We start from the raw sequence: 72,089 nt of genomic DNA on the forward strand, positions 1-72,089 counted from the left end.
TTCTTATATTTCTGGTGTTCTTCAATATAACTATGAAATTAAACTAAAACTAAATGCATTACAGGAACGTCCTGGCTGCAAAGGTCATCATTCAAAAACAATCAACAAAATTAGAGATAGGTAGTACACTGCAAACTGGAGAAAAGAATAATATTTATTTTCATTCTCACTGCTCAATAAAGTAAACTCCTTTCTCATTAATTCTACAGTTACCATTTTGCATGCTGAAGGCCTAATGGCTCAAAATTGCATGTTTTAATTTAGCAAGATCTATACATTTCAGATAGCTTAACCAATGTTTTCAGTTTTGTGGACAACTGTTAACTCGGAATAAAGCACAAATCTCTATGCTTGAAGGAACTTTGAAAGGCAGAAAATATTTATACTTGATGAAGTCTAAGTCTTATAAATGATAGATTAGTTTGTTCTGAAAAGTACCTAATGCATAAATGGCAAATGAGAACACACTTAGAAAGATGAAGAAAATTAGAGTCAGGCAAATGGAGCTGTAGCAGGAAAAGAGGCTCAGTGAATGGCTTAGCAACATTAGAAATTATGTTCAATACCACAGCTTTGTTGTCACATGCTTCTTCCACTGTCCCACACATTGCCAGCCATTTCTGGTGATTCCTTCAGAAATCTCTTTCAACTGCAGTATAGATTACATTAAAATAAAAAGTTTTTATCCAAAGGAAGTTCCCAAATACTTCAAATATGTACTCTCATTGCACAGGGAAGCAGATTTAAAAAGAAAATTATTAGGTCTGGATCTCAACATCAGAGGTAACATCATTTGTACAGCAATTTACAGATGCTAGCTTTCCTCCCTCTATTTAAAAATTCTGTAATATTGTCCCAAGTCTTAGTTTACAGTCCTAAGTGCTTAGAATCCTTTGTCCTTGGTACTTTTCCAGTGAGGCTCTGCTGCTTACACATGATGGCATTTTAGGCAACATGCATGCCTCAGTGTGAGTGCCCAAAACTTCCTGGTAAGCAGCTCCAAAAGAGTGGCATTAACCCTCTCTAATCTCAGTCCTGAGCTGAGGTCAGCTGCAGGACCAAGGCTGGCTTTCAGATATGTGAAAAGTGCTAAGGAGAAAGACTCCTAGCAGAGTTACCCTGTGGGACATGACAGAATAGTGACATCCTCCATCAAAACCAAATATTGCAGTAAGTGATCTTCTAGCTCTCGTAGTGGTTAACAATAATCCTGCCAGGGTTTTATTGTCCAGGTGAATGACACACACAGTTTTGCTGGTACTTCTGAAACAAGTCAGGATTATAGAGCATGGGGCAAGGTCCAGCAGTGAGCAGGAGAATTGCTGATTCCTGGCCTCTATGAAGACACAGAAAAACACACACACTGCTTCACCCTAACAGTGAACTGAAGCAGTAACATCTCTTAATAGTTTCTCTGCAATCAGAATCTCACCCTGAAATGACTTGCAGAGAAAACTGCAATCTCACAGCAAAGCTATGCTGCAAATGATGCAGCAGCAGAAGTGCAAAGATGTGCAGAGCTTAAAGAGGGCACCTGTGTCTGAAATAGTTCTTGTTAAAAAGGAGAACTGGGGGATTAATTTGCTATGATATTTGCTACAAAAAAAGTTCCAGGTTATAACAGAATGTCTTCACTGCTATCTAATAGAGGGCTATTAGATAAATCAGAGGAGATAATATAGTAGTGTTAGGAAATTAAACATTATTCCCCTTGTAACAGTATTCTGTCACTTGGCACAATGCTAGCTTTTCTGATATTGCCCACTATGATAAAGTAGCCACACAACCAATGTTTCATCTTAGGAAAAAAGTAATCCATCTCCACAACTTTTTAAGAGAGCATATCTTTCCAACTGTAAAAATAATTAGCCTAGCTAAAGTATCAAAGGAAGGCTGCCTCATTTAGGGCCCCATGTGGTTTCTTTGGTTAGCAGTGTGTTTCATTTGAGGGTTTCTTAGACAGGTCTGTTTGCTTTCTGTTTACATTTGTTGCCACTGGGAACTATGTACCTCTCATATCTCAACTGCTACTAGTAATAAAACAACATAGCTGGGGGCAGGCTGCCAACTAAATAAAGCAGTAACAGGCTGTGTTAGAAAACATTAGCGCTGTTGTGGTGATGAACAAGAAGAAATGTTAAGATAAAAAGTAGTAAAAAGACCGCCTGACTTTATAATTGGTGACAATAATATTACACAAAGACAGGTAATAAGCAGACAGTAAAGGGATGAACTGAAATTATGGGTAGTGCAGATTTCTTCAAAAGGAAGTATTTTGGATATTTTTTACCACCTGCAGACTAGTTACTCTGAGAAAACTCCTGGCACTGAAAGGGAGAACCTTGTCTTAAGACATACCAAATCTTGACCATATAGCCCTCCCTTTCTAGATCTCAGAGTCAAGACAGAGATCTCTAATGAAAAAATATGACTGCATAGCTAACAATATTTTAGAAATTTATTAACACTTTTCCAACTTCATCACAGCAGAGAAAGAGGGAGAATGTAAAAAGACACTTTAAACCATTAAGCTTCCCCTTAATACACTGCACAGACATATCAAACTGAACTTGCTACTTCCTTCTTCAGCGGTGTATCCGGGTAATTTCAAAATGTCCTGTCAGTCATCCACCATGTGTACCAAACTTTACACTCCCCTCATCTAAATTAAATTCTCCTTCTCTTCCTCCTTCCCCTTCTCCTCCTTATCCTTTCCTAACTTTTTTTCTTCCCCTTCACTCTTCCTGTCTGCATCTGTCTCTTCTACTTCCATTTTTTCTTCTACCTCTCCTCCCTTTCCCTTTCCCTTTATTTCCAAAGATGAACAGTCTTTGGATAAGCAAGATCACACAAAAGAAACAGAGTAGGAATTTATCATATAGAAATAATTTTTCACACTTTAAGCTTCCACTTTTTCAGTGTACATACCTCAGCAATGAGCTCTAAAATTAAAGAATCACAGGCAACAAACCCCTTTTACCATTAAGTGACAAACACAACCATGTAGCAGAAACTGCGTTCAAGAGTCATATTTGACATACAGAAGTCATTAAACCCATCTCCATTTGCTATACCTCTGAACTAATTTTTTTGTATCAAAATCACACTGCCCCAGTGACACTTCAACATACGTCACATCAAATAATGGGGTTTATACTATTTGACTAGACACCTCTAGTCTCATCTTAAGACCACCTGGCACTTTATCCATCTGCTGATGAAGACTTTCGGGCATACAATTATGAACAGCAATTCAAACGAACAAAGCAAACATTATGAACACTATATAGAACTTGACTTTAAAATGGATAAACCACACAGGAAGATAGTTGGGCAACTTACTTGCAATTTATCACCTTATACTTTCATTAAAAGACCCTTGCATACTGAATTAACAACAATACTTATATAAGCTTTGTTTCATGTCAGCAAGTGAGCACTAATGGAGACAGACTTCTACTAATTAGGATCTGGCAGCTGGTTTAGAGACCATCTGCACCCTTTATGGATATCACCTGAGAGCAATGGTACTAAAGCATCATGATGGTGAATTGCTGTCATTTATATAATACTTATGATTTAACAAATAGAGACAGAACTTGAATGAAAAAATTCTGCTGCTACACCTGCTGCAGTAAACAATGCTAAAACATTTCTCACATGAGAAAAATATTTAATTCAAGTTTCAAAGACAAAAATGAAAAATCTTTATTGCCACAGTGATAAATCAAGGTACTATGGACTTGTGACTATCAACTGAAAACTTTGAAGAGTTTCCTGTCATTCCTGATATAAAAGTACTTACTTTTCCCCTTAGCTTCAATGCTATGTCTTGCAGCATGGGTATGTATTTTTTCCTCTTTCCTATTCTAAGTAAATGGATATTTCTTAAATATAGTCCCTGCAGCTTTCAGGAATGTTCTTTTGGGAGCTTAAACATTACAATTTAACCGTAATGTTAAAGTTACAGTTTTAGTCTAAGTCTTATACCTGCTAACTTAAAAGTCTCTTCTCATCCTACAGAGAAGAAATTGAGAAACTGACAGTTTTAAATTGATAATAAATACAGTGTCAGGTTTGTTAGCGCTCAGCCTTCTGAGGAAAGTCACTCTTAGCCTGTTTTCCCCCAAGCACCTGTACAGCTTTGTTCCAGTAGAAGCTACCCATTTTCAGATGTTGCTATTAACAAAAAGACAACACATCAAGAAAGATAGAAATTTTCTCTCTCTTACATTGTATAAGTAAAAGGATGCAGTTTCTCATATGAAAGCCCTAGAAACCAACGGGATGAAAATATAAAAAAAAAAAATATTCTTCCTCCAAATTTACAAAAGGTAAGTTGAGACTCAAAATTTTAAATGGTTTAGTACCAATTTATTCCATACTTACCTGCTTATGATGAAATGTCTCTCTATATCTTCCATACATAATTATCCACATTTCTACAATATAAATCTGATTAAAGCAACAAGAATAAAACTGGATTTTCATTAAGTATATGCCTCTAGATCTAGTTCAATATATATGGTAAAAGCAAATTAATCAATGCAGAGTGCTTATAGTAATCTAAATATGTTATAGGTGATAGAACTAGATACCTTTTAATAACAACATTTATGTTATGCCTAAAAATGTAAATTGAAAATACATTTTATTTAATACTAGTTTTGTTTATATTTTCAAAATCAGTATAATTAAAATTTAATGGTGTAAGAGAACACAGTAAAAAAACTATGTGCTATTCCATTATTATCCCTACATCCAACTGCTCAAACAGGACATATTTATTCTATAGAAAGTATGAAATGGAATAAAAAAGGGAAAAAAGAAGAGGGAGACAGAAGTTAAAGATTGACTGCATTTATCTTTCCCAACCTTCTTGATCATCCCTCACATGATTACCTTTCTTACCATTGAATCAGTCAGCTGCCTTCCACTATTAAATGTTACTGAAGAGAATTTCAATAATGCCCAAACTTCTTTTCCAGAAGTAGGATTTGCAAACATCAGAAGAATATGTGCCTTATCCTTCAAAGCAAATAGAAAGGCTGATGCTCTCAGTGATTTTCTACTAGTGGAAAATGTATGTGTGTTCATCACAGATGGAAGAGAAAGATCCCACAGCAGACATAAAAAAATAAAGCATTACTTCATCCTTTCAGGCTCACTTCTCCAGGACTATAGTGTGGCTGCCCTCAAAGGCTCAAACGCTCAATCAAATCTGACTCTGAAACTCTGCCTCCACTAAAACAAAACAGTATCATATCATAATAGATAAATGGACCTTCACATTTCTGGTGGATGTTAACATTAGAGAATGGAAAGAAATTGGATAGTTTCCTTTTTTGTTTAGTTTCACTGCCAGAAGCACACAATACAACCTACTGAGTAGACACCTGCAGGCATTCTGAAGATGGCCTTACTTCAAACGGCAAATACAGTTCAGAAAGGTCAATAACATTGTGAGTTTTATGGAGATAGAAAATGACTTTGTTTTGCCTTGCTTCAAGTGTTGTTTTGTTTTGTTTCTTAAGTGAAAACTGTTTCTTGGTTCATGTGGCTCCAAATTTAGCTTCAGCTGGCCAGAACTTGGGGTTATGTATAGCCAGACCTTCATTTACAGCAAAGCATTTTCAGACTGAAACCTGCTCCCTGCTCCCTCAGTTCCACTGCACACTTTCCAGCATCTGCCTGGCAAAACACATGGCTTGCAACACCTTCCCTTTCACTGACTGTCACTGAATGAAAGTTGTTGTGGGTGCTTCTGCTGAGCATAGTCACATTGGTCTAACCTGTTCACAGGTTGCACAAAGCCATCCAGGGGAATCACTTACATAGAAAGAGAGTTAGTTTGGAAAGACCATGTAGCATCAGAAATTGAACAGTCAGGCCAAGACTCTTCATTTTCAACAGTCATTCAGCAGCTAAGTAAGCTTGGTAAGATTTTTATAAGCTCTCCCTTTGACTCATATTCTTAAACTTGAACTTTATTACACTTTAAGTAGCTAGATGCTATTTTGGGATACTGAGCCTGATTGCATATTAAACATTTACTCAGAGTGAAAACTGTTTACATAGGAAATTCCCAGATATTGAAAAGAAAATTGGAGAAAGAAGGGAAAACTGTTATCACAACCAAAACAGATAACACTATTTTTAAAAAGGCAACACTTAACAGCTCCCTGGATATTTTCTTTGCAAAAGGAGTAGATTAAATGTGATATTAAAAAGAAAAGATCACATGGCCCAATAAAAATGTTTCCTTATAAATCTCATGGTAACACTTCTAAAGATATTGCTCTTTGGAGTTTTTTTAAATTAAATTTGGAGTTTTTTAAAATTAAAGGGAGGGGACGACCCTACTAGACTAGCAATAGAATGCATTAATTTTTCTGCATTTTTTCCTAGCCTTAAAAAAAATCAACAAAAAACCCAACCAAACAAACAAACAAAAAAAAACACAACACCAAAAATTAACAAGAAAACAAATTAACAAGAGGAAGTTTTATCTCTCCGGTCACTATTGGTGGTTTAACAAACACAACATTTTTACGGTTTCAGTTTGACAGTGTAGCATATAAAACATTCACTGATTAACATAAGAACCAACTATTTTGCTCTTTGATCTCATATGTGTGTGTAAGAATCTGAATTACCACTGTTGCTGGTCCATCTGTTTCCCTGACTGCTGCTGGCTTCTCCACAGGCATAGAAAATAGTAATTTAGTTGCTTCATTATTAACACCTGTGATTTTCACTGTCCGAGAACAAATACGCTGGATTTCTGGAAAAGCCACACTAGCTTTCAGGTCCTTACTCTTAGAAGGTCATTTAATGCTGCACAAAGGTGGAAGGCTGCCAACAGTGGAAACTTATTAAAGTAAAAGACAAAGGCTGGCTGTGAAAATATAAGCTACCATGTGTCACTCTACCAAGATAATCCAATTCTGGACTAAGCTTTTCTCCATCATTCAAGGTGGGGGGTTTTGGTGGGGATTTTTGCTTGTTTATTTTTTAATTTATGGATCAGTCTCAAGGGAATTAGCAAAACGTTACTGTTATGAGCTCCACATTCTAGATATTTGGACAGCATCTGAAGTTTTACTTTCACTGAAATACAGTGCCCTGAGGGAACTCATTACTTTTTTTAAACCTCATTTCCCATGTTCTAAAAGTAGAATCTGGAGCTCAAAATTCTCAAAAGCCAGCCATTTTTCTTCCTTATTTCCTTATAATAAACAAAGCATATTTACTTCATGAGATCGACAGCCCTCTTAGGAGAAAAAACCTTGATGAATTTACAAGGAACCTCAGGCAAAAAAAGAAATGTGGGTATTTATTCAAATGTTAGAATTACATTTTGGGATCTCCATCAAACAGAAGATAATTTCTTACAGTATAGATTGCTGGTTTACAGATAAATCATAATACAGGATCAAAATAATATTAGCTTCACAATTCATTTTTCATTATTGAGAACAGAATTATTGTTAGGCATTGGCACCTTCAATGTCATACGGTAAACCAGCCCTCATCACATAATTTCATTTTTGTAGCTATGAAAAACATCAAAGAATCTTAAGAAGAAATACTCTTGTCTGGGAGCTGTAGGTTAGGCACCACTGATCTAAAGATATGTAAATAAGTTGATGTTTTTACATTTATCTTTAGGATGCTCTCTTCCTCTTTTTCATACTCCCTTTAATGTTTCTTTCCTCTACCTCCCCTCTTTGAGTTTCTATTTCTATGCACAAAAGAGAGTTTCTTCAGAGACAGAAGTCCACAGCTTTGACATGTAAGTGGTAGAATGTCTAAATATTGTGATAATGTGAGTGGGATTTGAAGGACATTAACACAGAGTTTTTTAATTTGGAGAGACTGTCTGGTTCTTTATAGTCTGACAGTGTTGACATAAATACTAGAGAAATAATCTGTACTTTAAGGAACATACTCTTTCTGCCAGCAGATGAAAAATACATTAGCTTGATAAGTGTGTTGCTTACTTTTGGTATGAGAAAGCACAAAGACCCATTGACTCCACAGCGAACAGTGAAACAAGGGGAACACAAAATCACAAAATGGAATTTATAAACCTTTAGAATTAGTTTTAAGCAATGTTAAGTTCAATGGCTTTGTAACAGTAGCAGTGGAAAATGACTGAGGTGCATAATACATAGAAAAAATAGAGTACAGATAGAGAACATACTGGCACAAGATAAATCGTTATAGTTGATGTGGTCTTAAGAAAAACAGTCTAGAAAAACAGGACACAGGGATAAGGAGTATCTGGGAATAGCAGGTGTCTGGGATAGGCTGCGGGTAAACTAACTGATAAGTAGGAGGATAGGGGGATTATTATGTCTCTGGTGCTAGCGAACCAATTAAACTGGTATAAGCATCTACTGCGCATGCTTCAAAGGCTGCCAGAGTGATGAAGATTGTTGGAAGAAGTAAACGACCCTCAGAGACCACCACCACAATTCTGTACTCATGCGGGGAGCTTTCTGGAAAGTGATGTAATCCATACGTAGCCTCATGAATATGTATGTATGCCCAGGGACTATATAAGGATGGCTTGTGTAGCAATAGAGAGACACACGTTAGGAGGAGTTATCCCCCGTGTCTCCCGGCGCCGCAATAAAGAATACGTGCTTGTCAGCTTGAAAACTTTGTTGGCAAGTTTGTTCCTGGAGTTTTCTCCAAATCAACAGTTACTCTTGAGAAGGCTTAATCTTTTCTGTTGGGGGTTTCAAAGGATAGTTCTGATAAAAATTCTTTTGTATCTTATGTGAGGATTTTCTTATACCTTGTTTAGTCTTTTCTCTGGCCAGCAGGACTGTGAAGTGTAGGAACAAAACTGTTTTCACTGTGGTAGTAGCATTCAGGTGACTGAGAGACTCTTCGAACAGCTATCACACTCTTAACCAGAGAAAAGGTAACAGCTAGAGAGCTTTAGCTCAGTCTAGATACATTTGTAGTATAACTGTTAGGGAAGATGGCTTAAGGCATAACGCAAGGGGAAAATTTCTCTGGGAGTGCATGATTGCCAGTTTTTTTTTACAGTCAAGCAGTGAGATTTCTAGCCCGCTACAACATCAGTTTACATCACAGCTGCATCATCACTGTGCAAACAAGATGTGCATGAGTTTTTTTTCCTTTCTCTTATTTCTGTTTTGCTTTTTGTGTGATACTGTCCTAAGACCTGAGTGTGATAAATCCTGTCTAAAGAGATATTCTCATTGGTTTATGGGGTCTCTTGATTTTACAGTTTTGAGACTATCTTATCACAGAGCACCTGGAATGTTGTTAAACCTTAAACCAGCTTAAAAACCAAAGCCAATATAAAAATCTGTCGCTTCTTTACTGAACTGATTTCCAAGTGAGAATATATCACATGACAATTATGTACTGTGCACTAGCTGCCTTCAGATCTCTGTGTGGATTTTAAAGGTTTCATATTGATCTACTGTGGGGGTTGGAATGCATCAAAACTGACATCAAAGACCATGGGAAGGAGGAACTACAGCAGGCAATTAAGAGTGACCCATCCCCTGATTGGTACTTGGAAGATGTTGGAACTGGCAAGGAATAAGAATATTGGAACTGGATAGAGGATGCTGATAAGAAAAATCAGATAGACCTTTTGCCCGAAGTCATAAATGTAACCAAAAGGCAGACACAGATGTGCTTGGCTAATTGCTTGGAAGCATATAAGTAATCCTTGTAATAAACGATCCAGCTTGTACTCTACCTCTGGGTCCGTGTCTTCCATCCTCACAATCTATAAAGATCAAAATAATTTGGTTTCTGCCTATTTGATAAACTGCTTCTATTCTATAGTACAGCAACCAACAGTGAAAATCACTGCAGTAAAATTTCCTCAATTTAACAGGTTAAACAATACCTAGAGGATCACTTTCAATGCTGTTTCCATCTTTACTGCAGAAGAGAGTGAAGGGAATGAAGGTGGAGAAACAAAGGAAGGGTGTTTTGACTCCATAATAGCTTGATTTGCACTGTACTCTGGTGCTCTGTGAAACTCAAGATGTCATCTTAAACTGGAGGACTGCAACTTTCATTTCTTATACTAGTGCTTCACAACATGAGATAAAAATGTGTTAATTACAGCATTTCTGAGACAGTTCAGAGCTAACTGTATACATTAAGAATTCCCTGAGCAAGGAGGGTTTGAGGTGGGTCTATATACATATAGGATTTCAGAGGATCATATATGGTTAGTGAAATGATAGAATTATCACTTCTGGGTATTTCCCGGATCAGCATGGTGAACCACTATGTTAGTTTTGTCAGAAATATATTGATTCATGCAGCTTGCTAGAATGTAGTGTCACTAGCCTGCTTGGGTTGTTTGTTAAGGATTTAACTACTATTTTGTATTTCTCTGCACTAGATTCAAGAAAAGAACCCCCAGGAAGAATAAGTAATCTCAATATACTTTAGACTTCTATCAGCTGGTCAACTAAAAAGTCTCATAGTTTCCACTGCATAATCTGACTGCATCTCTACCAACTGATGGCAGCTCTTACACTCCTTACACATGCAGATAGCTAAATGTAGGTGTTTTAGTCTCAAGCTTACTCCACACCTACCCAGAGAATATGAACGAAGCCTCCAGAATGTGGAAGTATGTTTCATCACAGAGGAAATACAAGCTCTGCATGTAGATGTGTCCACAGAGAACAATGAACTGTTAGCAGGTTCCAGATTCTCTGTGTGGAAATTCTCATATTCCTGATTTCTAGCTATTCTGATTAAACCAGATGCTACCCAGTAATGTTTATTAACAGATAGTTTTCTTAATTGCTTTTTCTTTTTTTTTTTAATCAAATCAAGCTATTCTCCTTCAATGATCTTTGTTTAAACAGTAATTAGTTTTTTATTTATTAGTAACACACAGCAATCCCGAAATTAGCTGACTCATAAACAATTTGCTCTAACTCCAGTTTGCAAGCTGCAGATCCACTGCAGGCACACTGTTGGCATCCCTGTCCACACCTGCTTATTAAAAGAAACACTGCATAAATTTGGTCTCCAGATTTTAAATGATTAATGGCATTTTTAATTCACAGCAGTTAGTAAAGAGATGTAGACACATGGCAAATGTTCTGGTATTGATGCAATTTCCTTTCTTGGCTATAAGAATCAGGAGTATCTAAATAATTAAGCTAAGCTTGTGAATTTGGTCAGACAAGACTACGTACTTTAAAAATTTTTCATCTATGATTTCACCCAGTTTCTCTCATAACTGTGAAAGTAGGGTACAGTTAAAGTATTTGCGTTTCCCTTTTGTGATTTTATGTTCCCCTTGTTTCACTCCGGAATTTCATTTTTACTCCTATGCTGTTCTGGTTATCATTAGAATGGATCCTGCAGCTCCTTTAACCTTCTACTAGGCTAGGCAATAGATTCTTACAAAGCCACCCAGCAGTTTACTGCATTAACTGGGGAATCTGAAGATTTTCACTGGAATTTTCAGGAACAGTCACTGGTCATACAACATCTTTGGAGGTCAGGTAGGTTCTCTCAGTCTGTGCTGTCTTCTCACACCTTGTACAGCTGATTAGAAACCACAGAGAACTTATGAGGTCATACACTCTGAATTTATGATGAATAAACCTAAACAATAAACTGAATACAAGTTATGCTACTTGTTTAAGGAGCTGCTGAGGAGATGGCTACTTTAAGATGTTCTATACTGTAAAGTAGCTCTTCTGAGGTAGTTGTCAAACCGTAATGCACTGTTTAATTTCACACAGAGATATTCACCTTCAGTTTTACAGATCTAAAAATGCTTGACTGCTTCTCACAGAAAAATACCCCTAGATAAGGACTGGTGAAGGGATATTACTGTCTTAGATTGAGTCTTCCCTTATGTCTTGTTATCCTTTCTCATGGCTTCTGCTGGAGACTGGCACAATATTTATTTTCTCATCTCTTGGTTATACCCTTATGCCTCTTCGGAAAAAAGGTATGCATTTGTTTTTCATTTAGAAATTACATACTTATGCCACTTCTCCAGGGATCAGTCACAGAGCAGGGAGGCAACTCTCACCACTCATGTAAGTCTCAGCATAGTGAAAAATAATGCTGCTAAGAGAGGAGCTACACCCTCTCTTAAATTCATTCATTAAATCCACCTTTTTTTTCACCAGTCCATTGAAAGGACAGTAATGATCTCGAAACAAGGCCTTTTTAGTATGTATTTTCATTGTTATAGCCTTATACCTAATCCTTATTTTAGCATAAAATTAAAAGATACTTTTCAGGTAATAGCACTCAATATCTTAAATTACTTGAAATTATAATTGAAGTTGGTAATGAGAAACCACACATGAACTGACAGAAAATCTGAATGTGATTTTACTTATATATTGGTATCTCTCTAATATTTTCACAAAACTGATTCTTATTTTCAGCACCATGAGATGATCCTGAAATAGATCTACACATTGATCCCCTAGTCCTTAGATACGTCACAGATGTGCATTTCTTTTGAAGATTTAGAAGGTCATTGTTCATGTCTTAACTTGTCTTATGTTTGAAACGGTGAAATTCTTCTCTATCAGCCATTTCAAGCACAGGGAGAATATAAAATATTTAAATATTAGTATCTCTCCAGTGCTAGAGAGTAAAAGCCCTTTTTATGCAATGGCATTTTAATGGTTCCTATTCTATGTCATAAAAGAGCATTTTTGGATTCCATCTCATTTAAACTTTTCATTAGTTCACATCTTTTGTCATGTTTTCTTGGTCACAACTTTCACTTGCATAGCTAAGTACAAATGTCTTCCGATTTCTCTTCATGAAAGTGCTTATTAGGCCACATTCACATCACTCCTATGGGATATAGTTTCTTCTCAAACATCATTAATGAATAGCAAAAAAGACTTGAGCACGTACTTATCTTTAAGCATGTACATAAATCTTTTCATTAGCTGAAACTCAAGACTCTGGCAGGATTTCAGTTCATTAGCAATTTTCTCTAGTATTTTAGAAAAATAATATATATTTTTGTCTTGTGTAACAGTAACACATAACCTTTAAGGCAAATAAAATACCGATTTTTATTGGCTTTGTTAGTCACAATTCTAGGTAAGCCTTTCTGTTTGCTGAGCACTCCACCAGTAAACCAATGCTCATTTACAGCCTGAAATACTACTTAGTATAGTTCAGCACTATTGTGATTATACAGTATTAAAATTGGGTTAAATTTTGACTGGCCCAAATTCATTTGATCAAAATACTGGGATAAACAAAGAGTACAGAATAACTCTATTGCTATCTACTTAAACTAATTTTCAGGTGAAAAAAATTAAACACCTTTTTTTTCTGGTACTGAACAGTTCCTTAAATAGACATGTGAATCCCAGATTAGCTGCATTAAAATTACTTAATGCTTGTCTTTGATCAGTTTTCTCTGAATCAGTTATATCGTATTCAAGTCAATATCTTAAAGTATCATTTATCACTGTTGTTCAAAATGTTATACATAAAACTAAAGTGTTACCTGAGGAGTTAACATGTAGAAATGGGAAAATTTGAAGAGCTTTCCACTTCTTTTGATTTTCTCTTCAACCTGATTAGTATCTGATATGATCATGAAGAATCATAACCAATTAGATATTCTTATATTCAGATGTTAGTAAAAGTAATGAAATCTATCTGTTTATTTGCTGATAACAAAATGAGGTAACAAATGTTTGGGCTTTTTCTGTGATGTACCTTTGAATTAATGTGGATTAAAAGAACGGAATTCTTTAAATCATAAGTGCAAACAACTAGAATTATTACAGTATACATCAGTGATTTAAGATCAGCTTAACAAACACCTCTAAAAGTTATCACTGAGGAGACATCATTTAATAGCGTGTACTGGAAAGTTGGAGGGTTTGGCCGTAGTCTTAATGCTGAAGCCTCTGAAAAGATACCGTCGTGGTTTAAGTCCAGTTGGTAACTCAGAAAAAACAAGCAGCTGTTCGCTCAATCCCCCCACTTCCTCCCCCCACTCCCAGAGGGATGGGGAGGAGAATCCAAAGAATGCAACTCCCATGGATTGAGATAAGAACAGTCCAGTAACTAAGGTATAACACAAACCACTACTGCTGCCACCACTAATAATAATGATAAGGGCAATAACAAGGGAAGAGAATACAACCACCTACCAACCAATACCCAGCCTGACCCAGCAGTGATCTAGCCCTTCTGAGTAACTGCCCCCAGTTTATATACTGGGCATGATGTGCTATGGTATGGAATACCTCTTTGGCTAATTTGGGTCAGGTGTCCTGTCTCTGCTTCCTCCCAGCTTCCCCTCCTCCATGACAGAGTACAAGTCCTTGGTCAGAGTAAACATTACTGAGCAGCAACTAAAAACATTGGTGTTATCAGTACTGTTTCCAGGCCGAAAGTCAAAACCACAGCCCTGCACCAGCTACTAAGAAGGAGAAAAATGACTGCTACTCCTGGACCTAGGACAGTTACATAAAATTTTAAGTAGAGGATCAGTTGACAGTGACCGCCAGGTAGGACTCTGCAAACATGACTGAAGAGTCAGAATTTGACTTTAACCCTGAATAAAGGGGTTTTAAGGTGTCCACCTTTAAAGCATATCAGTCACAAGAAACAGAATCAGATAGGTTATTCCAAAATGGAGATGTCTTACAGCATCTTACATTCTTACAGCAGGAGAATTGCATGCATTTTGTTAATTTTTGTTTTGTCTAAAAAGACTTGACTATATCAGAACAGGAATAACTGGTTCTTTTAAAACATTTCATTGATTTGCTCTTCTATTTTTAAAAGCATGTTTTGTCTGCTCTTTGTAATGACTTTTCTAGTGATTGCCTCTGGAAGAGGGAATGTCTAAATGCACTATCAGTTTAGGCTTCTGGATCCTTTGCAATTAACATAAATTTATTTTTGAGGTGTATTATATTTTTCATGGTGGGGTTTTTTCCTGTTTTTTACTTCTAGCTGTACAAAGCACAGTCATGGATCTACTACCACATATTCCCAGTCATTTTGCTCACTGTTGTCTGTGTATGTGCAAGAATTCTCTCTCAAAATATTCATCATCTACGGATTCATTCTCCTTCTGCACTAACTGTATACAGATAGTTTATGTGCACATAATATCCATACAAGGCTTTAATTGAAAAATCAAAAAAATACCCAAAGACTCGGCACTGACGTCAGGAGCAACCAAAGCTAAAAAATTATGGAAATTGAAGACTGTTTTGAGACTGCATAGAAAATATTCCAAGCAGTGAGTCTGAGTAAACTTAAATAATCCTTATATATAATTGAATATAAACAGACATTGTGGGTTGTTTTTTTTTTTTTTTTTACAAAGTATCCATTACTGTTGTGTTTGTTTCATTTTTAATTTTTACTCTGTTTAGCTGCCATTGTGTTTCCTTGTTTTCCAGTATTTCTGCCCATAACAAAGGACATGCAAATATTTAAATAATCATATATTGAAATAATATGATAAAATTAACAGAGCATTAACATTACTTTTAATGAAGGTAACAATGATATTTAGTTTCCCTTGGTCTAATCCCATTTTAATATAATCCTGTCTTTTTTTTTTTGTGATGTCTATCTCCAGAACAATTGTAACTGACATTTTCCCCAGATCTTCAAATTCACAGCATGCAAATAAATTTTCACATCTTTTCATTAGTTTTCATTAGTTTTCATTAGCCTGTGCTCAGCGGGTCCGAGAGGGAGCTGATCTTTTACCGCTCCCTGCACGGTTCACAGGAGGAACCACAGGCCCTCCAGAGGTTGGAAATTTAAACAACAACTAATTTCATCGCAAACTTCCCTAAACTGCGTCAGGAGGAACAAAAGCGCTGGCGGGTTCTTACTCTTAAAGAAAGATATGAAGTAGAGAGAGAAAAAAAGGAATGAAAGAACAGAAAACAAAGGAACAGGCTCACCACCCCATGGATCCACCATCTTGTCGGTCAGTGAGCGGAAATTCTTTTAGTTGTGGTCCTTCTGGTCATTGTCCCCACCGTTGTAGAGGGTGGAGGGATGCGCGCACACGGATGCAGGTTGTCGGTTTTGCCTATTTATAGATCCAGGCTCCCTTGGAGCCCTCCCCCAGGTGAGGCTCATCAGCAAGGATCTGGTGAGCCCCAGGCCCTGTTCACGCTGTGCCCTGGCAGGCAGGGCAGGTTCTGTCGCTGTCTCCGGTCAGTTTGTTGCCAGGCAGTTGATCTTCAGGGCCTCAGGGCAGACAGCACAAGGGAGCATCCCCACCTTCTGGAGCAGGATCCCTGCTCTGCCCCTGGCCGTCTGCCCAAGCGGCAGGGAGATGTCAGATCCTTCTGTCTTGTGAATTGAGACAAACACAACAAGGGGCTCTTGACCATCACGAGAGGGACAGACAGGCTGTGCTTGAGTGTTTGGAGGGAAGGAAAATCATGACAATTCCCTCCCTCCCACCCCCTTTTTTTTGTTTTGTTTTGTTATGTTTTATTTGGGCAGTGGGAATTAAGCAGTAGTCTTCCTCCTCTACCTAACTGGGAACTAACTGCATATGCAGTCAAACATAGTTAGGCTTCCAGAGTTACTAAATCAAAATATTGACTGTGGATGAAAATAGGTAATTAATTTCTTTTCCAGCTAAACTGTCTCTTCAGAAGCACTTCAAATTTACTATTTTAAGAATCTCTTAAAAATAAAACCCTCATTGCATATACATCTAACTTAAAGTTAAAACTATAAATTGGGTTAAATATTAAGGGTAATTAAATAGACAGGGAATGTTTACACATTTAACACGGAGCTTTAGAGAAGTGAGAAATGGCCACTCCACCCTTTAAAGTAGGAGGTATGATGTCCATCTGAGCCAAAGATGCAGTTCTGTGAAGAACTGAAGGCAGCAGTCACTGTCTCAAAGTCACCTTAAAGTATAAGAGGCACACAAAGGTCAATGCATGAAGTAAAACCTTCCAGCTCTGGCATTTTGGCAAAAATCGCAAGAATTCATACTTAATGTAGCAGACGAAACTAGAAGGGCATTTAAGAAGCATCTCATTCAGATAACTCAAACAAGGCTGTTTTCTTACCACTTTCTAACACTGCCTCCACTTCAGATCAATGGACTTTCAAATGAAGGTCAACATGTTTTCCGCACTTTTTCATGTTTCTCAGAAACAGTTGAGCTATTTTCAATATAGTGTTTGCAAAGAAGCTGGAAGAAGTTCCATTCTGAAAGGTTAAATATTCAGAAAGTTCTGGGGACTGAATACAAGTAATAGGTAGTGTGTTCCACTGTCTAACACCAACAGCACAAGGATAATAAAAAGACATTATTTGTTATGTTACAGTCAGCAGGGTCATGGGTTTTTATGGCAGCTTAGCACAGAATAAAACATCAGGGCTGAATTCAGCATGAGTTCAGAACAGAAGCAATTCTTAATATGAGATGTGAAATACTGATTTTTTCAATTTATACCTTTTTTTTTAAGTGCACATTGTAGTGTTAAGAACATTAATATTTACATGAAGTGTTGCTCCTACAGTAGGTCAAAGAATTACAGAAACATTGGTTAGATGGGACCTCTGCAGATCATATATTCTATAGCCCCTACTCAGTCAGGGTAAGGTAAAGCCAGTTGGCTAGGACCATGTCCAGACAGCTTTTAAACATCTCCATGTCAGGAGACTCCATAACCTCTTTAGACAACCTGTCCCAGTGCTTGGCTGCTCTCACAGTAAAGGGTTTCCTGATGTTCAGATGGACCCTCCACCTGAACACCCTCATGTGTTTCATGTGAAGCCCATTGCCTCTTGTCCCATCCCTGGGCGCACTGAAAGGAACCTCGCTCCATCTTCTTCATTCCTTTCTAGGCATTTATACAATTTCATAAGATCCCTCTAAGCCTTCTCTTGGCTGTGCAGTCCCAGCTCTCTCAGCCTCTCATACATCAGATGCTCCAGTCATTAATCATCTTTGTGGGCCTGCACTGGACTCACTCCAGTGAGTAACTTTCTTCATCCTGGGGAACCCAGAACTGGACCTCACACCACAGATGTAGTCTAGCCTCTGCTGAACAGAGAGGAAGGTTTGCCACCTTTGAACTGCTGGCAATACTCTGCCTAAGGCAGGGCAGGATGCTGTTGGAAACCTCTGTCATGAAGGCATATGGCTGGCTCATGGTCTGTTTGCTCTACCTCAGTTACCACCTAGGTCCTTCTGTGGAAAGCAGATGCAGGAGCTTACATATCCCTTTGTTGGCTTTGATGACATTCTTTTCAACCTGATTATCCACTTTCTCCAAGCCCCTCTGGATTGTCTTCAATTCCAAATTACTTGAAACCAGAACCAGCATGAGCATGCACTAACAGCCCAGGAAACCAACTGTGTCCTGGAATGCATCAGAAGAATTGTGACCAGCAGGTTGAAGGAGGTGATCATGCCCCTCTACTCTGCTCTTGTGAGACCTCACTTGGAGTATTGTGTGCAGTTCTGGTATCCTCAACATAAGAAGGACATGGACCTGTTCGAGGAAGTCCAGAGGAGGGCCATAAGGACAGTAAGTGGACTGGAGCACATAGAATCATCTGAGGATTTATAGATCTTGTCTGCTTAAATATAATTCTGTATGGAATATTTAAATGAAAAAAAAAAACCCTAGCATATCCTTAACAATCTTCAGTAGTATTATCAGAACAGATATATTAACATTGTGCTTTATCTTAAAAATTATGTTCACCCTCAGGATAAAATAATATCCTATCTCATCTTCTTGTGCCTGTACTAATGATTTTCAAAAGAATTTGTGAAATCTGAGTTAAAGGAAAAAAAAACAACAAACCCAGTGGTCTCCCAGGCAAAACAGCCAGCAGAGCTAGTAGTGTTTCAGCAGAAAAGGCAATTCTTAAAAATAAGTATTTTTTGCAATTATCTTCATTGCAATTGCTTATTAACAGCAGAATGGTACAAAGCAGGTATGAGCTTTAGCAAGTTTAATTTCCTTCAGTCTTTTAAGATTATTAATAAAGTATTTTTTAAAAAAAGTTATGCAGCCTATTTGTATGGCAAATCCATGAGAAGATGATACTTGGACAAAGTGCAGGTTCTGTTTCTATCCACAGGGTTACATCTAACACACCTCTAAGGGAAAAGAAACAACAGAATCTATTAGAGAAGTATTCTTAAAATTATATGCTCATATTTCATTTTGTTTTGACAAAAGAGATCATTAACTAATTTTCAACTCCATGTATTAAGACTTTTTTAAAGAGGACTATCTTAGGTTTTTGTGAGAAACTTAAGCAAGCTGGCTAGGATCTTTTCAGCAGAACTGATTTATGGTGTTCTAACAGAAAATTCCAGCTATTAGTCTGCATAATTAGCCAGGAAAGATCTAGATCAAAGTGCTAAAACCCCTGGAACGTTCTCTGTTCAGAAAGGTTAATATTAACTTCTTGAAGAATATGACTACATTTAATAGAAAACAAATTCTAAGAGGCTCTGATCTTGTTAGATTCATGTTTCTCTTTTAAGTAGAAAAATATTTGACCAATCAAAATGCACAATTGCCCAGTAAGACTATGCAGAGCAAAGATTTTAAACAGGTCTGTTTTGGGTTTTTTTTTTTTGTTAGGAACAAGTACAGCCATCTGTATTCCAATTAGGAAAGCTGGGATGGGGTATGGATAGCATTAAGACTAATATAGATGAAAATACTTAGGAGACTATCTAAAAAGGATCAGATCTTTTCCCATTAAACAGACTAACATAAATAAAGGTACTTGTTGGCCTTCCTCACCTAGAAGCCGCCTTTGCAAACATTCCTTGGTTACTCATTTGTACTGTAAAAGTGAGTGGTACATGCTGTAGAACTGGAAACAACATTCCCCACATCCAGAGGTCTCTACTCTTAGACCGCTTTTGGCAGAAAAACATCAACATCCCAACATTGCCAACATTCAAATATGGGAAATGCACTTGGAAGTTAAGAGATTTTTAAAAAGAAAGTTCTGGCCAAGTTCAAACATTGCAAAAGTGAATCAGTAAATACAGACCTAAACACAAAACTGAATTAGGAGGCTTTGAAATTCACAAAGATGAATAGGAAGAAATCATGATTAATCCAGACAATTAGCAAGACTAAACTAGGAAGTAGAATTACCTTTAATAAGGTTATATCTCTATTGTAAAAATACTAATTTTATTAGAAAAAAAGTGTTTTCTTTAAACTTCACACCAGATATTTTCAAGGTGATATAGTGGAAGGATTGGAGGAAAGAGACAATAAAATGGTTGCTGTTCCCAAAACCTCAATGTTTAGTAGCAGCCTCGGCTTTTTACATGAAACAAAAGAGACTGTGACTATCATCCTGAATTACCTTTGGCTGATATTTTCCAAATATGTTAACTGATCATGAAAAACCCCCCTTTTCAAACAAGCTAATTTTTTTTTTTTTTTTCACAAAAGCAACATGGGTTTAAACATAGTTGGCTGAAAATAATGCATTTCTGAATGTGCTTTCCTATGTTTCATTAGGATCAACTTAGAGAAAACAGCCTTTGGGTAGGTCATACACAATCAAAATGCATTTATAAACTAGTGGTAACTGCAAAATCTCATGCATGCAGCAGTACCCAGTCTGTACACCAGTGTGGTGACTGAATAGATTTTTGTTCTCATTGAACTTTTATGCTCCAACATTAAAAAACCCCTCTTTACCACAATGAACATTTCCACTGTCTTTGTTAATATGATTTTACTCCTGAAACATATCATCTACCATTTACCTGCAAAGATCAGTTTCTGAAGCACATGTTACCTGTGGCTCTTACAGCTCACTAAACATGATAAAGCTTACATTCTTGTGAATTATATTAATATATGCTGAAAAAAAAGTCAAATTTTTATGGGTTAAAGAACATAGCAAACTATGACACTGGCGATGCTCAAAAGCTATATCCATCAACAACAAATGGACTTTGCATTTAGTAACTTTCTCCTTTAAAAGCATTTTAAAAACCCAAATCTAGAAAAACAAGCTTTGTACAGGCTCACTAAATATATATTTGGTGACACTATTGCTCAGAGAGGTACCTGACCAGAAGATACACACTGTTTCTGAAAGCCAGTCAGTAGCTCCAAGCCTCCAGAACACTAAGTAAAAAAAGAGCAGTTTCAAGTCTCCACCAGAACGCCAAAACAGGTATTACCATTGAATCAGAGGCTCAGACTGTAACAGATCAGCGTGAAAGAAGAGAATTTCTTAACAGTATTATTTTGTATTTCTATTCATGCTGTATAAATGAGTATGCAAGTGAGTCAGGCACAGGTACCTTGGTAGCACAAAGGTAACTTATTTCAGTTTTACATGAAAAATGCTGTCCCACGAATCTCAAAATTGTGCAGGGTACAGTGTTTTTGCTATATAAAGAACCTCATGTTGTGTGAAAGATTTGCTGCTCTAAAGCAAAAGGGTCTTTACATCAGTGTTGGGTTGGTTTTCTTTTGTTTGGGTTTTTTTCATTATCTAATACAGTATCAAAAGGATTTGGTACCTGCCACATGAATCCTAATCTGATGCAATCTATATATAAATACAGTGGTTATGTGCTGAAGAGGCTTTCAAACATAGCAGAATTTTTATAATCTTATTTTTCAACTGCATATTTTCTTCTGGAGGAATTCTCTAATTTCATACATGTTTAAATCAATCTCTTTAAGAAATAAACTTCAAAAGCCCACTTTAAAAGGCAACAGTTTGTTTTTAAATAAACTGTTGTGGATTTTAGCATTAAGGCATTAAGACTGAAAATCTTGAACATGCAAGGTGAATGGTAAGCAAGATATATGAGCCTGAGTTCATTACCTGCTGACTTGCTTCTCTCCAGTAGACTGGTTTGGTTGGGAGGGTTTTTTTTTTCCAGATACTCAGATTGTTACAACATGCCAAGAAATTTATAAATGAACTCTTGACAAAAATTCCAAGAAAATATACTTATTTAATTTTAGCAAAGAAAACATAATAAATAACAATCTCATATACCCTTTTTTACAAGATTTTTTTATGTTCAAACATCACAATTCTGTTACAAAATTTAACTAGTATTTAAAATTTTAGAGGACCATATTCACTGAAAAAGTCAATAACTTTTAATGTTAAAAAATATACAGAGTTAAAGTGCAAACATTTTATTTCTTCTGGCTAGTGCTAAGCATTCAAGTCCTTTACAACACTGTAAAATATATACTGGATCAGCAATATCACAAGCATGCAATTAGCACGCACAACTATTAAAAAGTGAACGATACAGATCGTAATTTTTCATGGTTCCCAAACTTGAGTCTTCAGCTGAAGCAAAACAGGTCTAAGGTTGAATCTTCTCAAAACAAAGCAATTACCAGGCAAGTACCATTCCACATTTTGACATGTTTACACAGGTCTTTGGAACGCAACTGATACTTTCTCAGCAGAATCAGACGTAATGCCATTGTGATTTTTTATTTTCTCAAACAGGAACTGGGACAGCAATCTCTGAGATTCTGTAGGAATTGTTTTGACAGCCATCAGGTTTTGTTAATTTTCTGTGTTCAGTCTACTCAAACCAGTTTTCTTTCAGTAAAAAATGAACAGCATCATCAAATCCATTTTGGTACAATGATTCCATTTTCTCCTGGTTTGGTGGGAAAAAAGCTTGATTAAGTCTTACTAGGTTGGCCAGAGACAGCTGCAAAAGAGCAAGAAGCTATAAATTAGCAAGAAGCTATAAATAATAATATAAATTATTAAAGCAACTTATCTAGACTTGACTGTGTTGCTACCTGTTCTGTCATGTTTCATGCAGCATATGTAAAAACAGAAGTCCAGCATGGCTATGTCTACACTAGTGAATTAGCCATGTCCAGGTACACTGCTGAGAGCCAAGACAAACTGGCACTTAGGGTCTGAAATATGCACTAGTAAACTCACAGCATCCAAGACAGACTGCATGCCTGTAAAACTGCCCAAAGTTTCTGAAACATTTTGACTTTGGAATCATTCCCAGAAGTGCCTGGCAGAGTGGTCCTGGCACATGCTAAACTTGTGCAAGGAAATATTTTGACAGTTTACTAGTGCAAACAACCACAATCTTGGGAACATTCCCAAGCAGTGTTTAACATACGAGTATAAATGTAGCTTGTATCAGCAACAAATTAAGAACTACTCAGCATGCCAAGTGGTCATTTTGATGGTGTAAAAAGATTTCAGAACTTTGTTCTTAAGTACAGGCATTATTAAATTGTTTATGACAAAATTAAAACTAATGTTCTTAATTTATTAATACTTTAGCTAAAGCCTTTATTATACACAATTTTGCAAAACAGTATCAAAATAATCTTCACTATTTGAAGTAAGCAATTATTCGAATTCTGGCTCTAATAGATGGAGGAGTTTTGAGGAAACACAAAACTATTCACATTCCAGTACTGATAAATTAAAATATACAACTCTTCATTTTATGCAAATTACATTGCTAAAAAAAAAAAAATACTCCTAGTGCACATTTTTACAGCTCTAAAAGCTAAAGGTGCTTCAAATGGAATAGTTTAAAATGTTCCCCAAGTTTCTGCACAAGTCTGCACCTGCACGACCTTAGAACCACTGTAAATCTGCAATTAACTTTGTCTCTAAAATAACCTAATCTCCAGCTCAATTTTCCTCCTCTAGATGCACTAGAGTTTAGATACGAATCATGACTAAGAAATATGCAGTAATCGAGTGCGTATTATTTCAATATATATGAAATCAATAATCCTACTGCAGTGTTCAAGGCCAGGTTGGATGAAGCCTTGAGTGATATGGTTTAGTGTGAGGTGTCCCTGCCTATGGCAGGGGGGTTGGAACTATATCATCTTAAGGTCCTTTCCAACCCTAACTATTCTATGATTCTATGATTGTACTTTGTGATCTTTTACCAAGTATTGTTATGCTTAAAATCTGTGAAACATTATAAAGATTCAGAAATTGGTCCATTTTAGTATTGCATTACCTAACACTAATTTTACTCAAATTAAGAAAACATAGTAAGAACTGTCTAAAAAAAATAAACAAAAAAGTACCAGTTTTTGTTAATCTTTATTTTTCTTTAAATGGGATTTTTTTTGACAGCTAGGTCTACTGCTATTCAATATTTTCTTTTATCATGTCAAAGGAAGCAAGACTGAGGTTAAAGTTTATGAGAAGAAGCCTGCAAAGACACAAATGTCAATGATGAAAACGAGGGCATAAAAATCAGTCTTAGCTTACATTCCAGTATGCAGAAATGTTTCTGTAACATCTAACAAAATGACTTCTGAAAAAGCACTGTGGTCACAAATGTTCACAAGCTTTCTTGAGCAGTGAAGTGACAAGTCATTGCATACCATTTCAAATATACAACTTAAGAACTTGTATTTTAAATTCAGTTAGAGGAGCTGATTTCAATAAGCATGAAGGGCTGTTCTGGCATTTCCCTCTCCAAGGTATTCTACAGACGTCCTATAAATACTGCCTAGCCAAAACCAGCTGACACTTAAAGCAAGCCTAGATTATTTACATTTATAAGCTTGGATAATTTGCTCAATTTCATACTAGATCAATGTTTTTCAACCTTTCTTCTTTATTCTGCATTTTCCTTCCCTTGTATTTAAGAAAAAGTTTACCCTCCATTTGCAAACCAGAAAATGCCAAAATATTACTTAAGTTGATATATAGACACAAACCAGACACTTAAAAATAAGCGTAGCCTTAACTGCACAACTACTTTTTCTTCTTCTGAATTTATTTAACAAACAAGCAACTCACCATTATATCTTGTTTTGCATATTTAATATAAAGATCCACATATCCCTTATCTTGTGGACATATATCTAAACGACCACTGAAAGGAGAAATTGTCACAGTTCTTCCAAAAGGCAAGATAGGAAGGCCATTGGTAATGCCACCATCGACCCACTTCTATTGGGAAACAGAAATATTTTAAAAGTAACATTAGTACAGTATGATCATAACTGAATACTTCATCCTTCCTGTCCTTCCTCTACCCCACCCTCAAGAAAACTTACAAGATTCCTTCTCGGAATACCATTAATAACTTGTGTATAAGACATTAAAATCAAAGAGCTGACAAAGTACACACAAAGTGTTTCATTAATGAGCATTTCACATAATGTGTAAATACATAATATATTTATCAAGCTACTGATAAGTCTTGTTAGTTAACCTAATAACAAAATGCCCCAGGCAGAATTTTTTGCAACACATACATGATGACATCAGATCGTAATATTACACATGGAACATATAATTCTAAAACATTACTCTGATGCAAACTAGGAGCTGGACAACCTGTATGTTCAAGTAAAGTGACTGCAGAAACTAAGCCAAAAATGACTCCTCTCTTCTCCCAGAGCTTCTTGTATTATTACACACACGATACAAGACAGCAATAGCTGGAAAGTAGAAGGTAAAGGTGGAAAAGAACTGAAAAACTATGGCACATAAGAGGGAGCAGGTAACAAGTCTGCTGAAGAAGTTGAGTATAGGAAAGAATGAGGAAGGAAAACCAAAAAGCAACCAACTGAATTCTTGCAGAACCCCACACAGGAAAGACTTGGGGATACTGGTTGACAAAAAGCTTAACATGAGCAGTGTTGTGTCTCAGCCGAGAAGCCAACTGTATCCTGGGCTGCATCAAAAGGAGTATGACCAGCAGGTTTAAGAAAGCAATTCTTCCTCTCTACTCTGTTCTCATGAGAGCCCACCTGCAGTACTGCGTTCAGCTCTGGGGCCCACAACACAGGAAGAACTTGGACCTGTTGGAGCCAGTCCAGAGAAGGGCCACAAAGACGATCAGAGGGCTGGAACACCTCTCCTATGCAGAAAGGCTGAGAGAGCTGGGGTTTTTCAGCCTGGAGAAGGCTCAGGGGAGACCTTACAGCAGCTTTCGCTACAGTTAATCTGGAGAGGGACTTTTTATATGAGCAAATAGTGATAGGACAAGGGGTAATGGCTTTAAACTGAAGGAGGGTAAATTTAGGTTAGATATGAGGAAGAAATTCCTCCCTCCAGTGGTGAGGCACTGGAACAGGCTTCCCAGAGAAGTTGTGGATGCCCCATCCCTGGCAGTGTTCAAGGCCAGATTGGATGGCGCTTTGAGCAATGTGATATAGTGGGTTCTGTCCCTGCCCATGGCACGGAGGTTGGAACTAGATGATCTTTAAGGTCCCTTCTAACCCAAAGCATTCTAGGATTCTGTGATATTTTGTGTCTAGGGGCACAAGCCTGGTCTTTACAGGCACCACAGCCAAATTTCATTTCAGTGTGAGCCAAATGCTTCCCAAAAAGTATTATTCCCAGAAAGAACACTGCTGCAAGCAGTTTACCCTAGGGCTCATTCTCTATAGGTTGTAGGGACAGGCTATCAAAAAATTTGGCTATGATTATCTGATACTATTCCAGCAGAAGTGCACCATACTCCCTTACTTGCCGTGTATCATGTACCTAGAATATCATACTGAATTACATTTTAAAAACGCTCCCAGACGACCTGGTAATATATACGCAGGTGACATATGTAGCACAGAGAAGATGCACATTAACTGTTCTGAAGCACATATAAAGCCAGTAGACTTCAGTAGCTAGCAGACAGAAAGCTTGACTCCATGCTGCCCTAGAACACATTGCCTAAGGAATTTAATACTTGAAACTAGTGTAAATGCAGGAAGACTGAACACTGGCCTTTTATAGTACAGCTTCCACAAAACTTGGAATACACTAATATGACAGGTGGCCTCACAGAGACAAATGAATATCCAATCCATCTTACTGATTTCAGTGCTGATAATGCCTAGATCATGAGGTTACATGCCATGTATCTAGCTCTACACTGAATGCTTTAGGGCCTCCAGTACCCTCTCACATAAACTCATTACTATTGCAAGTGAGATCCTAAGTTCTCACCCTGGTCTAAGTGCTGTGGACTAAGAGAATGGAAGCCATGTCCATTTAACAGAAAAAAAATAAAGTAAAATAAAATAAAGTAAATTAAATCCCCAAACCACCAATGCACTGTTTTACAGAGTATGAGAAAAGTCAATGCAGACATGCAGAACTAATCACTCCAACAACTAACAACAAACAAAAACAACCTCATTCCCCAAAACTACCTTTTCTTAATCTCATTTATGGAGAGTAGTAAGAAGCTTTGGGAATGACAACAAGCTTTCAAGTAACAGAATAACCAGTTTCTGCAAAAAACATTCATTGATTTCACTTCTGAATGCAAAGAACTAAGTTAGGCAGGAATGAGAACTATGCACTAGGAAGAAGCTGCAGGCATTTCAGTAAATACTACAAAACCTCTGCAAATCATAATAGCAGAGTTTATCCAATCAGATGAGTTTTAAATAAGCTTTAGACAAACTCTGAAGCACCTATTCAATTTAATTGAAAGAACAACACATTTCTTTCCTTTAACTAATGGCAGAACGAAGCTAAACATCCATGCATGCCCACTGCACTGCACAAACAACATATGAAGACTCCAATCATCAAAATTTCCAGATCATGGGAAGCTGCAAGCAGTCTCTATTCAACTCAAGCTGTCAGGCAATACTTATTTAAATCCTTCCAACATTTTAGTTGATATGCATTGCTGTATACATAATTCTAAAGTTGTCAAGCTTTCTGACATAATGATCTCCAACTCCCTCTTGCTACAAACAAACATATATTGTTTTGGAGATGTGTTATTTTGTCTTTATAGGGTTGCTGTGAGGATTATGCATGTTCTAAAGACATCATGTGGATATGTATGAGGAAGTAAAGGGAAAAGTATCCTGTAGTATTTCTCAGAAAGAAAGAAATAGCTATTTTTATGCTTCTAGTTTTACAAACATACTAAACAGTCAAAATTATTCTTGAAGTATTAAGATATTTATGTAAGAAAGACAAAAATGTTCTTGAAGATAAATCAAGTACAGGCAACTGTGAAAAGATTTTCTTATAGTACCATACACCTCTGAAAACTTCATAACTGTGTGCTATAGGAAAAAAAGCTTATTTTTCAGTGCTTGTCCAAAGGTAAGAGATTTGAAAGTGCATGGTAAGCATGTAATTCTGTACAGAACATGAGAACACATATGTAAACAAGCACACATATTCCAGCAGTGTCCAATTTAACAAGACCTTCCTTACCATTCTTTCTGTTAAACAGAAAAGCAGATTGTTGGTCCTTTAAATTTCAAAAAGCATTTTTAGAGTTTGTAACACAGCTTGTCATGAGAAGCATCTTTACTAAGACTACTTTAAGGAAATAGCTTCATGCACAGAGATCATCTCAGTCTCAGCACCCGCAATTTTTGAAACAACACATGAACAAATTTATGTCACCTTTTTAATGGTGTTAATCTACAGTATCAACAGAAACAATAACTATTCTAATATAGTATTGCAGTTGTCTTCCCTTAAAATCATATAATTGCATCATAAATGAAAAACACTCTTTCACAAAAAGTTTGTAGTTAAACTTAACGAAAGATTACCTCTCCTTTATATTCCACTGGCTTAATTCCTGCATACACTGGTACAAAACTACTTGCTAGCAGGACCTACAGAAAATAAATGAGAAAGATGAGAGAAAAAAAAAGTGAAGAAAAGGCAGCAAAGTAATTCTGAACCAATACATATTTTCATATATGTATACCTATATTAAATAATATAGCAGTAATCAGTCAATACATTAGTTTTATAATGCATACATTTACATGCATTGAGATTTTGTTACTGAGTATGCTCTTTTTTCTCTAAGTGTTAATTATAAAGATCTTATTTACTCTATCTTTTCCCATCCACAAGAGTAGGGAAAGAAGGAATTCCTTCTTATTCTATTTCCTCCTTTATTCTGCTGTATCTTAGGATATCCTCCACTAAGATAGTAAATTACTAGAAAGAACATTTGCTTTACATGCACCTGAATTCCTCCTACCGTTTCATATCAGCTTATGTATACAATCCTGATCCAGATTTTAAAAGTGACATTCAAAAGAAGAGACGAGCTGTAAAAGATATGCTTTCCAGTGACAGTTAAAATACAGTTTATATATGGTATTTAACATTACATTATATCTATTCCCCATAAGCACCTGTAGAAAGTGCTGGATTTTCTGTAAGCTTCCTTTTCTTTACTCTTTTTTTTTTGATGAAATACAGTATAAATGGTATCAATGAAGAGATATAAAAAGACTCAGCAATTGTTACAAAATATTGAGATTGTCTGTTTTATTCTCATCTACTGTAACCATTAGTTACCCTTTTGCTTTTTAAACACACTTTGCCTACAAAGTAGTACTTTAAAGACAGACAAAAAATACAAACACCAAAATAACTTTTAGTGGAAATTGTGAAACTGTAGGATTGAATTCTGCTTTCATTGTTTACGTTATGGTTATACCACCACTGACAGTGTGACTATTTGAGTAAAATAGTGATTTATTATAAAGCTAATAACATTCTCCTAATCTTGAGGAAACCGAAGCATTTTTATTTAAAGCAGCAATATTTAACATCATTACCTTAATGAGGTCCTCCCTGGAGGCAAAATTTGAAACCAAATGATTTTCCCCATTTCTGGTGTTAGTGACTGACACATAAAGCCGGTTCTCAGCTATCTCATGAACATTAGGAGGAAGAATAGATTCTATGCCTTCCCTAGAGTAATGAAAATGCTTAGCATTATTCACCATCATTATTTTAAAACCTTGCAAATATGTTAGGGGTGAAAAATTGCTGAGAGCCACACAGTATAGAAAAAAATATGCACACTCTCCATTTTTATTTAGAGCTTCACACATAAATGATCTTACAAATGCATTAAGATAGGTACCTAAGTGTCTTCATAAAATCATAACCAGGCGTTATAGCACCGAAGTCCAATTTTCTAACTTCCTCTGCAAATCCATAGGCAAACTGCTTACTTTGCTGGAAATTGAAAACATTCACTATTAAGGATGTTTTAGTTATGGGAAGTATGTTCAACTGTGGTATCTAAAACATACTAGCAGCTAAAACTTTTAATCAAGAGATAGCTGTAAGATCAGACTGAAATATTTTCTTTTATCTGCTTGGTCAGTAATGTTATACACATAACAAAATGTTGATCCTTTTATAAGAACTGTTTTGTAAGAAATTTAGATCCCAAATAAAAATAATTGTAACATTAATAATACGAATAACAATCCCTCACAAGATTACAACTTTAACAATCAAGGAAAGTTAAAGGTTATTTTTCTATGCATTACTACTGCTAAACAGTCAGTTCTCTGAACCATGCCATTACAACAATGGTCATTTATATTTCAAGTGTGAACTCACCTTTTATTTCAAAGACTACTTTAATACTAAAACCAAACACAAGATGCCTATAAGCACATAAGATATTACAATTTCTTCTCATTAATGCAAAAATCATGCTACATAACTACATACACATATATAAATACATGCTACACAAATAAATACATATATTTATTGAATATAATACTATGAAAGTACTTAATGTATGGAATACTGTGATGAATGATGACATACGAAGAAAAAGCATTGCAGAAAACCAGACAATAGAGTCCACTGAACAGAGAACTTCTTTTATACAAGCTGAAATACCTAGCATTAGTGACTGCAGAAAAATAGCTTAAAGTGTGAGCCATAGGAACTCCAAAGGGAGAGTAAAGGAATTGGTAGCATTTATCTTTTAGCAATAAGATTCTGAAACAATAAATTATGATTCAGAATGCTTAAGACTCACTATCCAGTATTTGTATTTCCTTTTTTTTTTTAATCCTTTCATGTAGACTTCTCTAATAATTTGGGGGAAGAAAAAGCTAAATCCAATCTCATGCAGTTTTCTGAAATTGGTACTTGATAAATATATTATACCCATATTTACATATCTAACCACATGTTTATAGAGTAAAAGATGTCTATAGATAGATTTGGGTTCCTGGCATATTAGCTTCCTGCATAAAGGACAAATATGTTGCTAGTAACAAAATAAATGATTGACATGACCGGGGGGGGGGGGGGGGGGAGGTGTGTATGGAAAAAAAAAGTGTGTCCTACTGAGAAGTGTAAAGGATTTAATGGAAGGAAAACCAGGAAAAAGTTGGGGTGAGGATTTATATGAGATCATGAGCACACTGACTGAAGCAGGTTAACTCTGTCACATCACTTGTATGACAGAGCACTCACTTAAGACAGGAAAGCAGTCCTTGCATCCACTTTCTCTATATGGCCTTTGAATAAATGTGTCAAAAACATTCATTAAGAGGCCCATACCTCTTAAAGTAACAAACACTGTAAAGATTTGTGCACATTCATTTCACATAAACTAGATTTACCCACTGAGGTACTTGCCATTGCCAGTTCCAAGGCAATTAAAATATATAAATATATAAACCTAGTTATATGCACAAAGTATTACATTTACTCTACATTAGGCAGTTAGGCTTTTGTAGCCGGAAAGAGGCACATTCAGACACCTCATTCTCCAAATACAGAAGAAACAAAACCCTACAGAGAAGCACTTCAGAACTACTATCTTTAAGCCTAAGATGCTTTAATAAAGTGATGGAGTAACAGGGAGCTGGATGAATGCAAACCTAGGTGAATGACAGAAAACTACTTTCCATATTACAAGTACTAAGAATAAATCATACCTAGACTCTCAATTCTTGTTGCCAAAAGGGACAACTTCTTACAGGTATGAATTGTTTACGGTTTTAGTGCTAGAAGCTTTAAACAATACATCTAAATTTAAAACGGTGACCGAGAACATGTTTAGAAATCGTAACTACTTGTATTAAGCAAACTTGACATCAAACATGATCAAGGTACTTTTGAAATAAATACATACTTATCTCTAACTTTAGAAGGCTCCCTAGAATTCTCAAGTCCCATGCCTTTTCAACAGAGACAAAAATCCAAGATACGACAGAAAAACATTTGCAAACTGTCATATTAGAACAGCAACAGTCAAAACAAGAAATCCTCAATGGTAAAATTCTCTCCAAGATAAGGAAAGGTTGCTTTAGAGCTTTGAGACTATGAGGAGATGGAGAAAGTCCTAATTATAGCTTGTCTAACATAGCCATCTCTGGAGAGAGAAGGGAAACAAAAAGAGGGAAAAAGAATTAATTGATGCAAGATGTAGATATAAAATATTTTAACTCAGGAATGTAATAATATAATTACCCTGATATGAAAAGTTAACTCTATTCAGTACACAACACTGCCTTTACTTAAATTCCATTAGAATTAGGAAGAAATGCAATACAGACTTAGCTTTCACAAAACAAACAAACAAAACAAAAAAGAACGTTCTAATATTTTTACTTAGAAAGATCTTTATAAGTTAGACCAGGCTAGGAACAAATGCTCAATTGCTCACCTAGACCCTACAACATGCAGAAAAATTTCCTTGAACTGTTAAAAGGATAGCTGCTGTGCTTACCACAAAGGAAATTAAAAGGTAGAGGTATGCATCATACCAGGCAAACTTGAAATTGAACTACTAGTCAGAGGCTAGTAACACCTGAACAGAATTCAACTCAGGTTCTCTGCACAACAGAGTGGAACTTGCCCAATACCAAATGACATAAAAAATGTACCTGGGGTGGTGGTGAACAGAAGCCAGGGAATAACTTATTGCTGAAAGCAATAGAAGTATAGCTAACTCTGCAAGCTATGTTCATATCCCAGCAGAAACAAGCAACAAACAGAAAGATCAGTGGCAAAGTGTGGTATTAGCAGGGATTATTAATTTAATCAAGTGCAGTGAAAGGTGTAATAAGAGAGGCCTAGAAAAAGTTACACAATGCTCACTGGACTGAAACTTAAGTGTACTTAGACAAACATCTAACAGCCTTTCCCTCCCCCCAGTAATGCTGTTTATTATAATTCAAAATATTAAAGAAATAGCATTTTGACAAGGCCTAGTCCTCTATAAAAGTCATACCGGCACTTCAGGAGGACAACCTATGGGGAAAACCAACCAAACAAAAATGAAAGCGAATGCTCTCCCACAGAACCCGTAATAGAGTTGTCATCAAATATAATGTTGCTGTCTCTACATGATGCCACATTCACGGTAAGAGTGGCATCTCTGGAGAAAAAGCCCACAAACACACAGGTATGCAGCACACAACAAAATGCTACAATGATATAATGGGACTACTGCTGTTACACTGAGAACGGTATTAGTGAAAAGGAGGTGCACAAGCCAATTCTTGCACTGGCTAATGAAGCACAGTCAGGAAGGAAAAAATTGAGCCAGTGTGTGGTGTTCTTTGACTTTATGAAGATACACTCCATCTATCATTTTCATCTCCTTTCACAAAAAAGGGAAAGAATAGTGCTATTCATTTGCACAGTAAAGCCTACCTCTAGCCAAGACCACAATGATTAATTTGGTAATGCACGGGGATTAAGTGCACACAGATTTTGGTATATTAAAGTATATCTGGCTCATACAACTGAACATTCACACACATTAAATTTATATTTACATAGCCTAAAATAAGTTTCTTATGACAGGTTTTTTTTTCCATAAAGAAATACTTGCTTCATAAACATTTTTGCCTACTAGGCAACAGATTTTGTTTATAAAAACATATACACAAGTCCTGCTCCTTTACAGTAATTAAAACAAGAACCAAGATATTTTTAAAAAAATTAACGGTAGATGATATATTAAAAATATCCTTGAAAATTATCGTGTCCTATACCTATGAGTTTATTAATTTACCTCTATATTTTCTGGTACTGCTAATAAGACAGTGGCAGCCAGTGATCCCGCAGAAGCTCCCGCAAAAGCTTTCACCTCTTTCAGTAACTTCTTACCATGCTTGTAAAAAGCAGCTGCTGCCCCCAAGTGGTAAATACCCAGAAAACCACAAGCCGCAAATGACAGATTGATGTGTTTCATTTTTGCTGTGGAAATAAAGATTCACAGTCAGAAAAAGAATCAGTTAATTTTATCTTATAATATACGTCTACTACTTTAGGACAGAACACATAATATACTACATCTAAATAACAAACAGCAGTTTATTTAAGAAAAGTAAAAACTTTTGATTACCAAATACATCAAACAAGTGGCAATTAGTCATCATCTCCAAAATTGGAAATAACCCTAAACTACTGCTTGGGACAAATCCCTTTTTCAATCAATCAATAAATATACACATATACATACAGACATATATACACAAAATTACTATGTATTTTAATCTAACTTGTCAAAGCAATACAAAGAAAAGGTGGCTACTCAGAAGTGGTTATTGGAGAGCGAATATTGTTAGTCATCTACAGTCAAAGTCAAATAAATTATAAAACTGATGGCTACTGTGTCATCACACTCCCCTTACACATACACAGCCCTGAATCCAATATAATTCTGTAAGTAAGTAGCTTGTTTCCTGCACCTTTGGAACTAATTTCCTTAGTAGTATTATTAGCAGTCATTAATAGACAAATTATTAGAGTAGTTTCTTATTAAAAAAAAAAAAATTACAAAGCCCACAACATATTGTTACTACTATTAAAATAAGAAATAAAAAGTATTAAGTAAAATATAAAGTACTAAATGTCGGAAAACATATTCTGAAGGTGTCAAGAACAGAGTAATCTAAAATTAACAAAACACAAATACAAGTGTAAATTCAGATTATTAGGCATGGTTTATTAAAAAGAATAACATATGATGCTGTATTTTTCTTTAGCTCGTTTCTGCAAATAACTACAATTATGAAAGCAAGATATTCCACAGATTATATTGTACAGATATACAGGATATTGCACAGATTATCTTAGTTTTGAATCAAAAATAGACACCTACTCTATCTGGGTATATATCAATATAATGGGACAAAAAAAAATAAGACAGCTGATGAGATGTTTCTTTTGGAAATAATATACAGACACTGGTATCTGTTCTCATGAAGAGAGGCAAAAGTACAGAAACAGAATTTGTGCTGAATAGGCAACTTAAACTAGAGATGAGAGGTGCAGGAAAGGTGAGGATAAGAGCCAGGTTTCAAGAACACTAGCAAAGAAGACATACTAAACTGCTAAAGTGAACTATTTACCCATAACATTGTCTCCGTTGAGAACACACGCAGAATTAGTCTCGAGGAGAAAAGACAAGGTAGAAAGAATCATGCCTCGCCTATACCTCCCAAGGAGACCTTTCACTGTGCTTTTTGCAACCAGATTTGCCTATCCCACATTGGCCTTTTCAGTCATCAGCACGCCTGTAGTAAGTATGGGTCCAAATATTCATTCGCGAAGTCAAGCCATCAATCAATCTTTAAAACCCAATAATATCTCAGTGACAGGGAATACTGTAATGTTTGGTGCATTGATCATTTTGCTAAAACACTATCGACTGTGCTTTACCCCCTTTATACTGAAACCCCTTGCATATCCACTTATAAGTAGGAATACCTGTAATGTATCTTACACATTTGTACTGATAGAAAGGATTTGAGGTTGACTCTTGCTGTGACAATGACAGAAAGGCATTTGCAATGAAGTAAATGCTAAATCATGTTGCTAATTTTACAAATAAAGGACCTTTTAATCTAAATAAAAATCACTGTACTGCAGAGAAGATAGAAGTTTACTCAAGATTTTACTGGAAAACAACAAACACAATTCTACTTTGAATATTTTTTTTTTTCAGTCAAGTGCCAGGAAACTAAGACTTTGAAGTATGATGCCATGATGTGCTTCCTTTCAGGCTAGCTAAACTCTCAGGAGTTTAATGAACTGCTGCAGCTGTTTCCATGCCTTCTACAAATTAGGAGTAAAGATGCATTTGCATCATGGGCCACTCTGTCAAAAAGGTGAACTTGGTCAAACCAACTGCACTATTAGGTATGAAGAAACACAAGCATGGAAAAATTAACTCCCATTTTTTCCCAAAAAAGATTTCAGTCTCAAGACACTACTAATATGAAACATTATATAAAATAAAGGCCATATTTATGTAATTGATTGGTCAGAAAATAAGCAAAGGAAGAGTTCACAAATCCCAAGAATTACATCTACGAGATTTAGGAAATACAATTTTAAGATAATGGGTAACATACGGTTATGTAAATAAAACCAAGCATATATATGCTTATGTGCATGCACCATCTTCTGAACTTCCTACAAGGTGCATCTACAAAGCATTCCAAAAAGTATCTCTCTCTACTGTAAGATATTTAGATGTTCACAAAAAAAAACAATCAAAAACCCAAGCCAAACAAAACACACCAAAAGATGAAAACTAAAGCATACTTATACTGAGAAATTTAAGATTAAACAAAAAAACCCCACAAAAGATCAGAACAAAACCTACTGAAAATATACTGACTAAAGTCAGATGCCCATGCCTTTTTTTACAAAGCTTCATGAGGAAATTTCATTATCTGATGAGTTTTATTCCTAATTACCAGTTATTGAGTAACTGCTGTTCTCTTGAATGTCTGAATACATGGCATTCATTTTTTAATGAGAGTTAATTCTTAATACTTAGATCCCATACTTCTTGTTCTTTATTCCCCTACCCAAGAGCCAGAAAGAGATTATTGAGTATTCACATCAGTAGCTTGATTGACAGAAGGATTCAGTGAGAGATAAACATGCAAAATGAAAAAATAACACTAGGATTTCAACTCAAGAAATACTGTTAAAGAATACTGCCAGTCTCATACTCTATTTAGAGCAGACTAATTTCAAGTCCAAAAAGATGAAGTGAAAGCAACCCAAACAGGAGTTAAAAATCCTCAACCTTTTTTTTTTCTTACCTCTTCCTGCCCCTCCCCTCCCCCTCCCCCCAGTAGAAGTACTTGATCCGCTGGATTTGTATGGCATGAAATACAGCACTGTTTTACAGGTCCCCCAAGAGGACTTCAAATCAAAAGTAACAACAGTGCAGTTGCATTATCAAGGCACTAAATTTTTATTAACTGAAATCAGTTCACGTTATGTATGTCACATGTACATGGAATTTAAAAATATTTCAGTACAAATGTTAATTGGCAGATTACATTCATGTTCAAATGACAGATCCAGTGGTTACATCTAGCTGCATGACTAAGAAATAGGTTTTGCACATACATATAATGACACTATGACTGGGTAAATAGCGAGAAGTAAAAAAAAATAAAACGTTGAGTTATAGCATAATTCTGGAGGTCTGCTGCCCAAACCTTCTTCTGCTCAAAATAGGGACAAACTGGACTGCTCAGGGCTTGCACTATGCATCTGCCTGCGGGGAGGTTCTGTACATTGCATTGAAGGCCTGTTAAAACAAATCTGTAACAAAGCACTAACGTACAAAGATGATACAGATGAAAAAGAATTGTGGTTCTATAAGGAGCTATCTACATGACAGATGCAGCTAAGCAATGTCGCTTCACCTTGCAAAGGAATCTGAGTAGAAGAAAGCAGGCATTAGAGCAATAAATAGAAAACCAATGTACACACTTTTATGAGAATACAGACTTTCCCTCTTCTTTTGATTCTTGCAAATACATAATGGCAACACTTGATTTGCAAGTTAGAATGGTGAATTTCAGAGATAGTATGATTCAGAAGTGTCTTTTGCTTTGATGATCTAGGTAGACCACTGTTCTTCTGATCAAAACGAATAGTTGGATTATAACAATTCCCAAGAGGACATGCAGAAAAATTGAATTAAGTCTACAGGATGACTATTCCCCTGCAGATTTCTTACAGACTACCAGAAATATGAGCATAGTCACATCTGGACATAGGCCATTTTTTCAGGAGCCTGAGCAAACAGCAGAAATCTTGCTATCTTAGAAATGCTCTGAAACACCTGCTTCACAGAACTTCAGAACAAATACTCCTGGATGGTTCAATGTAAGTTCTGACCATTAAAGGTATTATCTATTAACTCAAAGTTATCATATTGCCATGTCTTAGGAAAAAATGTCAATGGAACTGAAAAGATGCGTAAGTACATTTCAGCTGGGCAGCGCTCACTGTAAAGTTATGTCATAAATACGACATAGCAATAGCACAGAGCAACTGCTTTTGCTACTGCTTTTAGAAAACATTGTCAATTTAACCAAGTGGATAGATATGCTTCTGTTGTATCCAAGCTAAAAACCAGAAGAATAAGAAAAGAGAAGCAAAAGAAGAAACCAGAAGGATGCTGGTCCTGTTCAATCTCATTACTTTACAGATAATGCAGGAGCATTCAGGAATAAACATAAACCTTAGACTTCTATTTAAAAGATTCTCATGTCTGTGAAAACAAAAAAAAAAATGCTGCTGATTAAATATACACCAGGGAGGGCGTAAGGGATGGGGGAGCAGGGGAACATTTTTGGTTTACTCAGCAGTATCTTTCATTTGTAATGCAAAACTAAAAGAGAAGGTATGTAAGGAGACAAGCCTGTACAGCAGAATTATGACACAGTACAATATAGCTTTTTCAGAATAGGTACTCTCTTCCCAACTGTCATGCACAAGAAATAGCACAGCAGTTTCTCATACTGCTGTTTCCTGTGCAATACAATGATATAAACAGCACAGGATCTGTGTCTTAACCAATCATGACCCCCCTGTCAACCCATTTGTAAACAAAAGCTGAAAATGCCCAAAGCAACTGAATAAAACACCTTTATAAACAAAAATTAAACATGCATAGAATGTGAATGACCAAACACCCTGAAGCACAGGAACTGTGTGAAGCATAACAGCACATCTGAGGATTAGTTATTAGCTAGGAATGACAAAACAAGCAAAATTAAGGAAAGAACTGTTTAGTTATGCAGCATTGCTAAAATAAAGGTTGTAATTGTAATGACTAATTTATCTGAATCAGAAATTACCACTCACACAGGAATGTCCAATTTTTTTTCACATTTATATACATTTTATACAGAAGAAAACGCTCACTAGCATCACAGGTCATTCGCAGCCTTTACAAATACTCAAGAAATTGATTCTCCCAGTCACATAAAATAAGCATTGAAAGAGTTTGATGATGTTGAAGAAAAAAATTAAGATAATAATACAAAATAATCAGTACACTATCTAATCAGCCATTAAGACATTAGGAAAAATACACAAATCTTTGCAAACTAGAAAAATTGTGTATAAGCCCCTTAAAAGGATTTGTGAATTAATCCTTGTGACTGTTTACAGTAAAAAATAAACACATTGCATGATACAAAGATTTCAAATTAAGAGTTTAGACCATGCTGATTATTAATACAAGTCTAGAGAGGACAGAAGAGCTTTCCCTTCTTAAGAAGACAGCAGCAAAAGGCTCAGTACCTTCTAATGAATGTTGCCTTCTATCACGCACTTGACTGGGACTTTTTCCAGCAGCTACTTTAGTTTCTTCTGTACTTGTAGCCATTCCCGTATCTACTACTGATTGTTTATCATTCATTTTTGAAACCTGCAATCATACAGTCAAATATTACTATTAAAAAGAGAAAACCAGGAAGATATAAGATAAACACTATTTATCCCCAAACAGATTAACAGTCAATTAAAATAGTTGTAAAACCATCTAGATGATTCTCAGTTGCTTAGCCCCCCTAAATACACCACAGTGTTCCACTATTTATGCTGGCAGAAATTTGTATTTTAAAGAGAAACTTTAGACATCTAGAAAAAAAAAAAACATTGCTATTTGAAACTCTCAAATTACCCTTCATTTGGTGTCCTTTCCCATTGTTCTTGTTTATAACCACAGTTTTTTGGTTTTGTAGGGTTTTTTTTTTGTTTTGTTTTTTTGTGGGTTTTGTTTCATCTTTAATGATCAGACTCTTATGCTTTCGTCCTCCCTCACCAGCTCGACAAATATTGACCTTCCCCTCCCACCCCCCGCTTTTTTGTTCAATATTGCATTAGTAATGTTTTCCAGAGCTCTGGTCCTATTCTTCCCCAGATGACTGTCACTCTAACTTATAAGCCTGCCAGATATCATGCAGTATTGCCTGAAGTACAATTTAAAAAAAAAAATAGTATTTCCCTTAAACTTAGAACTGTCAGACAAAAAACATCCCTTCTGAAACGCTGGTTCTCCTGCAACTTGCTGCTTGATATACTAAAGGTATCTTCAACTCATAAATAAGGCTTCAAGGTCAAAAGCTTAGCTCTGCAGATTTCTCAAGGAAATTATATTATCACTGTATTGATGCTCATCACTTATACCTACAGCCTTCCAAAAATACTTACTTGGAACTGAACTTTGTTACAGGGTGCTCTTACAGTGCAAGAGTTCAGAATTCCAATCCAGAACTGCTGAGTTTTTGGAAACATACATGATCTGCTTTTTTTCAATTGAAGCAACAGTATTTGAGCACTACAAAGACTTTTACCAGTCCACATTTTCTTAAAAGTGGCCTCTGGATCCAGATGATGTGGTAGCTAAACTGATACTCCTATAAGCTCTTTCACCATGAAGTTACAAAGGAAGTATCGATGAGCTTGGATACCACTGCCAAACATAGTAGAAACTTTCTTCTAAACATAATCTGTTTAAAACATTAAGGAAAAAGTAAAACAAGATTTAAGAATAGTTGAAAGGTAATTGCACACCAAGACTCTGATATTGTAACAAGACCCTCTTCACAAACACTTTTTTTAAAACACACATGTATCAACGGTTGATTCAGTTGACAGTGAAATAGTCCTACGCAGAACTTTTGCTCAGTATTCATCTGGCACTGTGTTCTTCACCACTAGCCATAAATTCAGTTGTTCATTTCAGAAACAAGAAGGGCTAATATTGCTAGCAACACAAGGAACAAACGAACTGTCCCTTATGATTAACAATGTGGACACTGTGCTCTCTCTACCTCAGCTAAAAAAACGTTGCAATGAATGTTCCAGCAAATTCAAACCAACAGCACACAAAACCAAAGTGTGGGTGTCAAGATCCTAGTAAGAAAAACTCAAGCACACTGGCTGATACAAGACAAACCTTGGAATCTTCCATTCTATAAGGATATCCTAGGAGCAACTCACGAAACAAATAGAAATCTGGTTTAAACCCAGCATGACCTTGACCATAAAGAGTAACACATGCAAATTAAGCTTTTCAGATGAAAATCACGTTATTGCCTTGACCATCAGTGCAAAGGAACCCAGTGCGCTTCTGCACAAGCGAGGTCCCGGAAGTATCAACTTCAAACTGAATCCCGACTAAGTGAATTCGAAGTTTTCTGTTTAGTCCTGTGCGCCATGAGAACAGGCCTAGAATGCAACTCGAATCCCCCCAAATACACACTTTCGTTCAGTAAACAACCGGTACAAGTTAAGCAAAACAGAGCTGAACCCCTGAGACATTTTTAAACGTAACACACACAGTCCGTCACATGACAGCTGAAGCGAACACAGCACTAAGTCACCGCGCCTTTTAAACTCGTAAACTTTACCGAAGGGCGATTTTTTAGAGGGCCACGTCCATTCAAATTTCCAGCTCACCCCCAGCCTCTCCCCGCCTCCCCCCCCCCCCCCCCCCCCCCCGGAGACTCCAGCTACTCCTGGGGGTCTACAGTGAAACCTGGGCGTCGCACCCCCGGCACCGGGACCCAGACCGAGCCAGAACGGCCACACGTCCCTCCATGACGACCACGGAGGCAGGTCCGTGGGGAGCCGCAGAACCCACCAATGCTTACAACCTCCGCTAAGCAAGTTCCGCGACGGGTCCCGGGCGGCTCCAAAAGGCCCCAGCCCTAACCCTGAAGCGCCCAACCTCTGCACACAGGAGCGCACCCTATCCGCGGGTGGCTTTATCCTCGGGAGACGGCGAGGGTCTCCCCCGCCGCGCTGCCTTCCCCGGCTGCGGCGACAGCGGTGGCTCCGTGCACTGCAGCTGGTAAAGCCAAAGGGCACCCGCGGAGCCTTGGGAAGCCAAGCAGTGAGGGGGGGCAGTGCAGCCTTTCCCGTGACGCTGCTCCTACGCGCGTGCGCAGCCCGGGGCAGCCCGGCATGACACGGTCAGTCTGTGAGGGGACCGGATGAGAGGGGTGGTTGCGTCTCTTACGGGGAGCTTGTGGTCTGTTGCTTTTCTTTTTTTGGAGGGGGGGGGGGTGTCTTTCCTCCTTGTTCACAGGCGCCGGGTGAGGCAGTGTGCCTGCCTACGCTGGCCTCCTTCTCCTGCTCCGGCGGCCTCCAGAAGGAGGGAGGCCCGCGGGGTGCCTTTTTGGCCGCCTCACAACGCCACCCCTTGTGCTGCCGCTGACAACCGGTCGCCAGTGGCGGGTGTCCGCACCGCTTTCCGGCCCGCCAGTGCGAGGGCGCTTCCTGTGACTGAAGGGGTGACCTTAAGGCGACATTAAGGCTGGGTTTTGGTTTGGTTTGGGTAGTCTTGTCCTTCTTTTGGTGTGTGTGTGTTTGTGTATTAAGAAAGTGAGTCTGCTCACCCTTCTGGCAGACGAGTAGCAAAAGCCAACACAGTATGTAGATTCCAGGTGGAGAGGGATCCTGTAGCCAGCAGTGGATGAAGAAAACCGGAGAGATAAAAGTGTATGTGTCAAGTCTTTCAGGGGCCTTACTGGAGTTAAACTAGCTGGGGAAAAAATACATTAGACTTCACTTAGAAGCCTCCACTTCTGGAGTCTCATTACTTTTTATTGGTATATTGGAAGGGCTGGTACGGGTTTGGGACAGAAGAAGCTGCATCTGTTTTGGGTGGGATCTTGACAGCTTCTTTTGTCTAAAGTGGTTGTGCATAGTTCAGTTGTCTTTCCAAATTCTAAAAAGCAATAGTTGCAAAACAGAGCCCTGGAATTGTTTTGCAGCAACCAAATAATCTCATGGTGGAGTTACTGCCTTTTCATCATCCTGTGCTCTTCCATATTTACAGGATGTTTTTAGATGAGAGATGAGCCCTAGTCATGGAAGAAAAAACCTGCTTTAATTACAGGCAAGAATTCTAATTTGTAGTGGGCAGTAGCATCATGAGCACCACACTTACATTTAAATTAATACTTGTTTCACAGCTGTGACAAGTGCAAAGGTCACAAGCGTGGCAGGAGGACCCTTTTTGTTCTCATCCTGCCAGATGTGGGCTCAAGTACATTAGGCAATCTCTTCTTCCTTCTGTAATGTGTCTGATCTATTAATGAATTGGAAAATTAGTAATACAGATTAAGCTTTATGAATTGGTGAAAAAAAAAACTAATCGAGGATGGTTCCAAGTATAGGCAAAGCCAAGTCGTTGCCACAGATAGCAGAGACTTTGTCTCTCAAATGTAGCAGCTGACACTGGTGTCTCTTATACCCTTTTTGAAGAAATTGTAAATAAGACTTCTCTCCCTGTCTCAACTCAGTCCTTTCTCTTGCCCTCTCCCATAGCTACGCTTGATCAGACTCTTACCCATCAAGTGTCAAAGCTAATTTTATCTGCTGCATGTTCATGTTTAGACAAGTGTATCCATTTTCAACATTTTTTAGCATGACATATCTTTCATTCTTTGCGCACTTAGTAGTTGTTCTTTGTAATGCTCTGCCATTTTCTTAAGAATAAAATGTACAAAAAGAAAAAAGCTTACGTGAGTTATATAAACATTCTGATGGTTTTATAAAGTGTTTGCCAGAATAGGCGTTTGGAGTACTGATCTAGTTACTTGGAAACATATATAATATCAGTTCCCTTAACAGGCTAAGCTACAGCAGCAAAAGGAGGTTTTGGAGTACGACTTTTAACTTTGTTACTTTTGGTCAGCACAGTTAAGTTGGTCAGTATTGTCCGCTATAACTTGTCACTGCTAGTAAGACTGAATTCTTACTTCACAGTTCTACATAGAAAATGAGAAGACATACAAAGAAAATCATTGGGAGTGAAACTTGTCTTTATTACTGACAAAGATGTTATATGTGTAATTTGGAAATGCATTCATTTTAAAATTATGTCTCCTACTGAATGTCTCTTCTATGAGCTCTGCATAATAAATTTTCATGGGGACGATAGATAATTCTTGTAGGTAGGTGTCATTAAAGGATTTAATGCAGTTTTTTGCAATATTAATTCAAATTATTGGCCTAGATCCAAATACTGATGCATGGATTGAAAAGTTTGAGAAATGTAATGACTTAATGCAGTGTATTAAGATCTGAAGAAATGTCTGATGGTGTATCACAAGGAAAAGTATAAGCTTTTCTTATTGAGTAAGCACAAGCATATAGGTTACTGTTGAGCAATGTGTACTCAAACCTTACAGGTCTGGCTGGTAGCCACTTGGAATAATTCGTTTGCTTACCTCTGTGTCACAGTCATCTCAGTGCTAAAAAAGAGGAGTGTGACTCCCTCTGTCTTGAAGTCTATTGTGGCATCTGTGCTCTAAGGATACCAGGCCCATTGCTGATGCTACACAGCTACATAACCATGGCTCAGAAGTCTGAGGAAATTGCTGAGTTGTGAGGGAAAAAAAAAAGGGGGGGGGGAGGGGGGTAAGCAGGACAAAAAAAACCCCAACCTGTCAGGAAATCTGAAGAGGAGATTCATGTGAGAGGAGAAAGCTAAAACTGCAGACATGGTAAGACAAGGAAAGGCATCAACATGGGCAAGTATAAAATCACAAATTAAACGAGGGTATCAGAAATGGCAGTGCTCAAGGGAGCTGCAGGAACTGCCCCTTCTCCTCCTGACATTTGTCTGCCTGGCTAGTAAAGACCCTTTGTAGTCCTACAAAATGTGGTGAGCATGTTAATGCCTAATCTAGTAGTGATCATATGTGTGTGATAACCAATGAATAATTTTTATACTTCTAAGCTGGGTATATCCTGCTAGCAGAATCACTTTGTGCTTGACTAATGTGTCCAAACAGGGACCCAAAGAGTGATGATTACAGGAGATAGAAGTTCACAGATAAAGCAAATGGACGAACTGTACCCCCAGAACGTGCTCAAATGAACAGGTGCTTCTAGATAAAAAAAAAAAAAATTGTTTTGGAAGGAGACTGATGACTTATTAGGGTAGAAGGGGGTGGGTAACTAGGATGGAAATGTCTAGCTTCAAAGGAACTGTGGGAGAAAGGAGGTATTAACAAATCTGAAAATGTGTTGAGGGTCGTAAGAGAGAACAGTAGCATAAGTCTTTCAGAAAGTAAAGTTCAATAGCTGGCTTGGAAAACAGCTGTGATACTAATGGCCAATTTTATAAAATCAGAATTAGCAACCCCTAGCAAAGATCTTCTCCAAATGATATAGACATAATATTGAAATTTGTAATAAAAAGGGAAAAATAAATAAAACCAAAATTAAGTTCACTTTGTTGAAAGGCAGGGTGAAAATAGGGTCATTGAGTCATGACTGGAATCTTTCTAAGGTGTACTTCCAAAGAGAATTCTCAGGGAAAAGTACGTTATAAAGCTGTACATTTTGTGAATTATATCTACTACAAAAAAAGAAAAAAAAAATTAATTAGTTTGACTGCAAATAAATGTGAAGGTGAAATGCAGTTTGGGGCACTGTATGGGAAGGTAGTTTCTCAGAGCAGGAAGTGCAGGGTTTTTTTTTTTTTTCATTAGTTGCTTTTTCCAGTTCTTGCTTCTTTTAAAGTCTGTGGGAAACAAATAAAAAAACACAGAGAGTACATCTTTGAACTTTGTTTGTAAACAGTAGCATCACTGAAGCCAAGACAACAGTCCACAGTGAAGAGTGGGCTTGAATTTCATAGAAGAGGCACAGCTTGCATTAATAGTTTAATTTGTCATTGCAAATAAAAAAGGTTTCCAGAGAAGTTCCAGAGAAAGTGAAAAAGAGAAAGATTTTTTGGTTACTGGGAAGAAGAGCTAGACTGATGCATATAGTTGAAGTCAAAAGTTCCAGAAAGCTTGAACATTTGATCCAAAAGTGGAGGAAAGGAAAATTGTAATTTATCAATATCAGAAAAACACCCAAAAATGACAAGAAGAAAGTGGATTTAAGTTCTGCTCAAGAAAGCAACTTCAGTTACAATAGTAATTCCCATGGTGTTGTATTATTAATTACTACTTACCAGTTTCTGACAATTCTTTTGATTATAAGCTGAATAATAGCAGTGTCTCCCAGGATTTGAAGACAAGTCTTTAAACAGATGTAAGCAGAAGAAACCTATTGTTATCAGCTGGATAGACATTGAATCATTTTTTTTTGATAAATTTTAGAAAACTAAAATCTCTGATTAACTGTCAAACTGAAAACATCAGCTGATGAATAAGCCTTTATCATATAATTCTGCCTAAAGGGGGGGAAACCCCTGAGCTGCCTAATTTAAATTGTCCTTAGAAATGCTCAACGTCTTTTATTTGTCATATTAGATGATATAAGCACCTATCTTAAGCTGTAAATTAGAAAGCTGGAACAGAGGGCACCAGAAGTCCTTTGAACAGTGGACTTTCCAGATTCAGCCCTGTAGTATGGCCTCTCAGAAGGAATCAGAACAACAGCAAAGTATGAGAAATTTCTCCTATTTAGTTGATTGAAACCAAGAAATTCATGTAAGTCAGAAGGCTAACAGTCTCAGACTTTCTGAGCGAAAAAGATAATATACCATATAGTATATAGGAGTTCTTAGTAGCTGATTAGATCTGCTGAACCTTAGCAGAGGTTCAGTCCAAGCCTAAAGTAATTTGAGTTTAGTCATATCAAACAGTGGATACTAGCTTTGTATGATGTAATTTGCAAAGTGACAAGCCTGTAGTTGATTTGAGCAGCAAGTGAGGCTATGATTGACATAATTAACTAAATAAAACATAATTACTGTGAAGACTTACTGACATTGTGTAATTTAAGGCTCCTTAAATAAAATGGTATAGTACTGTTTATGAGGAACACATAACACATTTTTCATGGTTGTTTTGTTTAATGTTTGTCTTTATCTTGATTTCTGTGTTTCTTTCTGCCCCTATTTTATCACTTGGGGCCACTTTAAGTTTGCTTTGATCAAGCTGAGCAGGCAAGGTACTCTTCAATTTTATTCCCTTGCACCTGTCTGCACTTTATCTGGAGCATTCTTTCAATGAAAACTGAGTAACAGCAGCTAAGAAAAAGGCTGAGGTGAGATTTCCCCTGGGCTGACTTGCAGCTGCTATCTAGCCCAAAGATGACATGTTCAAGTTACTTCTAAATATCAAAGAGTAGATAGTTCTTCCTGAGTTTCCAAAGGCCTCATCTGTCTAGATCAAACAGAATAGCATTATTTAAATAATGCATGTGATCATATTTTGCCACATAGATATGCTGCTAGGTCAGCCTTTCAGCACCTTTACATCTCTCAGAGTGTTTAGATTTTGCCTTTATGTATTACAGTCACTTTTTTCTGCCCAAAAGCAAGAATTTCAGGTCAAGATATACTTTATTAAAAACAAATGTAAATTTTTTAAAAAAGCATTGTTCTGAAATGGGAATCGCAATTCTTCATTGAAATTCATTGCTAAAGATTTTCCTGCCCTATTATTTTTTGCCAAAATTCTTCATTCATTTATTTGTTTAATGTAGAGTAAATGTTGGCATTCTACAGTAAGCTAAATCAGGTCATACCATATCTTAAAATGAAGTGTCTCACCCTCTGAATGTGTCCCTGCCCATGGCAGGGAGTTGGAACTAGATGATCCTTAAGGTCCCTTCCAAACGGAATCATTCTATGATGCTGTGAGTGGCTTCTCATCTTTCAGGTACCCAAGGTGGTTGGGATTAGAAGCCTCACTGTCACATGGCTTCAACAATTGGCATGTATCATAGAGACAATATTACTAGAATATTGTAGTCATTGTACAAGATTGTACATTGTACAAGAGGGATGAGTAATCTAAAACTCACAACCTCTTAGACTGGTGTCTCCAGGAGCCCCTCTAAGGCTTTTTGGTTTGTCATGATCTCAACAGAAAATGTTGTTATAGGCCATTGTGTATGTGTCAACCCATCTGTAATGCAACTTAAGGGAACAAACACATGAACCAAGAGCGCTGTAGGTTATTCTTTATCTGGGTAATAAAAGAGAAGGATAGTTAGTTGCTACAAGTTGGGAAAATGTCCCCACCCCCACAAATGGCCATTACTTCCCAAATGACCTAGTAACTTTTTCCTTCATGCTGCTTTCCATGCTCAGCCCCACTTGCCCCATGCCTGTTGACAAGGGAAGGGGTTTCAGAGGATAGCAGGGAAATTTTCACTGTGGCTGATGCATGGTCTCAGGACACTTCCTGGCGTCTGTGGTGCAGGGCTCCATCCTATTGTGTGCCATGCCTCAGCCTGATGCAGGAATGAAATCAGACTCAAAGATTTGCTGAGGGTTATTTAGTCTTCAAAGCAATGGACCCCACTACACCTATGATAAGAGCTGCTCCTTGATACCTTATTAAATATTTCAGTACAAACATTTCCTAAAGATAAAATCTGCTAATATTTTATGTACCTTTTATAAATTAATCTGAAAATAACATTGTTTTATGTAAATAGTCTATGTGAGAACAAATCATGTATTAACTCAGTCTGCAAATCCATTTCATGTATGTGCATGTTGTGAGTCAGTGAGTGAGTAGGAAGCTCAAATGCAACTGGTACCTTCCAAAATCCTGTAAAAAACTGAAGGTTAAATCAGTTCCCACTTTATCCATTAATTAAAAAATGTTTAAAATTCTTATTTCCCTGACTGGAATACTTTGCATGAAAAAATAAGAGTAGAAGACAGTGATCTCACTCATGCACAGATGTTTGGTTTTAATTTTTCTTTTAAACCTAATTTTTCAGCTACACCGTGTTTGTTACAGAAAGTAATTCCTTCTCACAGTGAACTTTCTACTGTAAACCATACATAAGGTCCCTGGACCCAACTTTTAGGAGTTTCTGTAAAGTCTGAACAGTAGGTGGCACTGCTGTTTGTCTGGTCTTTACAGATCAATATTGTCAACAATATTGAGTGGCATTTGACTTTTCCAGTTCCTGCTTCTATAGTACCCTTGATGTGGCCAAGAGACAAGCAGAAGTCTGACTTGCAAATCTTTTCTAAATAAAAATAACAAAAGGATAAGTTCAATATTGCCAAGGATTTAATTTGGTGAAAATATTAATTAATTCCCCCCCCCCCGAAATTATTTAAAATATGCAAATATAAAGCAGATCTTTGTTAATGTTGCCAATTGTCTCTTAGAATTTCTTCATAATCTTATGATCTATTGAAAAAACATAGGAATACTTAATCAAATTAGGAGCAGTCACAACAGGGGTAGTAGTTTTGCTTTTTTGTTCTTTTTCTATTCTGTTTCTGCTTGATTTTATTATAGCCAAAGGCCTAAGTGACAATGAAGATTTTTGTCAGGTTCTTGGTACTTTAATCTCCCCCAAGTAAAGGGAGTGTGAGGGTGGTGTTTGCATCATAGATATGTGCATGTTGTTTGATATTAAGAGTTATCTTTCATAAATGTCTATATAGTTCATAAAAGTGATTTTTTGCTTATAGTTTTTCATATAGCTGATGGTTTTATGTTTTCCTTCTCAGCTTTTGACGTCTTGGGCGGGACTCATCAAAAGAATGCAGGCATGGGCTACAGTCTAGACATGGATATTTGAGCTAGTAATTCCAAACTGCTTCACTGGTCAGTGAAGAGAAATTGACATTTTTAGAAAGGAACTAATTTCAACTCAGAGTAGACTTTTAAAATGTGTTAGATGAATCGTTCTCTAAAACTGCTCATTTTTCTTTATGGACATTGAGGAAGGTCTAAGAAAACTGCCTCAGAGGGGTATGACTGAAGTCTGGCAGAATGAACCTCTGTCCTGGCAGTGGTGTAGGCTCACTTGGCTGCCAAATGCTGACTCTGACATCACTTGAAATTCTGAGGTGAGATGTATTACTGTCTGGAAGCCAGAGTGCAAAACCTGAAGTCATCCATTAGATAGGGAATTCAGTCAGAGAAAAAGGCACTATAAAAGGGGAATGGCACATTGCTCTTAAGTCATTCCATCTGCTCACAACTTGTCTCATTTGATTTCCTAACACATCATTTAAAGTGTCTACTTTTGCACTCCATCTTTCTCTTTTGTCACAGCCTGTGTGAATGGCTGTGTTCCTGTTCACAGCTGCCATGTCCATGGCATGCCCCTGACTGCCCAGAGAAGTTGTGGGTGTCCCATCCCTGGCACTGTTCAAGGCAAGGGTGGACAGGGCTTTAAGCAACCTGGTCTAGTGGGAGGTGTCCCTGTGCATGGCAGGGTATGGCAGTGTGATTCCCTCCCTGACTCAACCTGCCTTTTATTTCTTGTAACTGTTCAAGTGATAACCACCTGTGGCAGTAATGGATGTGTCTGGTAATGATGGTTGCATACTCAAAGTGGATTCTGGGGAGACAGATAACAATGCAATAGCCAAGGGCTAATATGAGATATGTGCAACCCCTAATTATAATGCCAGTCAAGGTTCAACTCAAGCCAAGTTTAAAAAAACTCTAACTTCTTTAGCTGATACACAAACATGACCATGAGTCCATTATCTCACTCCATAAATACTGGACAGTCCAGGGCCCATTGAGCTCACCTGCATGGAAGTGGGCTGTGCACCAGGATCTCCCGTTGAGCAGGAACACCTCTCAATGTTACTCCTCAAGGTCAAGAGATTCCTTTCCACAACTGAGTCATAATAAGTAATAAATCGCATGCTAGACTTGTAAATATTATGTAAGTAATGTAAAGGATTAATTGTGCACATAACTCTTTAGACATAAACTTAGCCAAATCTGGATCCAGCTGTACCTAGACTCCTGTCTGAGAAGGAGTTCAGAAATCAGTGAGGTCCTTTCCGAACCTCATGACTCAATGGGAAGTTCTTCACAGTTTTGTCTGACCCTGACTTATATGCAGCAAATACTTTGCCATTGAACCTTGGTAAATCACTGGTTTGTATCAATAAATATATTGCTAATTCTCTCTTACCAGTGAAGTGTGTCACTCTATCTATGACACAAGGGGGTTGGACTGGATATTTAAAGGTCCTTTCCAACCCTAACCATTCTATGATTCTATGACTTTGAAAATACTGTAACTTGTAACAATATTTGTCTCCTGGTAATTAAGCAAATTAGAACTTGTTTAATTTTTGTAATATACATTCTATCATTTTATTAGTGTTTGTAAAGCTTTTCCACTTAGGAACAGTACCGAAAATTTACCTAAGTAAACTGATGGTGTGAATATGAAGTGGATTAGTTAAGCCCAATTAATTTTTTGTAGCTACTGATTCAGAATTAAAAAGGTTATAACGGAGTTTCCAGACATAAAAAAATGTTTGAATGTTAAAACAGAAAAACATTCTAAAGCATTTTCATCTTTGTTTTCTCTTTCTGTACATAGAAAGGTAAAAAGAATAGATAAAACTTTGATTCCTGTACTTAGATGGAAATTTGATCTTCATCAAAATACCAAAGAGCAATTGAGAAAAAAGGCAGACTCCTTGAGTAAGGATATAAATGATTACTTCAGCTTGTTGAGGCCACTTTTGATCTCTGTGTGGCCTATTGTTCCCCCTCTGTTATATTGATCTGTTATGGCACATATGGTATTAAGTAATTTCAAAAAATATCAGATCTGTCTGTTTTGAGTACTGCTTTAGCTCTACAGCTTCTTCAGATCTACAGTTTCACTTTATATTTTATGCCAGTTAACTTTACTAGCTAACATCATCTCCATCACTGTAAAATGAGCAGAATGCATTATTGTATTGGCACTTGCAGGATCATTAAAACCTAACATTAAGCAGCATTTGTATTAGACAAATATTTGCTAATTGAAGCTTTCTCCACATTGATGTCATACATAAAGGTCAGATTTAACTTGTACTCTATGATAGAGAATGAAGCAATGCGTGTGATGCATTTGCAGGATCTTTCTTTTTTAAATTCTTAAATTTTACTAGTGATGATATAAATTTATAGTGCGTATCTCCTTAAATGACTTGGAGATCTTGCACTTAAGTAAAATCTTGTACTTAAGTAAAATATATTAATGCAGCAGACATTAATGCAGAAAAGGAGGCAAAAGTATATGTAACACTTCAGTCCTTCAAAGGAACTTGCCTGAAGTTCATGTGCTGAGTGTTTTGTGCATGTCCTCCACTTTTCCAACTGTGACTACAACATAAAAGCCATTACCAAACTCAAAGGAATTTAGCAAAGAACTGAAGCCAGACAGAAAATAATTAGTATATCTGCAGTTTAGTAATGTTTACTTTAAAACTACTTGATGTCTCAAAAAATGGAAAATTGAATCTGCCACTTTCTGGAATGTCTTTACAAACCATGACTGCTGTAGTAACATTTTCTGACAGATTTGCTGAATCTTCTTGAGAGGTAAAGGTGAACAAAGTATGATTAATTCGGTAACATTATCTACCAGGAGCTCAATATTTTAACCTGATGAAGCAGAGGTTTTAATGAAATGTGAAGGACTCTTCATTAGGGACTGTAGTGATAGGACAAGGGGTAACGGGTTGAAACTTCAACAGCAGAGGTTTAGATTGCATATAAGGAAGAAATTCTTTACTGTTAGGATGGTGAGGCACTGGAATGGGTTGCCCAGAGAAGTTGTGAATGCCTCATCCCTGGCAGTGTTCAAGGCCAGGTTGGATGAAGCCTTGGGTGATATGGTTTAGTGTGAGGTGTCCCTGCCCATGGCAGGGGGGTTGGAAGTAGATGATCTTAAGGTCCTTTCCAACCCCAACTATTCTATGATTCTATGATTATCCAGTAATACTGTTTTCTGCCCAACTTAAGGAAGAAGTTGAAAGCTTGCTGCTGGGGAATATAGGGAAGATGGAGTTATAACAATCTAAGATGTATATGAAAAGAATAAAAGAACTCTCTACTTCTGTCAATTAACTTATATTGTCAGTGCTAGTATTTTAGAAATATTTCTAAGATGTGAAGAATTCCTGGTGAGTCATATGATTTCCCATCTCCCTAACATTTTTTTTTCCTTTATATGTGAATTTAGTTCAGTAGGCATTTAAATAGCTTAGCTCCAACAGAAACTGTGGAAGTATACCTATTCTGAAATAGCTAAGCACTGAAAAGCTCATCTGAGTTGAAATCTGTTCCAGATGGGGCAGAGCTGGGTTTAGAATGAAGACCACTGTCTAAACATGAAGCCACTTGTGGGGAGGATGTGTTCTTCTGCCATGATGCCATCCTGAGACTTTTTTCTAAGTAAATCTTCATTTGAATGGTGAATGGTAAATGGTAAAAATGATTTAAAAATTCCAGTCTGCCTGCATGGCAATCCTCTCTGACTATATTCTCTTGTTGTGTATCCTCATGAGCCTTTGCTTGAGCTTTGTAGGTACCATGTAAGCAATGTCATTGTATTTTTCACCTTAGAAAAGGTCAAGTCTCTCTGCATCTGGGTGATGTATGGCAGCAAGCAGCAGGAGCTGCTGTCAAATGATGATGCTCCAAGTCCACATCTTGGGAGTCCTAGGCAGGAGCAAAGAGGTCTGCCTGTGAGCAAGGATTTCTCACTTTTCAGCTTACACCCTTCTCGTACTGGGGTAGATCATGCCACCTCTGGAAAGTATAGATAGCAAAGCACTTTGGGAACAACAAAATAATTTCAGAGTGCAGGAATTCTTACAGGTGAAATTCAAACTAAAAATATTTATTTCCTTATAAGCACACTTAAAATACCACAGTAAGTTCAGTGTAATTTGCTATTTTATGACAGCTTTTAAGTGCTGTAGGTAGACCATGGTAGCTTTTGACATCGATGTGTTCTAAGGGCATGGTATTGGGATATTTTGGGGATAGTGGGATATATTGGGATAAAATTGGGATATTTTGCTCTGAGTTACTGACAGCCACCCTTTTTAATACATTTTCATATTTGATAGTAGTCTTAATTTCAAAGCAATTACAATTATTACATTTTTTTGTTGAAAAAAAAGTCTAACTTCTGAAGCCACTCTATAATAATAACCTTCCAGAATTGAATGTAATTTCAGAAGCAGTATTTTAGGGTATTTTCTATTATCTTTGTTCGTGAAAAAAAATATCTCCCTAAATATTCAGTAAATTTATTAATTGGTAAAAATTTCATTTTAAATTAATTTTTTTGTAATGTACACATCAATGAATAGATTTTCCCAATAGTTTGTTGAACTCAAGCAATAATGCTAAATAGAATGTGCAAATACTTTTTGGAATCATCGTTAGAGATGGGTGACAATTTCTTTATGAATAATTTCAGTGTGAACTATTGAAGCAGATTTAACTATTGAGATAGTTGAATAAGCATAAAACTAACTCCTTAAGCAAAAAATATATAATTTCAAGCTTTTTCTTTGTCCTTACTGCTAGACAAAGCATTTCTCCTTGCTGGGAGTGTTAGTGACAAACCCCCCAAAAAATTCTTTTGCCATCATTGTATTGTGAATAAATAACTCCTGCTAGTTTTAAAATGCATGACAATCTTCATGATCATAATCCTCATGAAAAATGCAATTTACAGGTAAAGACACTTACAGAATGTACAGAAGTAAACTAATAAATACTAAATATATACTTTTTTTTAAAAAAGAGACATAAAATCAGCTTTGGTTTACATGCCTCCATCAGGTACAGAATAGTGAATACATAGCTTCTGCATTTGGAAGATGGACTTTCTCCTCCTGTCTGCCTGCATAGGAATCATAGAACCCAAGGAAGCAGGGAGTTGCATTTTTATTTCCTCTTGATCAGTCATGGCAACTGGCAGGGAAATGTACATATTAAGATGTTTTAATGGGTACACAGCTTTCAAATGGATATTGAAGGCTCGTTGAAGCATTTTGTTTCTATATGCAATATAAAATTCAGTTTATTTGATACTAAAACTGTAGCTTTAGAACTGTACTATGGACAGTGATCTTTCTTTGCACTTTTGCATGAATGTACAAACTTCAAAAAAAACATCAGTTACATTTAATTGGCCTTAATGCTTTCAGAAGCGATAACTGACCTTAGAGATTCTGAGGGCAAAAAGAATTCTTTGCCCTTGAAGCTAAACTAATCCAGAAGATAAACTCATTGCCACCGGAGAAATGAAAGCAACATCTACATTGCTCTAACCTGGATGAAACTTCCATGGACAGAGAAGGTGATGCCTCCCTGTTTAAATCAGCATATACACTGACTCATGTTTTGATAGGAGTTAGATAAACCTCTAAAACAAATTAAATTTTTGAGTTGCTGTCTGTTTACTTTTAGATAGTTGTCCTGACCTGCATATCTGACCCATTTACTGGTTCTATTAATTTTAATTATGACAGCCCATATTCAGGTAAAATGCATGCAGCTGGAAGTTTTTGAAGTGCAAGCTCTCAGGTAGTGAAATGCTGTAAATCCACAGAATTCCCATAAAGATTTTGTGCTACAAAAGGTTAAGTTTATTCAGCAAAAATCTGTTAAATTCTTGCAACTACCTGGGCAAAAATTTTCTTCTTGTATATTATCTTTTTCTACTAAAAGTAATTTTAGTACTTTTTGCTTGAGGTTTTTTTTTTTACTACAAAAGGATTTTGATTATCATCTTTTAGAGTTTGATTTATTAAATTTCAAATTAAGATTGACAGATTATATTTTAACAGTTTCTGGATATTTATGCTTTCAAAACAGGTGAATCTAGGAGGAAATGATTCTTATCTTGTAATCATGAGTTGTACAAGATGAAGAAATTTGCATATGCTTGCCTCAGTCTGCAAATATCCTCAAATGGGAAATACCTCTATCATTTTAGCCTGTTCCTGGAATAGATCAATTTGTATGGTAATGTTCTTACAGTAAATTTGATTGCAGGGTGGCATATCTCCACTTATATTTCCCTTTTCTGTACAATTGATCTCTGCCTGTCTAATTTCTGTGGTTTAAAATTAAAGAATTTTCATAATACTGTGAATTTCTAAGGTAAAATAAGGCCAGACTTTGAAGAACAACAGAACCAGGCTGCAGTTTTAACATTAAATATGTATCTATATATAAAAAAAAGCACCCTAATTAAGAAGGCCACCTAACAGCAGAAACAACAACAGGTATTTAATTTTTTTAATGTCAGAAACTGGTGTTGTTATGATACACTTGCAAGAGTGTAGTAGCTTGGAATTTATGCTGTAGTAAGAAGAACAGCTGTTCTATTTCAGGAAACTGAACTTAGGGTGGTATCACTAGATGTTATAGAAGGGTATAACTGAGAATAACTTTTATTAAACATACAGTTTTTCTCTTCTTACCTATTTTGAGTTTAAAAAAAAAATATATAGCTTTAAATTCAACCAAAGGAAGGATATTACTGCTGCACGCACAGAGTTGTGGTCAATGGCTAAGTGTCCAACTGGAAACCAGGAATGAGTGGTGTTGGGAATGGTCTTGTTCAACATCTTTGTCGGTAACATGGACAGTGGGATTGAGTGTGCCCTCAGCAAGCTTGCTGATGACACCAAGCTATGTGGTTCGGTTGATACGCTGGAGGGAAGGAATGCCATCCAGAGGGACCTTGCACACTTGTGAGGTGGGCTGATGCCAACCTTATGAAGTTTAACCATGAAAAGTGCAAGGTTCTACACCTGGGTTGGAGCAGTCCCACGCACAGCCAAAGGTTGGGCAGAGAAGAGATTCAGAGCAGTCCTGTGGAGAAGGACCTGTGGGTGTTGGACGATGAGAAAATGTACATAAGACAGCTTTGCTGAGCGCATGCAGCCCAGAAAGCCAACTGCATCAAGAGGAGCGTGACCAGCAGGTCGAAAGAGGTGATCCTGCCCGTCTCCTCTGCTCTCGTGAGACTTAAATTGGAGTATTGTATATAGTTCTAGTGCCCTCAACATAAAAAGGACATAGAACTGTTAGAACAAGTCCATAGGAGGGCCACGAGGATGATCAGGGCGTGGAGCACCTCCTGTATGAAGACAGGATGAGAAAACCAGGGCTGTTCAGCCTGCAGAAGAGAAGGCTGAGTGGAGACCTCATAGTAGCCTTCCAGTATCTGAAGGGGGGGCTATAGGGATGCTGGGGAAGGACTCTTCATTAGGGACTGTAGTGACAGGACAAGGGGTAACGGGTTAAAACTTCAACAGGGGAAGTTTAGATTGGATATAAGGAGGGAGTTGTTTACTGTAAGGGTGGTGAGGCACTGGAACGGGTTGCCCAGGGAAGTTGTGAATGCTCCATCCCTGTCAGTGTTGAAGGCCAGGTTGGACGGAGCCTTGGCTGACATGGTTTAGAGTGAGGCGTCCCTGCCCATGGCAGGGGGGTTGGAACTAGATGATCTTAAGGTCCTTTCCAACCCTAACCATTCTATGATTCTACACATAGCATAGCTTTCTGTTGTATTCTGTTGTGTTCCATTCCAGTCTCTTCTGTTCTATTGCATTCCCTTTTATTCTGTTCCATTCCCTGCTGTCACAATGGGCTGCACAAGGAGGAGATCCTTATTTACCTGAAATGCCAAGGGCATTTCAGCACCAAAAGCACTTTCAAAGACACAAATCAGAAGGGTTACAGGTGGAAAGAGTATTTTATTTTATTTCTAAAATAAGTTATTTGACTTAGTTTAGCTTAGTTACTTGAAGCCTGGTTTAGTTTAGAGCCTTCAGTTTAGCTGGAAACAACCCTTCCCTTGCAGCCTGAGCAAGGACATGTGGGGCAGGAGCGGTGCCGTGCTGGTGGGAGAGCAGTGCAAGAAGAAGCCAGCCAGAAAGGGCCGGGGAAGACCTGACAAGGGATGGTGCTCAGTACTCCAGAGGACAGCAGCAAGTCCCGGGGCCACGCTGGGGCCACCCTGGGAGTCCAGAAGGCTGCCTCCCCCCGGATGCGGGGCACGAGGGCCACCTGCGTGGAGCGCGAGCCACTGCCTTTGGGAGACAATGAGCCAAAGGAGCCCCGTGAAGGGGCTGTGCTCGGCTGCAGAGGAAGGCAAAAAACCCCAGGGACGCTTGCTAGTCCAGCCTGGGGGCAAAAAAGCCCTTCCCCCCCCCCAGCTGCAGGACACCAGGGGCCACCTTCGTGGAGCACCAGCACCAGGCCATAACACGGCCAGAATGGAGCCAGGAGCCCTGACAAGTGGTCATGCTCAGTGCTCAGAGGAAGGCAAAAAACCCCCGGGGACCGGTGCCAATCTGCCCCGGGGGAAAATTCCTTCCTGACCCCAGGGCTGGCGATCGGCTACTCCCTGAGCACGTCAGCAAGACCTGCTCCTGGTCCACACGCTGGTTATGCCTCTGAGGGGACAAGGGGACACTGGCACTGCCTCTTCTGCTTCCACCTGGAGAGAGCCATCTCAGGGGCTTCCAACAACAGCAAAGTGCCATTGGCCTGATGAATCCTCGGAGCAAGAATCCTTCCTGTGCTTGGCAGTGGGAGCTCCAGAGCACTGGGAGAGGGCGCTGAGCCACCTGTGCATCCTCTTCCTTCTGGCTACTGCCACTCTCTCCCCAGGAGATGAGGACGGTGAGCTCCCCGACGACTGAGGCAGGAGGCCTCGATGACGCTTTGAGCGTGGCCCCTCCAGGAGCTGGAACTGCAGCAGAGATCCTCCCGCAGCTTTGTGCAGCTCCAGCTGTTCCCTCCTTCAGCACCCCCACAGGCAATTCCCCCGGTTGCCAGCAGATGAGGACGGCGGGTCCCCCGGCAGCTGAAGCAGGATTTTCATCCATCCATCCACCCACCCACCCATCCATCCGATGAGATTTGAGCGTGGCCCCTCCAGGACCTGGCAGTGCAGCACAGAACCTCCTGCAGCTTCGTGCAGCTTCAAGTGTTGCCCCCAGCAACCCCCTCCCCCTCCCGGTAATTGCCCCGCTGCCCCAAGGACTTCCTCTCGCATGCCCTCAGGCTTCCAGCCCTGTCCCGGTGGCAGCGCCGGCCACCCTGGCAGTGGGACACGGGAGGAAGCTGCCTTCTACTGCCCCAGAGCATTGTGATGCTGCATTGCCGGGTGCCGGCACTAGGACACGGCGGGGGGTGACGGGGCCCCTGCAGCCCCGCCCACCGCAGCCCTGCTGCTGCTGCTGCTGCCCCTTCACCCAGCATCCCTTGGAGAAAAGCCTTTGTGCTGCTGGCCCTGAGGCAGTGCCTGTGCCCAGGAAGCCCAGGGCCATGTCTCTGCCCATGGTGGCACGCACTGGGCATCTCTGCGGGGCGGCCCTCTAAATAAACCTGTGTTTTCAGACTGTATCCGTAAAGGCTTTTATACCACGTAGAGCCACTTGACTGTGGTGATCCCGCAGGTGAAAGGAAAAGGGTTTAGGTTCCCTCTGCATGAACTCTGCAGAAACACAGAGAGCATATAGCATTTCCTCACCCTTCCTTATCAAGACACCAATTGGCATTTGCGACTACACTGCTTACAGTGAGGTCTTCTTCTTGGAAAGGAGAATTCAAGAAACCTCTTCTGCGTTTGTTACACAGCGTAACGTTTGTAGCAGAGGGTGTTTAGATAGTTGCTTGTGTTTGGTAACATTCATGTGTCGAGTTTGGGGGTTTACCTCTTGTGTTAGGACTTGAATGCAACACTTCACTGTCTGCTGCTGCCTAATTCCACGGTCCCGGAAGCTCAACAAAGTCTTTTGATCCCAATTTGGTCTAAACTGTCTGGATCAAGCAGGTTTTCATTGCAATGCTCACGAAACACAAGTATTTGTCTCAGTTCTGTAGAACGATTTTAATGCCCCCAGTGAAGAATCCTGTAAGAAGTATATGGAGCTAGAAGAGGATCTGTTTGGAGACCATCTTAAGAGCCCAGACGTGCACAAGTCCATGGGCCCTTATGAAATCCATCCGCAGGTGCTGAAGGAGCTGGCAAATGAAGTTGGTTAGCCATTGTCCATCATATTTGAAAAATCATGGCTGTCAGGTTAAGTTCCCAACAACTGGAGAAAGGGAAATATAGCCCCCTTTTTAAAGAAGAGGAAAATGGATGACCAGGAGAATATTAGACCAGTCATTCTCACCTCCTGGCAAAATCTTGGAACAGCTTCTCCTTGAAGACTTTCTAAGGCACATGAGAAACTGCAAGTTGCTTGTTGACAGCCAGCATGGCTTCACTAGGGGGAAATCCTGCCTGACCAATTTGGTGGCCTTTTATGATGGGGCTACAGAATTGAGAGGCAGGGGGTAGAGCAGTTGATGTCACCTACCTGGACTTGTGCATAACGTTCAACACTGTCCCAGTTGACAACCTTGTCTCTAAACTATGCTATGATTCTATGATTATGTAACTAGATTACTGATTTTTATGTAAGTAATGGACTCCAAAATGCAGTTCTGTTTGATTTTTCTAGAGCAAGTCCTTGCTTACGCCATTTATTACCTTTGAGCTGCCCAGTTGTTATATACAGTGTCTATAATGGCAGAGTGAATCAATTTCTGAAGTTTTTATTTGTAGCACTTTCAGTCAGAAAGATTGGATATATGCCTTCAAACAGAATTCAGATATATATGCCGCTTTTTTTTGTACTTATATATTTTTGAAAAGGAATGTAGGTGATAACTATGTTTTTATGTATTTTCAGCTAACGCAACAAAGCAGCCTTTGAGCTTTTCATAAGCAACAACTCAGCACATGCAATTTACCTGGATGAAGTTTTCTCTAGTGTTTTTCAAAAAATCTTTAGAACTTTATAGAATTTGGTTCTGATAGCATATTAGTGCCCTTGTTGTTGCACATTCACCTCGTGTTCTCCTCTTTGACCATCAAATGTTATCACTGATGTCATACGTGTTTGATGGAGTAAAAGCAGGCATTAGCTCAAGACATTATTATAGGCCTAGCTTTTGGATTTCTCTGAAAGAAAAAGAGCTGTATCTTTTCTGCACCAGCATTTCTCCATGAATCAAGCACATGAAAGTGCAAGTCATTAATTTTGTTTGCTTCATCTCTTCTATCAGTAACACAGCCACAGTCTTTTGGCTGTTAAGAAAATCAAACACAATCAAATTAGTTTGGAGTTTAATTTTGGTGTTTACCTGCATATTGTCAGTGCTGCACAGGAAGCTGTTTCACTTTCACCAACAAGAACTTCAAAGGATTTAGTTTCAAAGACTTCCAAGATTACAGCAAAATATTAGTGCTGTGGTTAATTATGTGTAGTTGTTGAATGCAAAAATAGCTTCTGGTCCATTTTTGTTCACTGATCATAGAAGGATATTAATCTAGGGTAGATTAATAATGCTTTTGCTTTCAACCTTTCCTCCCCTCCTCCCCCCTCCCCTTGATCACTCTAGTTCCCTGCAAGCTGAAACCCATAGCTGGAGGTTTCTGTAAAGGCTGCATAGATCTGTGCTGCTGTTGAAGAGGGAGTCCCTCACTCTCTTCTTCCTAACTCCTCCATCACTAATGACCTAGTCCTGCCAAACAAAAAAAAATGTTTGTTTTTTTTCCAGAGAAACCTGTTTCCTATTCCAGAGGTATAGGTTAAAATGACTGCTTATTCCTGATCATGTGTAGTTATTCTATATGAACAATTTTACAATATTTAAATAAATATAGTTTATTTGTTTAATTCTGATTATTCAGTGATCTTCTTTGACACTTAAAGCTCTGTATCTAATTGTATTCCTAAATTCTTCTCACTGCAAAAAGGTTCCACTTATCCACTTTTGTTTATCAAAATTTTCACTGAAAATCAGCACTGCTTGTTATTTACTGTATTCTCTCCTGGATTGCTCTGCAGGGAGAAGGGGATAGATAACTCCAGGTGACAATGAATGCCATTGCCCTTTAGATAACTGCTGCAGGACAGGTTGTCTCATCCCACAGACTGCAGAGAAAGCCTTAATAAAGGCTTTAACCAAATACCTTATTTTCAGAACTTAGCATTGTATCTGAGTATGTATCTAAAGCTCAATAACAAGAATCAAATTCAGTGACATGAAGCACAAGACCCTTAGAAATAATCTTTGTTTGCTAATATGTGTATCTTCAGCAGTTAACAGAAAGGATAGCTGGGCAGCCTTTATGTTTCATTCTGAAATTTCTGTACTTGTGGGGCTTTTTTTAAATGTGGTTTTATATTCATGTGTAAATGTTTTACTATCTTAAGATCTATTGTCTTTGAATTTTAATAAACAGTTCTCCATTGATGACAAGAAGAAAAAGTGTCTGAAATAGTGATCAACAAGGCATCTGAAAAGAAAGGATGAAATATAGAAATAAAAGAATGGTGAGTAGGAAATCAGATGAAACAGGTGGCTCTAGGAGAAGCCAGAAGTAATGAAAAGTGCTTACATGTGACAACTGCATCCTTCCCCCCTTTCCTAAATCTTATACTCTTCTGAAGTATACATCCTGAATGTCAGGACACATCCTGTCACTGTCAGAAGTGTTAAGGAGAATAAAATTCCAGATGAACATTTGGGTTGTGATTTTCAAGGTACAGATACAGCCTACTGCAGGTATTAAATATTTCTGGACTGAAGGACATGCCCATATGTATGTATGCATGTGCATTTATATGCATCTATATCTCTCATATGGATATATTTTTTTACCACTGCTGCTGCACTGGAACCCATCAGTTCATAAGCTGAGATCACTAAATTGAAAGTTGAGCTTGATCTGTTTACAGACATTTCCGTAATGAGATTTCTGTCATCTAGTATTATGAATGCTCTATATTTCCTTTTCCAAAGTCTGGAATATATATCTAATGTGTAAAATATAGCATTTGACCAACTTGATCAGTCACTAGTAATTAAGCAGCTGTGATAGCTATTTATATAATTGAAGAAAAACTTTACAGTAAAGGCCTTTTAAAATTAGCAGAAACTATTTGTAAATACACAAGTATTTTTAGATATTATTTATTCATTTTTATTATGTAGAATACATTTTACATAGCTTCAGATACAGCTGAATTACAGTTTTATGTTTGCACATCAAGGTTTTGGTAGCCAGGGAGTTACTGAGGCGGCTTCTGCGAGAAGCTGCCAGAAACTTCCCCCATGTCCAATAGAACCAGCACCAACTGGCTCCAAGATGGACCCATCATGAGCCAAGGCTGAGCCCTTCAAAGGTGGTGGAAGCAACTCTGGGATAACGTATTTAAGAAGGGGAAAAACTGCGGCTGGATAGATGAGTGAGAGTATGTGAGAGAAATAGCCCTGCAGACACCAAGTTCAGTGCAGAAGGAGAGAGGAGGTGCTCCAGGCACCAGAGCAGAAGTTCCTCTGCAGCCCATGATGAAGACCATCAGGCTGTGCCACTGCAGCCCATGAAGGTTCACACTGGAGCAGATCTCTAGCTGCAGCCCAAGGAGGATCCCAGGCTGGAGCAGGGTGTAGATGCCCAAAGCAGGCCATGACCCCATGGGAAGCCTTCTCTGGAGCAGACTGCTGGCAGGACCTGTGTCCCATGGAGACAGGAGCTCACGCTGGAGTTACATAGAAGCATCTTCTTTGGGAAAGTATTTCACAGGTTAAAGACATTAATTTATTGATTTATAGTTACAAATTTGAAATTTTCGAATGGCAGACAGGCAAGAGACCATGCCTATAGACTCCTCTGTGTTAGGCTTATGCACTGCAGGTGGTGTTGAAGTTCATGTGTCCCTGCACTGAGACCATGTTCCACAAAAATGGGGAAACCACTGCATCCACTTGTATCCATTCCTTGCCTGAGCTATCTGGTGTATGTTGTAATTACACCATGGAGCTTCTCCTTAACATCCTTGCAGAGTTTAACACAGTAGGAAATGTAACATTCAGTTGATACTATCAAACATTACCTGCCATCAACAATGAAATCTCCTTGCTCTCTTCTTCTATGTGCTTCCTTAATCAAGTTATGAGTCTGAATGATTTCCACAAATTCCTCAAATTACCTAGTTTTAACACAGTTGGGATAGACCAGTAATCTCTAATCACAGCAGAGTAACTGCTGTTGAGTGGCATCAGGCCCCCACCAGGGTTTCAGAGGTTCACATTGCCTCAGTCTGCTTGCTCCATAGGCTCCCTATCTGAAACCTGTCAAAGAGAGAAAAACATCCATTATCTGCCAAAGTACGTTCTGCAATATAATGGTAATCACATAAAATCAGTGGTCTGTGTTCATGCTTAGCATATATTGCTAGGGATGGCTATTTCAAAAAATGTGTCCTGAGAGATTTCATTTACTTTTTCTCTTGTGTTCATTTAAGAAATATGACAACATGCAGTTCTTTTAAGACTGAGGCCACAGTTTTGGATTCAAATTGCATTAAAGGATCATCATATTCCTCACCCGTTTAAACCTATAGAGTACAAGCCAGGACACAAGTTTTCACCAATTACTGCAAGGGTTTTTTTTTTTTCTCTGTTTTATTTCTATAGTCTTCTCTGTCTAAGCTACAGTATATATCAAGGTCTTAGTCCTCTGTCTTCCATTTTCTACTTTGTAAGTTTGTTATGTGATTCAAACAATGCTTGCAGTTAATACTTTTGCAATTTATGTGTTTCATAGCTGACATGCTCCACTGAAAGATCTAAAGAAAATGCTATAGAGAAACAGAGGATCTTTCATACCTGCAGGGGGCATTGCAATACAAAGAAAAGTAGCAATGGAAGCTATTAAGTCTTTAACCCATTTGCCTGATGACATTTTATATGAGATTTGACTGTCAGGTTTGGAGTCTTTTTGTTTGTTTGGTTTTGTTGTTTTTTATTTTTTTTCCAAAAAATACAAGTTCTTTTGAAGATATCAACTTTTTCTTGTGTTTTTTGAAGTCACATTAAGAAGAAGATTTAAATTACATTCTGAAGAATGCTTTTCTATATTCTTGTACATATTAATTTTGATGGGGAGCTTTGAGAGGATGATTTTAAAATGGGACATAAAATGCAATTATATTTGCTCTTACTATGCTGCATACTTCTATGTAGTATAGAAAGGGTTTTCAAATGACCTATTAATAACATTTCAAACATCTTCACTAACTTGGTGATTCTACTTAGTCTGTACACATTGCAAATGTCTTGCTATAAGTTTTTATAAATATTATTATATTTATAAAAAAGAAACAAGACATGACATCTCAGCTAGCAAGCAATTCTAATATAAAATGTTATCTAATGTGTTACACACATATATGAGAGTGCTGGTGGATAAATTGTCACTTTTCATAGAATTAATTAAGTATTGGTAGTATTAGAATTTTACAGATTTATAACCTATAGAGTTATGAGTGCAAACCAGCTAATGTATAACTTCCAATTCACAGATAATAGATGGACTTTTGTAAATATAAACATTGGAAATTATGGAATTACACTTCTAAAATAGCCAAAATATGTACACATGATTCTGTATAAAAGCTGAATATGATGATCAAATGCCCTGATAAAGATGTCATTGATTTTTCAACACTCTGTCAACCATTCTCTGCTTCTCAGTTATGGAAAATCTTTCTCCTTAGCAGACAAAACAAAACAAAACAAAACAAAAAAAAACCCAACAAAAACCTATTAACTATTAACAAAAATGGAGGTTGACCAGAGTTGAGAGCTGTCACTAGGCAGAAAAAGGTGATTAGTTGATTTTACTAATCGCTCAAAAGGAGACTATCCAGCCTCTGCAAGTACAGTACAATGGCTGTAGTGGTAGCTTCATGATTGATAGTATTTCTCGGCAATTTCAGCTCGTTTTACTCCCTTTCAGTCCTGAAATGCCATTTTTTTTTTTAATTTATTCTCTTCTCCCAGTAGTAGTCAAATTATAATGACTTACAAGTTTTAGTTACACCATGATTTCTGGGAGCCCACTGTTATTCTTTCAAAATGGAATCACTCATCGTTGCAAATTTGTATCCAGTTATACCCAGGAAAAATGGAAGACTCATTTTGATGGTAGAGTAATCATAGATTAGAGGCTTAGCTGAGGGAAGATAATTTTACTTTCAGGATTTATCAGTAAACTGTTTATAAATGTTTTGATTTGTTTGGTCCTCCTTTGTAGACTTAAAGGAAAGATTTGACACCATGTTCCTGATATTCTGCATTTCCTGATAAAATCACTACACTGCAATAACCATTGTGTTCTTACAGCAGATCCCTATCTCTAGGTTTGTAAAAGCTGAATGAAAGGCCACTATATTTTATTCTGCATTAGGGTTTCAGTACTTCTGGTTGCACTTTTGCTGACATTTTAAAGAATAAAACATTGGTTTGGTTTTTACCATTTTCTTCCCTCTGTGACATTGTTCTAGGAAAAAGAAAAAACAACATTGGAGCTGCATTACTGTTAGGCATGGAAAACATCTATATCTTCATATAACCTGCACAAAAAGGAAAATATATTATCCACACTAATAGAGTGGCATTATTTATTTCAGATGTGTATTTAATTCATACAGATTTCTTAACTGACTTCCACATTTTTTAAAGCTGTTGGGGAGTTATCTTATGGATTTCTTCAGCAGTTTGTTCAGGCAAGGCTGTATTCTATGTGTAAGTGCCTCTTAGTCATCTATATTCCATCAATAGTCCTCTAGACTGAAAGCAGATGCATTTTATTCTTAATAGAGCAACTGTTAAGTCTCACAGTTGTAAATGTAATGGTAATCAAAAGTAGGTTTCTATGATTATTTTTGAGGTACCATTTCAAAAAGAAAGGTAGAAAATAGAGGAAGGAGAAAGGTCTTGATAACATTCACCAAACAAAAGCTAATCAAATAGTCAACAACATGAAAGAACTTAATTCTTAATTAGTTCAAGATTTGCTTGCTTCATTGGGACATCACTTGTTATTGATGCAATAATGCTTATGCTTCAAAAGGCACAGATACTTCTAAGTTTCTTAAGATGACAGAGAGAAGAGCCATCACCTCTTGACACATATTTGTTATAGTTTCCCTTTTGGTCTAGGAAGTGTTAAAGGTCAGGTCTCTGGCATTCAGATTGAATCCCAAGAATTCATACTTGAAGTTTTAGCTTTTCCCCATTTTTCACATTTACTGCAATCTGAAGCCCTTTAAAAGTGTTATGTGCATAAGTTAAATATTTATTTGTTCATGGGGATTTTAGAAGATCCAAACCATAGAATGTTATGGGCAACTGTGATGGAAATGTAGACTACAATTATACAGCTGTTTATTTCCATTTTGTTTCGTTTTGAAGGTTTTCAGCTCATCTTTTCTCTTTCCATAACAGAAAGCTGACAAAGGTGTATAAAAAAAAGTACAATAAAGTGAACATGGAAAATATACATCTTGTTATCAACAGTGTTTACCTGTATTTGTAAGTTACATAATAGTCCTCAATATTCATGCCTTTAGCTAGAATGACATCTAAAACATGTACAGAACAGGAAAGATGATTGGCTCAGGACAGTTTCAAAGTAACTCCTTTATTACTGAATGCACAAGGAATCTGAAAGCTTAAGTTATAAATCATATTTTCCTTTCTTAGCTATAAAATATTTGATCACTTGATGCACAGCCAAATATGTGCATTCTCTCACCCTAATCTTGGCTTCTGAACACACAAAGACAGCTGTAGATTTAATTTTCTGGTGAGAAGCAGTTCATTGCTCTAGTATAACCTATATATAGAGTAGCAATGTCAGATGGCAACTTTAGAAAAATGGGTTAAATTTTTAAACCTAGAGTTAACCAATCAACAGTAGTAATTAAATAAAAAATAATAATAAAAAAGCCTTAATAATACTAGTGCTTTGGGACAAGATTCTTTAGAACCATCACACAGAAAGGTCTCATACATTCAAAAGTTGACTTTTGTTTTGTCTTGGGTAAGGCTGAGGTATGAATCTCATTGTTATTGTTTCAAACACTTAATTTCATAATGTCTAGAGTGTTGCTGTTGCCAAGTACCAAGAATTAGCCACAGCAGAGAAAACAGACAGCACTTTGAATTAACTAGACTGCCTTGGTGGTAATCTCACAATCTGGTCATATTCTTAGATCTACCAGTCTTCTACATGCTATAGAAAGTGACTTTTCTTCCTGAGGTAGGGACTTAGCAGCTCCTGTTTCATTTCTTCATCTTTTCTGAGAATTCAGGACAGGCTTGTTGCTGTCAAAAGGGACTTGTTTGCCTTAAGCCAGTTAGGACACTGAGTCTTTTGATTCATTGTTGTACTGAATTGCAATAGGTGGCAGTGGAAGCCAAAAGAATATTTTCTATCTCCATTTTATATTATGAAATAGTCTAATAACTTGGCTGAGTAAAGAACATTTTTAAAAAAAAAGAAAAAAAAAGACAGAACTTAAGACACCCACAGACTTTCAGCTGAAAGATTTCATTATGCTTTTGTATGCTGAAAATAGGTCTTCAGAATGTGATAAAGGTGGAGTATCTGGCATGAGGAAAGGTTAGAATTACCAAAGGCCTGACAGGGATAGGACATGTTAGCTCATGAGAAATAGAGAAATTCATTCTTCATCCAAGTCTGTAAGCCAGGGGTAGAATCAAGGAAGTGAAACATGCAAGAGGCTTTCAGGTACATAGTTGTCACAAATCTCTTGGAAAAAAAGCACTTTTTCGTAGTTGGGTGCTGATGAGAGAGGGAAGTATAGACATCCTTGGCAAGCCAACCCTGGTATCTTAGGCCATAATAGAAGGTAACTCTAGGTTGTACAACTTTAATTACTCATCTCTAAGCAGAGAAGCACTGCCCTTCATCAAATTCCCTCTCTTTCAGGGGGAGAATAAATAGATTATTCCTTTATTTTTTGCTTTTATTAAAAAAAAAAAAAAGCCTATTCATTAATTTCTCTGGTCAGTTTTCATTTAACTTATTCCTTGGTGTACATAAAGCAAGATATTTTCTTCCTAGATGCAATATTCCCTGCTGAAAGAGCCTGCTACCATGGTATAGAACAGTAGAAATACTTCAGAAGAGTACTGGTTAGGTGTAGGTCCAAGCATCTCATCTACAAAATACTTTCAGGAAACTTGAAAGGTTGTTTGGTAAATCACTTTTCAGGGTTGTAGTGATTCCTCCCTTCCATCTCATGCACAGCAAAAGAAAAAATAACTTGTGATGAGAAAGTGTATATTGCAAGGAGATTTCATACTTTAATATGTGACATGTAGTCCTTATTCTTAAAAATATTACTAGCTACCTCACAGGAGAAAAATGAGATTTCTCTCTTTCCTGGAATATATGGTCCCTTATTGGCCTTAAGAGCCTGTTCCAGAAGCAGAACTAAATTATGATCACATTTCCAAAGCACATTCTTAAAACCTACTAAATTGTAATATATTTGTAGTATTTGTCTTGTTTCCAAAGATTTTCTGTACTATAAACTGGTGACAATTTTCATAAGTTAGGAACTGGCATATGACAGGCATGTTATGCATAGATTTGCCTGTCTATGGATTGATGATATATATTAAAACTTCAGCTATTTCTTCAGATGGTGAGGGACAGCCACAGAATAACACAGCCAGTTTGTGGCAGTGAATTAGGAATAAGATGTTCAGAAAAACAGGATGATCAACAGTCACACATTTGCATGGACTGTGTCAACTTTCAAATCTTATTTTCAGGAAAACTTTCTTTTGAGAAGGGAGATAAAACTTGCTGACTATAGGCAGACATTTGGCTGTCCCAACTAATAAATGAAATTTCTTGAGCATAAAATTATGAAAATAGCAAATTTAGCTGTATTACTTGAACTTGAAAGGAAAAAGAATCCCAATTTTTGAAATTTATAATGATTCATGTTACAGAAATCTTTCCTGCACGGAAATTGGTCTAGGAAAGTGGTATTTAATTGCATTATCCAAATTTCTAACAGACTTCTCAGTCTAATGACCTAATCAGTATTGTTCATTAATATTGAACATATCATGTGTACATGACAGCTGAGAAAAGAAATTTCTAATTAGGATATGGCTGATTAACTTAAGAAGGTGTATAAGTCTGTAGGAGTATTTCTTTTCTGAGTTTAGTTTTACAAAATAAAATATTCCTTGAAATTTCACAGATTTTAGGTTCTTATTGACATTTAGGCCTTTACAGGCTTTGTATTGAACCAAGTGAAACTGTACAGGGTCTGAAATATGTTAGGGACTCAAAACTGTTGCATTCAAGTGACACTGACTCTTGAATTGGGTGTGAAATGGCAAGATTTTTTGCCATCAAGTGAACATATCCTTGACCATAATTTCTGCTCAATATAAACAGTGTTGTAAATAAAGGCTGCATCTGGCCAGGAGATCACCCATGGTTTAACATGGCCCATGTTAAGAACCCCTACGTCCATGTGAAATCTTTTTCCAAAGCACTGCCGTAGGTTCTCAAAACAGTATTGTGTGCAATAGCTTTGGTCCTTGAGAAGTAAGGAAGTCATCTGACAGTCATTAGATTTGCCTCACTCAGGTTGGGTCAACTGTTCTCTCTCATCTGCTTTTAGGTTTTATCCACTGTTTGGGTTACCTGAAACACCCCAAGTAATTAACTTTTATTGTCAAAAGACATATTCCCCAGTTTATTTTCCTAACAGGTTTTACAGTTAGCATGCAGCCAAGGAAGAGAACCAGAGCTAAGATGGCCACAGAGCCAGCAGGTCTGGGTCCTCTGTAATGACAGCACCATCCCACAGCACCCACTGAAGGAGCGGAGCTGGGAGAAGGATGGTGATAGCACCAGCCAGAACTATGTGTGCGCTCAGCAAGGTCATGGTGACAGGCAGGCCTGAGGTCTAGCCAGGGAGTCAGCCTGAAGGTCAGGGTCAGAATCATGTCTGAAGAGAGGAAACAGAGTGATCCCAAGATGCTGAGGTTGAAGGCCAAGCCAGGCAGTCAGATCTGTGGTATAGGGTTGAGATCAATTTGGTACATTGCCAGGAATGGAAATGATTTCAATGCAGCTACAAGGTGACTCAGATAGACACCCACCAAACTGGAGAGTCTTAGTCTTAGTTTAAGAGCAGCTCACAGGGATTGTGAGGGAGCCTTCACTGAGGCTTCTTCCAGCTTTTCTTTAAGAGCTCCCCAGCTGGCAGAGGCATCTTTAACATCTCTTCTAAGAGAGATGGTTTTGAGCAGTGAGAGAAAAACTCCTACAGTGGAGGACAGCACTCCAGGCATTGAAAACTATCTCTGTTATTTTCTCTTTCACAAACATCTATGGGTAATTGAGCTCCTCCATCACAAGCAGGTTCTCGCTTTCCCCACATGTAGTTTCAGTCTGATGTTGTGAGACCTTTTCATGAAAAATTAAGTCACCAAGAGTTGCAATAGGAAAGAGGAACCAGATTGCTACTTCTTCATGAAATTTTGAAACATCTAAGCTATATATTCAAAGATCTGAATCCTATTCATAGGGAATCTGCTTGTGCTGTTATTAAAACTATACAAATGTGATGGGGAAATTTTGAAATAAACTTTGAGAACTTCTGTTACTGTCAAGGTCTTATACAGTAACTCACCCTGGTTAATTATGAATGACCTTAGGCAAGATTGTTTTCCTAGCCATAGAGCTTTGATACCTGAGAATAGGTAAGAAAAAATACATAATTTTAATGTTTAATATACTTACTTACTAAGAATTAGTGGGGACATTAAGATTTTTATCCCTGGAAGCAAAAGCTGATAAACATTTTAAATCTAGTTGCAGTTGTGCTTTACTTTAAATTTTTAGTCTTGTAAGATGCATTTTCTGACAACAAAGAACAGGGGGATTTGTTCCTCAAGAGAAAGTGAATTCTTTTTGTCCTGGGTTCAGCAGTAGTAGTCATTTTTCTTCTTCTTAGTAGCTGATGCAGTGCTGTGGTTTTGACTTTCAACCTGGGAACAGCTCTGATAACACCAATGTTTTTAGTTGTTGCTCGGTAATGTTTACCCAACCAAGGACTTTCTGAGTCCCATGTTCTGCCAGGGAGGAGGGGAAGGTGGGAGGAAGCAGAGACAGGACACCTGCCCCAAACTAGCCAAAGAGGTATTCCATACCACAGCACATGGTATGGAATGTAAACTGGGGGCAGTTACCCAGAAGGGTTAGGTTAGGCTGGGTATTGGTCGGCAGGTGGTGAGTGGTTGTATTTTCTTCCCTTGTTATTTCCCTTATCATTATTATTAGTGGTGGCA

General features: G+C 37.6%; 1 protein-coding gene across 6 annotated transcripts; it reads right to left on the reverse strand.

Moving 5' to 3' along the window:
* Positions 1-21,992: 21,992 nt before the first annotated feature.
* Positions 21,993-42,000, reverse strand: PNPLA4 (patatin like phospholipase domain containing 4). 6 transcript variants are annotated; one of them, XM_031050998.2, is made up of 9 exons: positions 41,842-42,000; positions 40,300-40,598; positions 39,388-39,514; positions 33,833-34,017; positions 29,915-30,009; positions 29,604-29,739; positions 28,575-28,640; positions 24,835-24,987; positions 21,993-22,738 (listed from the first exon to the last, which is right to left on the reverse strand). In XM_031050998.2, the coding sequence occupies exons 2-9, from the start codon at positions 40,450-40,452 to the stop codon at positions 22,607-22,609; spliced, it is 1,047 nt and encodes a 348-aa protein (XP_030906858.1). In that variant the 5' UTR covers positions 40,453-40,598; positions 41,842-42,000; the 3' UTR covers positions 21,993-22,606. The 6 variants fall into 6 exon arrangements, with proteins under 6 accessions (XP_030906858.1, XP_030906857.1, XP_030906856.1 ...); XM_031050997.2 differs by having other exon boundaries at positions 41,822-42,000; XM_031050996.2 differs by having other exon boundaries at positions 41,748-42,000.
* Positions 42,001-72,089: the final 30,089 nt, after the last annotated feature.

Source organism: Melopsittacus undulatus, chromosome 2, assembly GCF_012275295.1.
Source record: "Melopsittacus undulatus isolate bMelUnd1 chromosome 2, bMelUnd1.mat.Z, whole genome shotgun sequence".
Lineage (NCBI taxonomy): Eukaryota > Metazoa > Chordata > Aves > Psittaciformes > Psittaculidae > Melopsittacus > Melopsittacus undulatus.

What these genes read in the sequence shown, in the direction of transcription:
- PNPLA4 (XM_031050998.2), bottom strand. Translation starts at nt 40,452, where the DNA reads ATGTGGACTGGTAAAAGTCTTTGTAGTGCTCAAATACTGTTGCTTCAA. An exon ending in GTAACAAAGTTCAGTTCCAA is followed by an intron (nt 39,515 to 40,299) that starts GTAAGTATTTTT and finishes GTATGATTGCAG; the next exon opens with GTTTCAAAAATGAATGATAA. An exon ending in ATGCAAAACAAGATATAATG is followed by an intron (nt 22,739 to 24,834) that starts GTGAGTTGCTTG and finishes GCTCTTTTGCAG; the next exon opens with CTGTCTCTGGCCAACCTAGT.